The following is a 71,906-nucleotide window of genomic DNA, read 5'->3' as shown; positions in this document are numbered from 1 at the left end:
GATTATAGATGGCAGACAGTTGGTGTCGTAAACCACCACCTCTGTTCAAAGATGGTTGCTCACAGTGGACATAGATGGCTTCTTTCACTCCTCTTTCAAACCATCTGTCCTCTCTGTCCAAAATGTGAACATTGGCATCCTCAAAAGAGTGTCCTTTATCCTTAAGATGCAGATGGACTACTGAGTCTTGTCCTGTGGAGGTGGCTCTTGTCCACAGGACAAGATTCAGCAGTCCATCTGCAGTTTTTACAAATAGCAAGCAAGAGCCCAGTGGAAAGACTTCATATCATATCATACTGAGTGTTTCTTCAGTCACCTTTCTCATTCACTATGTGTTAATATACCTCTCTGCACTGAATCATACTTATTATTAATCTTTGTCTCTCTTCCAGAGCATGTCTTATGCTGTCTTCCTTCTCTCACCCCAATTGGTCCCAGCAGATGTCTCCCCCTCCCTGAGCCTGGTTCTGCTGAAGGTTTCTTCCTGTTAAAAGGGAGTTTTTCCTTCCCACTGTCACCAAAGTGCTTTCTCATAGGGGTCAAATGATTGTTGGGTTTTTCTCTGTATGTATTATTGTACAGTCTACCTTACAATATAAAGCACCTTGACATGACTGTTGTTGTGATTTGGTGCTGTATAAATAGAATAGAATTGAATTGAATATCATGTCTAAATTAAGCAGCGAGGTCTCTAGAAGCCAAGAGCAGTCCTTATGTTAATTGTTAAGATCGCAAAGTGGATGTTCCTCTTATTTCTACATGCTATCAAAAACACAGTCCAGTTTTCCCACTTTTCCTCTTGTGAGCAGCTCACCGTTTGGGAGCCTCATGCATTACTTCCAAAACCCTGCCTAACTGGAAATTCCACATATCCTGCAGAAACCTCTGCTTGTGTTATTTTTGCTGGTTTGGGAGCCCATGACATGCTTGCCAACTAATTGTTACAAGGTTGCCTGATACACTGTGTTATGTAACTCTAGTACATGCCATTACGCTCTTGTTAACATTCCTTTGTAGATCAGAGTTTTGTCAGTGGTCATTTTCTTGTTCCCAAACGAAACAAAACAAAAATTCTAATTTATAAAGCATTAGTGGGGTTGTGTGAGATAACGATGTTCTTCCAGGCACTTGGTTGGATAACAAGCTTGTAGTGACTGAAATAATCTGCATTCATTGCCCTCATTGCCCACAGTCTGTCCTCACCAGTGTTGGAACTAACGCGTTATTAAGTAACGCGTTACAGTAACTACGTTATTATTGTGGTAACGAGCACGGTAACTAGTTATTATGCCAAAATCAGGAACGCGTTAGTCGTTACTGGGATTTAGATAGGGTCGTTACTCATTACTTCGTGTGGCGGCTATCGCGGAGCTTCTACAGATTCAGTAACATTAGCAAGTGGTGGAGGCCAGCAGGTGGATGAGGGAAAGGGGACGCAGAAGGAAAAGAGACCCGAGGCGGCCGCCGGTCCAAGTGTGAACTGAACTTCAGGTAAGAAGTTATGACCTGCAGTCTATCTGGGTCAGATATAAACCACGTTTAGGTGGAGTTTATTTTCCTGACTTTTTCCATACTGCGTACTAGCTAGCATGACAGAGTTTCTATACAGCTGGGTGGGTGCTATGAAGTTAATGATGTTGAACTTTATTTTGTTCATAAGTTATTAGAGTTGTCTGGTATTCACAGAAAATATTACGCGTTTCTTATTGAGGTGAAAAGGAACAGTTTGTCCCGTAATTCAGCTACAATGAAAAAGACACAAAGCTGGAGTTATTCTGTCTTTGCTGCACAGCTGCCTCTTCTTCTTTCATTCTCCCCCTCCCTCTCCCGTTTCTACTTCAATCATGAAAACTCATCAATGATCAGCTGATCGGCTCTCTTGTTTGTTTATCGCCCACTTTGCGCCAGAAAGAGGAAACCATGTCGCGTTAAACAACAGCAGCACGTTTAAGCTTGATCAGCTGTTGTTAGCATTTATTTAATATTAATTTCTAGTATCAGTTGATGTTTGCTGGAGCCACAGCTGTATAGCTGCTGGTCATGGTGTCGGTTTGGTTATCTGGTGAGAGGGAAACATGAAGATGAAACCAGGAGATGTCCTTACTGAATCAGAGCTGAACAGGTGATGGAGAAACAGGTTTACCTTTTAGGTGACATGAATGAGTTGAAGGGAAGTTATGAACTGTTTCTGAGAGACAGATAACCCCAGGATCCTTTTTAGGTAGCTGACAGCTGGTAACTGTGCAGGTGTGGATCTAGCAAAGTTTTGCCAGGGGGGCCAGGTAGGGCATTAACAGGGAGAGGGGGGCACAAAGAAGTACTTTTCTTTCATATTCTCCTTTAAAATGTCTAGCTTTTAAAAAATAATTATCTGAATCTTACAACAAAGGATTGATAGATTGATGCATATATACCATCAAACAGTGTACATCACTGTCACAACAGCGTTTGCTTTCATTCAAAGGCTTTATGATTTTTCCTATAATGGTGGGCCAGTCTCTAGTCAAAATGCCCGGGCCAATTTTTTGTCCCAGTCCAGCCCTGTATGCAGCTCATCTGCAGTGTGGTGTTACCTACATCTTCCTATTCAGAAGGCAGAATTTCCGAGTTCTGAGTACAATCAAAGCACCACGACTGCAGTTTTCGTGTTGGATGTAAAAGGCGCACATGACGCTGTGACCTAGGCTAGAATCATGGCAGCAGTCAATGACGGTCCAGGCGTGGGATTTCTCTTGTGGAAATATGCACATTATCTTTTCCTTTCTATTGGTAGGTGGCACAGTGCACTTGTGGCAAGTAAGCAAGCTAGAAGACTGGCAAAGTTACGGAAGCAACACATTAACAAGAGAATTCTGAGTAAAACCAAAGTTACTTTCCCTAGTAACTAGTTACTTTGAAAGTAACGAGTAACTTGAAGTAACTGAGTTACTTTTGATAGAAGTAACTAGTAATGTAACTAAGTTACTATTTTAAAGTAACTTACCCAACACTGGTCCTCACTGATCATGTTTATGAGCAACAGGCCAAACAAGGTCCTCGCGTATCAGATAAAGGAGGACTGTCTCAAAGCCTAAAGTAACCACCTGTTGCTTCATAAGGGAAAGATAAGAGACGAGGTGAAAGGCTAGCCAAGTGAAAGTATAACGCCTAGGTGTCGCTCTGTTATGATAAAATGTGTCACAATGATGATGATCTGTAAGACATTAATTTCTAATAACGTGTATCACTGCTTTTCAGACTGCAAAGTGTATTATCATTATCAGCGGTACGATAACAAGACCGATGAGGTTGCTTAACTTAAAAAAAACACAGTTTATTGCATATCTTTTCCCAGAACTGAATTTAAATAAACACACGGGTTTGTGTCTGTCAATGGAAAATTGTACTAGTAGTCAGTATAATCTTTTAATGATATAAGTTTGAATATGGTAGAATACTACATGTAACCATTTGTGTTTATTGAAAGGATGTCTCATCCTAGGAAGTCTGTAACATTCCAGGGTGTTCTGGCTTTCACCCCCACATCCTAGGAGCATGGGAAAAGGTCGTACCTTGTTTTATTGTTTTACGGTAGGATTAACGTAGTTATATCTGTCTCCAGTCTAAGTGGTTTTGGTTAGATGAACTGCTGGACTTCCAGTCCAGCAGGTTTAGGGAAATCACTTATGGGGTCACACTCTGACCACACACACACACCACACAAGCACCCACTGAAGTGTATAAATAAAGGACCAGGGCAAGTCCTCAGGGCCACTCTCTGAGACTCACTCTTGGGGTGTGAGTTCTGAGAGATGCCCTTGCTAGCAAGAAATTCTGTGTGTTTCTCCTCTCTGATTCTCTACTGAAGAAGTGTTTTAGAATATATCTCTTAACATTATTTAGTCCTTCGTAGCCGGATCAGAAAATATCAGAACTGTTATCTGTGACTCTGTTCCAAGATCCAGCACTGATTCCTGACGCCGTGGGAAGCCAGCACCGAAGCCTGTCGACAGCCCTCTTAGACGAGGAGAGAGCCCCAGGACGTGAATTCGGGTCTGGGCCGGTGTTTTTAGTCTGGTCCACGGCGGTGGGATTCAATCTGATGATCCGAACCACCAGTGAGACGTCGGAGGGTGAGAAACACTATTTTGGTATATAAAACGGCCGCAAAGGTTTAAAGTAACGTGATAAATTAGGTTGGGTTCGCCAAAAGGAGCTGAATTAGACTTAAGTTTTAGAGGTAGCTGAAATTACTTCGTGACAAATTAAAATACGTTTAAGCAAATGAAAACACGTTGAGACAAAGAAATTAAAATAGGTTGGGTTCGCCGAAAGGAGCTGAATTAGACTTAGGTTATAGAGGTAGCCGAAATTACTTCGTGACAAATTAAAATAGGTTGGGTTCGCCGAAAGGAGCTGAATTAGACTTAGGTTTTAGAGGTAGCCGAAATTACTTCGTGACAAATTAGCGCGCAAATGTCTATATGTGTGTGTGTCTGGAAGTAAGTTGATCTTACAGCACAATATGCTGCTGAACTACTTCCATTTTTGTTTTCTTTGCTGAGGCTCAAGTACTGGTGACAAAGGAGAACGGTTGAGTTTCATCTCATAAAACTGATACCGCTTCACCGTTAGGGTGAAGTCGAAGGCCGTATCAGTAAACCACTCTAAAGTCAAGCGTGCCAGCGACGGCCCAGCAAAATCTTTGAAAATGGAGAATAAACAAGCGAAATTAACACCTGATGAGAAATGTTTAGAAAAACAACAAGCCGGAGCAGGACTAATCCAAAAGAAAGGGAGAGGAATGCATAGAGGAATGCATAGTGGAAGAGCAAGAGGTAGAGGCAGAGCTACACACACACCAAACAGTGGCTTTAGCACTACATGCTGGAGGTGTGGAAAAGAGGGACATTTTGTACGTGACTGTAAGAAACAAAGAAGACAGTAACTCAGAATCGGATAGCAGCTCAGGTGAAGAGAGCAGTTCAGACTAGGAAGAACGTAATAATCACCAAGTGAAAATTAGAGATCAAAGTAGCTTAAAGTAGTTTAAAAAGGGTTGGAAACAGACCTGACTGAATAGATATAAATACAAGAGGAATAAAGTAAAATAAACATAAACAAAAGGCTAAATTACAACTTATCTTTAATGTATTCATACTAATAATAGCAAGGATAACAACCTGTAAACTGGTGTTAATGATGAAATAATATTAATATGAAGAGGCACCTCAGTCAGTTATGATGTGAGGTGGATAATTGTTGAAAGTAATCTGCATTAAGCTTAGGGTTGCTCAAATTCAGTACAATGACATATGAAGTAAAATAGGTAAATATTTTAACTAATTCCGTGTATAGAGGCACTTGACCTGTTTGAAAAACTGTTATCCTAATATGAGCCATTGTTGAGATATAGAGCACACCTATGAAAAGAACTAATATGCTGAACCCTGTATGAAGCAGCTGAAAACTACATGATGGAGAAGCTGAATTGAATATGGAAGTGCAAGTCTTTGCCACTGTGGGGCAAAGCACGCAACCACTGTGTGAGGTTGCGTTGTGGTCTCTTCTGAGCTGATGAGCAAGCTACACATTATCAGATCAGAAGCTGGCTGAGAACTCTTCAAAGAGAGGGAAACAGAACTATGATAACTATGATAACTGGAGTGTGCAGCGTTTCCGTGAGCAGTTTTCCTACATCTTGACTCATGTGTGTAGAGTGTTCATAGCATCAGCATTATGTTTTTGTTTATTTGTTTTGTTGGGTTGAAAATAATTAAATAAACTTGTGATCATATTTATGGATCACAATGGCACATGCCATTGGCCAAATTATTTATGTACGCAGATGAAAAAGTGAGTGTGAATGTGTCTGACGTCACAGTGTTTTTGTGCCCTGTGTAAAAGTAATTGCCTCTGATTTTGAGAGTGGTGATTCTGCAGGTCACCAGCTATTGTAAGGAAAAAAAAAAAAAAAAAAAGAGTGAAAAACAGACAAAATTTACATTGTAGATGAAAAATAACCATAGGAAAAAGGTTTTGTGTTGATCAGCCAAGAACAACTACAATATCATTTTCTGCTTTTAAGAAAGGACTGTTCACAAAAACAGAGAGAGAGAGAGTTGTGTGTGTTGATTAAGCAGTGATAATAATAATGAAAATGTCTTAGTTTGTCACTTTCAGGTGACAAGCAGACCTGAATCAATTTTCCACATGCAGCGGTCGGAAGAAAGTTATAGTTTAACATCATTGGAAACATTCAGGCCAAGTCTCTGGCTAACTTATTTACAGCACCATGTGTCTCTCAATCTCACAAGCGAGCTCTCACTCCTCCCTGAAGACAAGGAATGCAGCTCCAAAGAGCAATGACATGGCAGATAAAGAGACAGCAGCAAAGTCCTGGGCAAAGAGTCCCAGCAAGCAGCAGCAGTGTGGACAAACAGCATCAGAGAAGAAGAGCAAACCCATCATCCTGCCTGATTGAATGAATGGCACTGTGTTTCCAACAAGCTGCAAATTCACTGTGCATGTGAAAAGAACGTTTGAGGAGAACTGAGGAGACTGTTGGAGTTTGACATTTGCCACTTTTGGAGAAAATGGCAAGAAGAAACAGTGAAACACAGGACAAAGCTGAAGGAGAACTGCCTGCTATTGGACTGTTGAAGTGGGAGAGGACAACAGAGTGAGAGGAGTGGTGAGAACACATAGGAATTTTGTTGTTTAATATGGGAAATCAAAATTTGGGTTAGCAAACCTGGGGAAAACAAAACTGACTGCTTAAGTGGGAAATTGTGAAGGAGTCTAAAACACTACAAAAAGAAACATACACAAACTCACACACACAAGCAGAACATGCATTAACCTTACTAACACAAACACAAGAGAGCTCATGAAGATTAGACAACATCTTAAGCATGTGAGTCTGGTTATCATCTTGTCCAAGTCACTTAGTGTGATGTAAAGACCAGTGGACTCATAGCACATCAGTTACAAAATGATTAAATAATAGCAGAGAAGTGTGTAGGAAAGGCAGCTTTAAGAACATGCTCTGCTGGATATGCAGCTCCACAGACATGCATTAAACCTGCCTAATAACACAAACACACATGCAATGAAGATCAGCTTGTTATCTCTCATCAGTGTTAAAATAGTGTCAATATAACAGACACTTGTTATCAAATGCTGAATTTATCCAATGTTGACAACTAACTCTCTAGGTTGCAGGACAACAGTTTAACTTTTGTGGAAAAAAAAAAGATTCTGGTTTGACCAACCACTGATCAGACAATAAATTTAGTTGTTAATATAGTAAATTGGGAGATGCTTTCTGCTTGATTGATGCAGCACAAATAATTTACTGTATGAAGGAAATTCTATTTTCGTGATAACATTTTGAATATGCATTTCTGTTGTCCTGTCATCTTAGTGGGTTAATAGCTGATATGCAAATTAGTTGATCGTTCTTAGATTAATGAAAGGTAACTGAATTCTAGCACGAGTGAATGAGATGTGTTGGAGTTTGTTAGAGTGGAGACTCTAAAACACTGAGTTTCCTGTTTTGATGTGTGAGTGAATCCTGTACCTAGATACACAACTCTGAATACATAAGAACAAACGTCTTTTGTGAAATAGCTGATGACATGTCTCACGTTTTATGATGACGGGAAAAAAAGAAATACTGGATAATATGGATCTGTGGCCCAAATGAGTGAAAGGCACAGACTTGGGGATTAAACTCATAACATATTAGGGTTATGTTGTGTGTTGTGCAGCTGATGGTTGGTTTGGAGTGAATCTAGCTGATGATTTTTCTTTTGTTGTGAAGTTGAGCCTGCCAATTAGTATGATGGTATGATAAACCATGCTAATGGTATGATTTACCCTCCTGAGATGAGGAGCTTGTGTCATGACTTAACAAGGCCTTTTTATTTTGATACTTTCACAGTGCACTGAAAGTTTTGTTCGATAATCTCTGTTTGAGCAGATCTGCACAATTAAAAGCGCTACACGTCGTCGAGAAAATTGTTGAAAGTGAGTTTCTCCACATTAAAATGGGCTCTGGAGAAAGCCACTTATTTGGGACAATTAGAAAATGAGAGTCCCTGCCTAAAAAGGATTCAGCGAGGTAATCCGACCTAAAGTTCTTCTTTTTCTTTTTGAAATGACGTCATTTTGCTGATAGTGGAAATCAAATGCGGCGATGGTTTCCACTATCAGCAAAGAAAGAAAGAATGGATGAATGAATGAATGGAAATAAAAACAAACTGACTGACTGGTAAAAGTGACAAGACTTGACCACGACTCAAAGTTAACCTCCACCTGGACAGGCCAAAAGGGTGGATGAATTTATGTGTTTCTTTTTACAAGAGCAGAAAGATGACAGCAACATCCGAGGTTGCATACCGATTTAACTTTTAAATGCCACTTTCTGTGTTTGTGAATCTACCAGGGGTGTGTTATTCATGGGTTTGTTGCTCACAGAGATTACTGTGAGAAAGAGTGTATACACCCGCGCAGCGTTAACATTTACATTTCTTTTCTACAGCATTACAGTTCTTCATGTGACTTGATCATGTGATTTATACTAGGACAACTAGTTAATGTTTTTCTACTACAGGATTTCTGGGTTTATGTGTGAAGAAACTGTGTTTATAGGTTATGAGTTGGTGATGCTGTTACACTGTGTTTCCTGTGTTGAAAACTAGTGTCACTTCTTTCCACAGCTATGGATGGCTAACTTTATGGTCTTTTTATGGCACCTCTGGAACCTGTCGACCTGCGTCTGACCACAGGGATGGTCAATGTGTATTGCTAATGTTTGTTTTTCTAAGAGTACATGTAGAGGATTCGGCAGAAGCGGACAAGTGACATGAGAAAAACAAATACGTTTTTTGAGTTCCTAGTGATACATGAGTGGAGTGACTTTGCTTAAAGGAAGTCACCGATTACATTAATGTTAACTGAGTACATGGGATGATCCATGTCTGAGGCAAATTATGGAAATAATTGTAGTTTACTGATTTGAAAAAACCTGCACATGATACTTGTCTTGCTGATGTTGAATGCTTTATTACTCTTATGATATAGTTGTTTATAAGTGTGAAGTTTGATTTCACTTCCAGATCTTGTTTTCCAGGCCATTATGGTGTGTATGCAGGCTCCTGGCGGAGCCAGTTTTTAAGCAAACGTAATATGCAAAACACACTAACATCTTTTATTGCAGGATTATAGGTCCGGGGTGGTGCTGCTCCAGAGGAGGAGATGCCCTGATGTTGCCTGGGACATGATCTAGCTAACCCTTTTCTTTAAGACAGGAATCTGGTTTTGATGAGTTGACTCATGGGAGTGTCCATGCGTCAAGAGGAGGGGTCCAGGATTAACATGAAACAATGAATTAACATTAAACTATGTTTTATATGATTTTTGCAGTGATTTGTGTGATTAACAGTTCATTCAACGGGTATCAAACCTATGCAAGTGGTGCAACCATGTTCAGATGAGGTTTTGATGGCCTATGAGTGAAGTTCACTGAACTAAAGAATGTGGTTTGATGATTGTTGACATGCTCTCCAAATAGAAGTTTTTCCTCCTAGCAAGGAAATATAGGTGCAGCAGTCATCTCCTGAGAAATCTTTAGAGGTCCAGTGAGAAGCGAGAACCATTCCAGGCATAGCTGACAGCCCAGGCAGTGGTTGAGGTCAAAGGTCAAGCTGGTTGGGGCCCATCATGAGATCAGACTTTGGAGCCACAGCAAGGACCACGAAACTGCTTTGGAATGAGAGCTGTGCCAAAGGGGCTTTCCAGAGGCCAACGGAGGAGATTGTGGACAACAGGCGGGCACCTGAAGGATGAGGGGAGCGTGCCAAGCTCCATCGACAACGCAGGGGGAGTCCAAGGATGACATCATGATTCTGTGAAAAGCACAGGAACCAGAAGCTATGGTGGTGATGACAGCAGTTTCCTATGAACATCACCTAATGCTGTGTCACTGTACTGTGCATATGATGACACTCTGAAGACTGCTGGGATCATAACAGCAGTAAGATAACTGGACCCAGCACCCTTTCCACAGAGGGGTTTTTCTGCAGAGGATGGACAGTAGAAGAGTCATAAGTATTCCTATCGCAGGACGAAGGCCTAAAGCGAGGTGATGGGGGTTGATAGAGGCCATTTCAAGTGCTTCTGACCACTCCAACTGCCTGCAAAATAGCCGAGAGACTCTCCTGGATACATCAGAGCAACTGCAAAAAGGTTGAGGTTTTCCTTTACAGAAATCAACTAGTAGAGGAAAGTTTCACCCTCACTTGGTTGCTTCAGTGGCGAGGGGGAAGTGCTGATTGGGCGCCCGTAGGGAATTGCTCGCACTTCAACCTCCAGCCATTGGCCAACTCTAGAGTAACCAAGTAGTAGGGTGTGACGGACCTGTACGTAGCCATGGGAAGGTGGACCCTCCTGGTTACCTTGACTACGACGCTCACCTTTACAGGACAAAGACAGAATCGGCAAATACAGACTATTATGTCTGTTCCCATATGCCCAGCACGTCAACACACCCCACACTATATGTGTTCCTGGACCAACTCCCAGGGAAGAACTACTCCATGATATTAGCAGAGAAAGGGGGACTTTGTGTCCTCTTCAACAACACATGCTGCACTTACATACCGGACGATGTACACTTATTAAATATGACTGACGCCCTGAATGCTTTGAGACAAATCCAGCAGGCCCAAAATCGGGACTATGTAAGTGATACAAGTGACTGGTTTTCTTGGCTTTACACTGGCTCCTGGTTACAGGTGCTAAAAGGACTACTCATCGGAGTTGGGATATTTCTACTTTTATTTTGTGTTTTTGTAACGTGTATACTGCCATGTTTAAAACTCTTGATTAACCGCATAATATTTTCCACTGTTGCTGCATACATAGCCATGACAAGTGATGATAATGACTCCGACCTGTTGGAACATGAAGACTTTGTGTGACCAATGACGATGTGACAGAAAATGTACAACAAGATGTTACATACTGATATCTCATTTTAATTTATACTGACAACAGGAGGGAATGTCAATGGAAAATTGTACTAGTAGTCAGTATAATCTTTTAATGATATAAGTTTGAATATGGTAGAATACTACATGTAACCATTTGTGTTTATTGAAAGGATGTCTCATCCTAGGAAGTCTGTAACATTCCAGGGTGTTCTGGCTTTCACCCCCACATCCTAGGAGCATGGGAAAAGGTCGTACCTTGTTTTATTGTTTTACGGTAGGATTAACGTAGTTATATCTGTCTCCAGTCTAAGTGGTTTTGGTTAGATGAAGTCCAGCAGGTTTAGGGAAATCACTTATGGGGTCACACTCTGACCACACACACACACCACACACACACCACACAAGCACCCACTGAAGTGTATAAATAAAGGACCAGGGCAAGTCCTCAGGGCCACTCTCTGAGACTCACTCTTGGGGTGTGAGTTCTGAGAGATGCCCTTGCTAGCAAGAAATTCTGTGTGTTTCTCCTCTCTGATTCTCTACTGAAGAAGTGTTTTAGAATATATCTCTTAACAGTGTCTTTAACTTGTGTGTTATTTAAAGTTGTTTCAAAGAAAATTAAACCATCTGGATTCGGAGGTGTCAGAAGAAGATACCTAAAAAATGTGAGATTTTAACAGCAAACCATTTAGGAATGCACTTCCTCCCGCAGTAAGGGGTTTTGAATTTTACAAATAAAATAAAGACCAATAATCTCTAAGGATTTATGTCTTTGTGCGTTTGATCGTTTAAGAAAAAACCCAATGCATTAACAGTTTTGTAGCTAAATATTTTCTGTTTGTATACCTGAGGTTCATGTCGCCCTGTAGAGCCAGAGCCAGGATGTTGGAGAGAGCTCCTCCGGGACAGCAGCCACAGATCAGAATCACCACGGCTGCTATTTCAGCCAACTTAAACAGCTGTAACACAATAATCATAGTAACCTCATATGCAAAAGCAACAAAAGCGAGATCTGATAATGACACAAATGTGCACTAAGAATACCTTTAGCATTTTCTTTAATTGCTTTTTTTAATTACTGATGATTCCTCTGCAGTTAATGTCATAGTTCATGAATAAATTCTAAATCAGTGAACAGATTAAATGACCATTTTATATATTCAGAATAATATAAAACAGAAAATACTTTTTTTTTTTACTGTTTTAGCGCTACTAACATTAGAAATGACAATTAAAAATGAAGTAAAGAAAAAGCAGGAACACAAATATTTTCCAGTACAAACATATTATGCCTACTGCCTTTCTTACTGTAGTGTTTATAATCTTATTTCACTTTGTATCAGTACCAACCTTAGCTAAGCAAAAAGCTGTGAAAGGCATTATGCCATACTGGGCCACGACTGCAATAGCCACCCCCTTAGGTTTCCTCATATGATGCTGGAAACAGAAGAAGAAAAGTTCACATTAGCATAAGATTGTCCCCTTACATTTAGCTCACATATGAAACTGAACTTGCTGTAGTCACCTTGATCTTGGACACCTCCATGGTGCATCCCAGTGAAACCATGGTCACAAATAAGACAATTATCATAATTATGTTGATGGTTTTGTCCATTACTGGTGACATGGTAGGCGTGTAACTGGAGGTGCTATTTGCAGTTGTCTTGTTGAGCCATGGATCTGGATCAGAGATAATATCCACTGTGTGGTCCATGGTGCCAGTTCAGAGCTGTGAGTGGAAAATCAAATGATAGGGCAGGCTGACTTTTGCAGGCTCATTCAAAGAATTTTGTATCCTGAGGACAGAAGAGGTGCATTAAATTTCAGTCAGTGTGACTGTTCTTATATTTATGGTGCATTTGGTTGGAATTGTAGCTGTTTTAACCTAGAGTCTTGCTCTATGTGAATATGGTATTGTGTGCAATGCTGACTTTGGCTTTTTGCAGTTGGTACTATGTTTGCTGCTCATTAGGCTCATTAGTGATGCACTGTGAAGCAAAATAAAGTCAGGTCAATCAATGAGCAATTTTAACCTCCAAATGTATGGAGGTTAAGGTTTAACAGGTTGAATGTGTCAGATTGCTAATGATATGTATATTAGCATATTTATTACCAAGATTAACAACTGCCTTATTTGCAGGACCTGCATTTTTATTTTCAATGTTTTTCCATGAAAGGTTTGTTCTGTTTAGCACTCATTCTGTTCATTTTCAGTGACAGAAGAGTGAAATGAAGCATTAAACAAATCTGTGTGGTCTTAGTCATCCAGGTCATTATAATCTTGAGAGCTTAAAATAAGCGGTAACTGGCCTTCTTTAAGTTTGTGAGGATGTTTCACCTCTCATCCAAGAGGCTTCTTCAGTTCTAAAACCCAAAGGAGGATAGGCCCAGGTATTAATCCGCTAATGTAGGTTTTCCTATTTAGAGGCGGTCTTGACCTACTAGTGATCATGTGGATCATCACATGACCCAAGGTGTGAAACAAGGCATGGCTCATTAAAATGCTAGAGGGTTAAGGGTGAAACCACTATGAGACTTTGCCCCACCCTATCATGTGACTTCTTGAGATCACTAGAGGCTAGGTGTGAGTGGAAAAGGTTCTCAAGATTGTATCGTAGATGGCTGATAGCTGTTGTCATAAGCAGTGTTGGGGAGTAACGGAATACATGTACCGCCGTTACGTATTTAAAATACAAAATACGAGTAACTGTATTCCATTACAGTTACTGTTTAAAAAGGTGGTATTTAGAATACAGTTACTTTGTGAAATAAATGGATTACACAGCGGTACTTCCCTGTTTCATATTGTGGCGGGTCAGGACTGTTTGGGTTTTGTTTGACAGCTACGTTCTGTAGTTCCAGGCGGCAGCGTTGCGGTTACCATGGTTACAGGGTGACGCTCTCTCTGCGTGTTTCCTGGGCGAGAGAGGCCTTTTTGTTGTTGTTGTGCTAAGCTAATAGGCAGAATGCTACAGGTATAGCTCTAAAGAATGTAGCATCATAGGCAGTATAGTCCGTGCTGCAGGGAGAATGGACTGTCATACCCGTTATGTGTCTGTGAGCGAGGGAGGGAGAAAAAGGAAAAGTATGAGCTGTCATGAGCAGAAACGGGAGCTGGAAGCATGTAAATATAATAATAACACTGCAGCCAAGAAGAGTGCCTGACGAACCCAGTTGTAAGTAAGCTATTAAGACTCGACAGTACACCGTGTTCGTGTTTTCCTCCAAAAACAATAAGTTCCGTTGGAGCAGCCTTTAGGGAAGTGAGAGGTAAGTGACGGAAGTGACGGGTAAGGTAAGCGACCCATGTTGTAGGTGACGTCAGACGCCGGAGATTTGGCGGAAAAAAAAAAAGCGAATGGTAGCGTAGAGTTTAACAAAGTTTCCTTAAGCTTCAGTACTGCCAAATAAACTAACCAACTGTCATATAACTAACAACATCTGTCTTATCATCTCTAACACCCTGGAGGACAACGGGGAGAGTTTAGACGCTCTCCAAGAATACATCGACCGCTGCTTCCAAGATTTAGTAATGAAGAAGGCCCAGAGTGCATCTTCCCCGGCCAAAACCGAGACGCCGTCATCGAAGAGATGTCGCCCGGCAGACTCCCCCGGCACAACATCGCCTGCCGGCAAAGACATCGCAGATATCCTGGAGTCAATCGACAAGCGATTGTCCAGTTTCGATGCGAGGCTGTCTCTGGTGGAGATTTTACACCGGGAATTTAAATCTCTGAGAGAATCCCTGGAATTCAGCCAGCAGCAGGTGGAAACGCTTGCCGCTGAAAATGCCACGCTACGGGAGTCGGTCAAATCTCTCGCTGATAACGTGACCCAGCTAAACACTGAAAATAAAAAAATAAAAGAATCCGTTATCGATCTACAAGCCCGTAGCATGAGAGATAATCTTGTTTTTTCTGGTATTCCAGAATCTACCGGAGAGGACGCGGAGGCAACGGTGAAAAGCTTCATTAAAATCCACCTGAAGCTGCCGGAGGACACCGTAAAGAACATCGCCTTCGATAGAGTGCATCGCTTGGGGGGCGTGAGGCCGCGGACCGGGAGACCACGTCCTATTGTGGCCAAATTTGGTCATTTCAAACAGAAGGAACAGGTGAAGAGTCGCGGCAGGGAACTGAAAGGAACGGACTTCAGCGTGAACGACCAGTTCCCCAAAGAGATCCTGGAACGACGCAAGGTCCTGTTCCCAGTCCGACGTAGCTTCATCCTGAAAGGCTCCCGTGCTGTCATCGCCGTGGACCGGCTCTACGTGGACGGACAGCTCTACCGCGACCCCGGCACCACACCGTGGTTATATTGACTGCACTCCAGATAAGAACCCGCTACATTCTTTTCTTATTCATTCACACTTTCTCCTTTAACATGGGTTTAACCTAGTAATATCAGTATGATGTCATAGCAGATATAACACCGTCACCCTCCGTCTTTACTTTAATTGGAATGTTTCCGTTTCTTTTCTTTTTTTTGTTGTCGCTTACAGTTTATGTGGTTTCTTTCTTTCTCTTGTCTTTCACTGCTGTGATCACCTACTTCCCCACTCACCTACAAACAACACCCTCTATTTCTCCATATTTTCACACCACGATCACGCAAACACATGCGCTCAACGGCAGCACATTTACAACAGCCTCACAGCAAGCACAGACTTACAGGACACATACACAAGCCACGCTTGTTCATATTAGTGAATAGTCACACACATAGTCAGACTTATGGAGCCTATCACCACACTTTTTTCTCTTTCTATTTACAAACAAGTGATGTTTCCACATTCTCTCCACCCGTCTGAACGAGACACCCAGCTTACATCATTAGACATACACACACAATTATGGGCATGCTGAGGTTTGTCACATGGAATGTAAATGGGGCTGGCACCAGAGGAAAGAGGTTAAAGATATTTAACCAGCTTAAAAAACTACAGGCAGATGTTGTTTTATTACAAGAAACTCACAGACCTGTTACAGGTTTAAACGAACTTAAAACACCTGAGTTTCCTAATGTGTTTGCAGCTTGTTATAATTCTAGACAAAGAGGAGTAGCAATTTTAATACATAAAAATGTTAATTTTACAGTACTCGATACAGTTATAGATCCAGAGGGTAGATTTCTAATTATTAAACTATCAATATTGAACAAAAAACTATGTATTGTAAGTATATATGGTCCAAATGTTGATGAACCCTCATTCTTCCACGGATTTTTTAGTGCACTCTCTGAACACCTTGATTGCACACTCATTCTTGGAGGCGACCTCAACCTTGGACTAAATGAAGAAATGGATAGGCTCAACACAACAGGAACTCAGCGCAATTGGCAATCCACAAATATAATCAAACAGTATATGAGCGACTATGGCCTTTGCGATGCATGGCGCTCCCTTCACCCCAACAGTAAGGAATATACTTTCTTCTCACATGTTCATCACTCCTACTCTCGTCTGGATTATTTTTTGGTCAGCAGCTCACTGCTGAGTGACATTTCAGACACTGAGATTCACCCTATAGCTGTCAGCGATCATGCTCCTGTATCTTTAACACTAATGCACAAGAATAATACTACGCCAAGTAAAAACTGGAGATTTAACACATCACTACTTAAAGATGAAGACTTTATTAAATATTTTAAAAAGGAATGGATTTCATATTTAGACTTTAATGACACTCCCGGAACATCTGCTTCTGTTCTATGGGAAGCAGGAAAAGCTGCGATGAGAGGTAAAATAATTTCTTTCTCATCACACAAAAAGAAAGAAGAAAACAAAAATATTCAGGAATTAGAAAAAACCATCAAATCCTTAGAAGAAGCCTACGCGTTCCACCAAGATCAAGAAATAATGAACAAAATATGCAAAACAAAACTAGAATTAAATGAAATTATTAATAGAAAAACACAATTCCTTGTACAAAGACTTCGCTTGCAGAATTTTGAACACAGTAACAAATCAGGTCGATTTCTAGCAAACCAGTTAAAAATAAAGAAAGAAAAAACAACTATATGTGCTACTAAAGATTTATCGGGGAACACAATATATGACCCTGGAAGAATAAACAACATTTTTAGGGATTTCTATGAAACTTTATATTCACCACAAATAAACCCGTCTAAAAATGAAATTGATTTGTTTCTTGACAACGTAACTCTTCCAAAATTACTAGACAGTCAAGCAATGGCACTGGATTCGCCACTGACGCCAGGTGAACTCCAGGAAGCCCTGATAAGTATGCCCAATAACAAGGCTCCAGGTCCAGACGGCTTTCCTGCAGAATTCTACAAAGAATTCTGGACAATTTTGGCACCAGTATTCCATAGATTGTTGCAGGAAATCAAGAAAAATGGCAGACTACCACCAAATATGAATTCTGCCAACATTAATCTCCTGCTAAAACCAGGAAAAGACCCTTTATTTCCCTCAAGTTATCGTCCAATATCCCTTATAAATGTAGACCTTAAAATAATCTGCAAAGCTCTCTCAAAGAGATTAGAGAAAATAACCCCCCTCTTAATTCATCCTGACCAAACTGGTTTCATAAAAGGTCGGCACTCCTCAACAAACACTCGTAGATTACTTAATTTAATAGACTACTCATACAATAAAAACATTGAAACCATAATATTATCTCTAGATGCAGAAAAAGCATTTGACAGAGTTAACTGGAAATTTTTATTTGCAACTTTACACAAATTTGGTTTTGGAAACTCTTTCATAAATTGGATAAGAATATTGTACAATTCCCCAACAGCTCGTATCAGAACAAATGACCAGACATCCTCCAGCTTTTGTCTCATGAGGGGCACCAGACAGGGATGCCCACTCTCCCCTTCACTTTTTGCAATTTTTATCGAACCTCTAGCAGCAGCATTTAGACAGGCTACAACAATTAAGGGCATAAAATGTAAGAACGTAGAACATAAAATCAGTCTCTATGCGGATGATGTGTTGCTTTTTCTGCAAAACTCACAAATCAACCTCTCTGAAGTAATTACTCTAATAAACTGGTTTTCAAGAGTTTCAGATTATTCAATTAATTGGCCAAAATCTACAGTTCTTCCCATTAACTGCTCCTTCCATAATTCATCTTCTGCCCCACTACAATCTGGAAATATTAAATATTTAGGTATTAATGTTTCTCCTAAGCTTTCAGACTTAATTAAATTAAACCACATCCCACTTCTAAAGAAAGTAGAAGGCGATCTGACTAGATGGAAATCTCTACCCATATCACTCATGGGAAGGGTCGCCACTATAAAAATGATGATCTTGCCAAAAATAAATTACTTATTTTTAATGATCCCCAACAAACCATCACAAGATTGGTTCAGATCTCTGGATTCACATATTTCTAAATTCCTTTGGAAAGATAAACCCCCGCGTATCAGCTTAAAAACACTACAAAGAACCAAGGATAGAGGAGGATTAGATCTGCCTAATTTTCACCAATACTTCTTAGCCAACAGGCTTCAGTTCATCTCAGAATGGTTAAAATGTACCCTCTTAGATGAGCCCTGGCTAGATGTTGAACAGGCACTATGCAATGATCTAGAGATTTCAGACCTACCATTTATTAGCTCAAACATCAAAAGACATGAATGCTTTAAAAGCATCAATATCAGCTTTTCTCTGACAGCATGGTGGGAGTTTCTAAAAATAACGGAGTCTTCATTAATCCCATGCAAACGTACACCTATCTGGAATAACCCTGACATATTACAAAACAATAATAAGATTAATTTCCCAGAATGGAGTTGTAAAGGAATTAAATACTTAGAACATATATTAGAGGGAACAGAATTTATTCCATTTGACAGACTAGTTACACAATATGGGATCAACAACAAAAGATTTTTAGAATATCAACAAATTAAATCCATAGTAAAAAAGAAATTTAACCTCAGTCAAGTTGAATTACAAACACCACCAAGTGTGGTTCAATTTCTTACTCTTAAATCCCCCAAACTATTATCTAAAATATACAGAACACTTTCTAAAATACATGAATCAATATCCCTTCCTATTGCAAAGTGGGAAGCAGATTTATCAGTCAGCTTAGACCAAAACGTCTGGTCTCAGATGTGCTTAAAAACCTTTAAATTGATTAAAAATCCCAATCTGCAATTAATACAATACAAAATACTGCATAGAGTGCACTATACAGGTCATCGAATGTTCAAGATGGGCTTTACATCCGCCAACAACTGCTCACACTGTCAAGGCAATACACCAGACAATTACATCCACGCTCTTTGGTTTTGTCCACCAGTGCAGAAGTTTTGGCACGAGATATGTGAAGATTTATCAAAGTGTCTGAAATGTAAAATTCCAACCTCCCCTTTAGTATGCTTGTTGGGAAATTTGGATGATGTCACTACAGAAACTAATACAGTCCACATGGTTTTTACTGCCCTATGCATCGCCAAGAAAACGGTCCTCATGAACTGGAAAAATAAAAATAATCTTAATTCTAGCCAATATAGAAACTATCTAATAGATCACATTAGTCTCGATATAGCCTCTGCCACCACATTAGATCAATCCCTCTGGGCTCCTTTGATCGGCTCCATCACCTAGCGGGGTTGGGGGGTCGTGGTTTGGTCCCGCCTTGGCTATTGTGGTTGATGTGGAGGTTGGGATGGGCTTAGGGCACCTGGAGGACCCCTAGAGACGTTATCCCTGGAGGGCTTAACCCGGGGGTTGTGTTCATAACCTGGTTAGTGGCTCTGGTCGCTCTCAGAGGTTGTTCTCCTCGTGGCCGCGTGCAGCGGGGCTGGAGGATGGTCTGTGCTGGCGGACGTAGGTTACTGGCCTGGTGGCCTGGCTGTCCCTGAGTGGATCCGGGGCGGGCGTGGGGGTTTGGGGTTCGGGGGTGATTCGCCTCCGTGCTGGGGCTCTGGCTGGGCCTTGGGGGCTTCGGTCCTCATCGGTGTGTCGCCGAGGTTGTGGGCGGGTGGGTGCACGGGGGCTCAGCCCTGGCGCAGGGGGCCTCTTGTGCATCGGCCTAACCGGGGGGCTCTTCAACTGGCAGGGAGGTTGTTCCATCTTTGCAGGAGTCCACTCTGCAGGTGGGGGAGAGACATAGGAGAGGTGGAGAATAAACTTAACCTGGGTGTCTGTGTCTTGTGTAGTCTGGGAGATGATTGAATGTTGGGGTGGGTACAGTTTCCTCTGCGGTGGGGTAGGGTGGGCTGCCCCGGGTCCTGTGGGGCTTGGCGGTGCTGCTGCCGTAGGCCCCGGTCTGGATGGGCCTGGGCTCCCTTGCCTTGGTGGATACCAGAGGACGGGGGTGCCTATTGGGGTCAGCGGGGGAGCTGGCCCTAGGGAGGGACACCCTCCCCTCCCTTCTTTTCCTCCCCATCCCCGGCTGCCTCCCTCTTCCCGCTCCACCACACCCACCCACACAGGTAGGGCTTTGGGGTGCGGGTGTGTCACCAGGGTGCAGGGGAGACATTCCCCCCCCTCTGTCCTCTTCTGGCCACCTGTGCCTCAATTTTATCTCACAACTTAGACATCCACATTACTTACACTCTCATAACACACACACACATATATATATATATAGGGCCTTGAGGGTGGGCACGTTAACGGCGTCCAGTAGACGGTCTGTGTATTCAAACCTACCTCTGGCGCCGGTGCCCACCTCTCAATTTTAAATCCATGTAGACATTGAGGGTTCTCGGGAGGGGCCGTGCTAACACCTGCTGCTCTCTGGCAGCAGCACCATGCTCTCCCTTGTTTTAAACACACTTTAGAGCAACACGCAGCAACACTACACTTGAGCGGGAGGAGGGGGGTATGGGGTCTTAACACACCCCCGTTCTCTGCTAGCCATCGGGGCGGGGGGGCTGGGAAGAGATGCTGGCTGTCCGATTGGCCTCCCTGCTGCTGCGGAGCCTGGGGCGGTCTGCTAGCCTCCACCACGGAGGGAAGGGTAACATCTCTTGGGTCTGGGTGCCGTTTCCCCCTCTGGGGGCGAGGATACCTGGACCCGGGGTATAGACTATGTTTGGGGAGTGTGATTGTGTGTACATGTCCATTTACGTTTATTCCTACGTTGGGTGAGTGCTGAGTGTTTGTATATGTGTGCATGAGGGTGGGAATGCATGTCTGTGTCTGTGTGTGCCTGTTTGTCTGTGTCTATATGTCAGGTCGGGTCTTAGACTCCACCTCTCTGGGAACTCCCAGGCCCTCCAAGTGTGGAGGCCTATCTCCCCTCACCACACTCCCTGCCGGTGACTGATGCCCTCAGGGGTCGGTGCATTGTTGGTTCTTGGTGTCCGGGGCTGGGCGCTCAGGTCATGCGCCAGCTCACTCCCGGTGGCTACTTGGCGGGGCCTGGCGCCTGCTGCTCAGTCGGGCCTCTTCCGGGGCGCGGAGGGCCCTCGGGCCTCCGGCCTCTGTGCCTGCGGCTCGGTTCACTCTGGCACAGCTGGCTGCCGGCGGAGCCGGCGGGCACGCCGGTGCAGCCCCCTCTAGTTTCTGCCCGGTGGCTACTGGGTGACCCCTCGCCTGGGTATCCTCAGCCCTTCCCATGAAGGTGGCACGGATGCCCCTCCGGTGGTCCTCCTTGGGCTCTTGCACTCTGGGACCTCTGGATGTCTGGGGCCTGGATCTCCTCCATGCCTGCTTCATGCCCTGGGGGACAGGGCTATGGCTCTCTACATCCTCTTGCAGACCATTACATGGGGAAACCATTTGAATACAAGCGCGCCGATCCACACAGGTGTGCACACAGGTGTTCACTGTTTGTAGACTTAAATCACACCTTTCTTGGCTGCTACTTCAAAGCACATTGTGCGCTGTCTGTCCTGCGTGCTGCACAACAACATTCAATATTTAGTATTTACTGCTGTTTACACTTAGCTAGATTAATGCGATGGTGTTGTGTATAGTATGTTGCTTTGGTTTGTTTTGTTTTTTTGCTTGTTTTCTATTCTTTTTCTCTCAACAGGTGATCCCGGAGATATTTTTTTCCCCCCTTTCTCACTGTCCCTCTCCCCTTCTGTTTTTCTTTTCCTTCCTCTTTCTTTCTCCCTTTCCTATCCCTCACTCATGTCTGTCCCGTCTGTAACAACTGAAAATAAAATAAAATAAATAATAAAAACAAAGGTCGATCAAATGGACCAATACGGCAATGCCATGATGATCCATTTGGCAAAATAAATCCATTGGGTATCCTTGTTGGTCTTCAGACAACAATTCTGACGGCTAAAGAACCAAATGGGACAGGCAAAAAAAAAATAAAAAAAATAAAAAAATAAAAATAACGCGTTAGTCCCAACACTGTTTATTACTGTTACTGAAGGTCCGCGGCTAATACGGTGGGTTCTGTGTCGGGCTCGTAGCCGAAAACTAGCTTTACTTTGTTGTCTGGGTCAAGTTTGCTAGCCAGAGACAGAGAGAGGCGTTGAAAGGCTGCTCCAACGGAACTTATTGTTTTTGGAGGAAAACACGAACACGGTGTACTGTCGAGTCTTAATAGCTTACTTACAAATGGGTTCGTCAGGCACTCTTCTTGGCTGCAGTGTTATTATTATATTTACATGCTTCCAGCTCCCGTTTCTGCTTGATGACAGCTCGTACTTTTCCTTTTTCTTCCTCCCTCGCTCACAGACACATAACGGGTATGACAGTCCATTCTCCCTGCAGCACGGACTATACTGCCTATGATGCTACATTCTTTAGAGCTATACCTGTAGCATTCTGCCTATTAGCTTAGCACAACAACAAAAAAAAGGCCTCTCTCACCCAGGAAACACGCAGAGAGAGAGCGTCACCCTGTAACCATGGCAACCGCAACGCTGCCGCCTGGAACTACAGAACGTAGCTGTCAAACAGAACCCAAACAGTCCTGCCCCGCCACAATATGAAACAGGGAAGTACCTCCGTGTAATCCATTTATTTCAACAAAGTAACTGTATTCTAAATACCACCTTTTTAAACGGTAACTGTAACGGAATACAGTTACTCGTATTTTGTATTTTAAATACGTAACGGCGGTACATGTATTCCGTTACTCCCCAACACTGTTCATGTAGTTGTAAACAGCATGATAATATATTAAGTAATCCAAAGTATTCAGAATACGTTACTCTCATTGAGTAACATAACAGAATACGTTACAGAATACATTTTGCGGCATGTATTCTGTATTCTGTAATGGAATACATTTTAAAAGTAACCTTTCCAACACTGGTCATAAGACAATGTTTCTGTTCAGCAATGGTCAGTCACAGTGGATGTAAACAGCCTCCATTACTCCTCTTAGAAACCATTGATGCTTTCAGCCCTGAATATGAACATTGCAATATGAACATTTAAAGGAGTATCCTTTGTCCATCAAACACTCTGTTGTATGTGAGCGTACACAGAGATTGAAGCAAAAACAAACCTTAATAATTACGATGGAATCCAAGTTCTCTAATTGGATAATTTTAGGTTTTATTGAGCTAGTTAATGCAGAGAAATCCTCGATAGGTTGAAGCTGCTTTATGGTGCACTCCTCTTGAAAAAGGTGTTTAATATCAGTTAGTTTTGTTCACTTAAATAAAATATATGAAAAAAATTATAAAACTAGATCAGAGAGTCAAATAAAGGGTTCTCTTCCTCACTGAATTGCTCTTAACGGTTTCTACTTTGTTTACTTTCCCAGAAAGCTCGATGTTGTGCGGACCTGCGATAAGATCCCTGTTTCGAGATAGTAGTTGTACAGGTCATAGTACACATTATATGGGCCTGAGACCATTTAATGTAATCATTACATGTGCTGTAGATGTTCAGACTTTGAAACTCGAATTCCCTTACAGTGTTTGAGGTAATGCTGCTGCAGCCTACACACCTTATACCATGCTGTTTTTATAGCACACATAGTGCTGCATACACAGTGAAATAAAATGACTTATTTTGTGTTTACAGGAAGATGAAGGAGTTTAAAGTCATTTAAAAATACAGTGTTTGACATTTAACCGAAAACACTTGAATAAAACGTGTTTAACATGACATAGTTAGCTAAACAAAGCATATTCCTCGCTGAAAGTCACTTAAATCTAGTTAATCTGTGTATTAATGCACAACAACATGCAGCATTTGCTTGTTTCAAACCTTAAACTCCAGCATGCCTCCATCTCCATGTGACAACCACATCCTCCCTGCTGGCATGCTCACATGCTGTGTGCACACAAATTGCTTTCACAAGATTGCACATGTCTGTTTTCTGCTCATATAAACAAGAACATGTATGAAAAAAAAAACCTACAGCACAGCAAAGCTCCATAAAGGTGTCAATCAGTACTTTTTGACTGTGCTGAAGGTGAGAATTGCACACCTAAATCTAGAGGTCAGTCTGCAGAAAGTAGGAAAAGAGAAGAAATGAGGAAAATTCTCAAGATGATTTCCAAGAAATGAACAACTGCAGTTTTAAATTATATATATATATATATATATATATATATATATATATCGCTGTATTCAGTGCTTTCTTTACCTTCTGGGACAGATTCTTCCTTTCCTCGTCTCTCGTCTCTTTGTCATAAAATCAACTCTTTTGTGTTGATGCTCCTGTTATCTGTAACAAATGACACATGGAGGCTTCTGTTTGCGCTGAGGTGCCATCTAGTGCACAGCTGACTACAGCACTTTAAGAGAAGACAATCTCCTCCGGGAGCTTCTGTAATGAAAAACGATAAGAAACAAACAAACAAAAAAGACTGAACTATTAACAAATAACTTTCTCTAACGTTAGAAAATCTAAAGGTGTCCATGTATTGTTTTTGTGAGTCTGTGCAAGATAAGATTCTTTGATAAGATTCTTTGATAAGATTATTTGAATCTTATCAAAGAATCTAATCAGATAAGACTGTAATGTGTGTTTGACAGTGAACATCTGTGAAGAGTCCCCAAAGATGTTTTCTGTGTATCCTGTTGATTAGCTGTAATTGAAGAAACAAGGGGGCTGCATTGTGAACAAATATCCAGAAAAAGACATGCCTGTGTGAGGCTTTGCATGTAGATGAAAAATAATGCACCAAAAATGGTCATTTACTGCTTAAAATATCAGAATTACTGACAAATATTTGAGGCAGAAAGGGATGGGGCAGTGGTTTGTAGGGTTTGGCCTGTTGATCTGTTGTAGTTGTTGTAGTTGAAGGAAAGCCCAACACCAAGATATTCAGAGATGAGAGCCGAGACATATAATCTCTCTGTTTTGGGCCTGCTCCGGGACCTCCACCTGGGGGGACATGCCCGGAACGCCTCACCCAGTAGGCATCCCTGTCAGCTACCAGCTACTTTTAAGCTCTCTCATCACCAGGACAGACTGGTACAGGTCGTGTCCAAATTCATCGGCTGCATCCTCCTGAGGCCGCATTTGTAGGCCGATTACGTCACAGCAACGCGACGAAGGCTGTCCAAATTTGTATGCAAATGCATCCTCCTTTTCCCCAGATTTGAAGGATGGGTTGGGTGTATCCTTCGTGGCACAGCATATCCCAGAATTCATAGCGCGGCCCAGCCAATTCCAGTTTTCAACAATGGCTGCAGCTACTAAGCTACTAATGGCTACAGCTACTGCTAAGTTTTTAATATTATTCTTATTACTCTTTCTGGGTCACAAAATAAACTTTTAACATATTTTTAGGCTAGAATGTAGCTGTGTAAACTTCAAATATCTGCTCGGTTTATGAAGATATCGCATATTTGCAAAAGTGCTCCGATGTTTTCGGAAACGTCTGTTATCCGCCAGCTCGATAGCTAGTCGGGAGCTCGAGGGTCACTAGAGCCGCCGAGAACGGCAAACTCCTGGCACATCATTTTCAGATCACCAAGGACTTTCCCTACTCAGGTTAAACGTAATATATAAGTCACTTAGACCTAAAAATGTTATTGTTTTTTCAGTGTTTTATTAGTTCGTGAGTGAATCAGTTTGGCTGAGATTAAAGTTGTTTGATTAGATTAGATAAAATAAAACTTAATTACCTTGGGTGGTTTTCACACAGCTGAATAAACATCAAACAGAAAACTGATTAAACAGAAGTGTGAAACGGTCGAGAATTTACACCAGTGTCCTGTTTTAATTTAGATAGCAAGGAGCAAACGGCCGAGTTTATTAAACTCCACCGAGACAGCGGTGACACAAATCTGGAGGTTAGACTGTCCAATTTCACAGCCGTTTACTTCCGGCCTACCCGACCTTCTGAGGACCCGGCCCACGTAGACTGCGAAGGCCAGGTCCTCAGGAGGATGCAGCCCATGAATTTGGACACAACTATAGTGTTCACATCACTGCAGTCACAGCACCAATCTGTCTGTTGATCTCCCGCTCCCCTCTCACCTCACTCGTGAGCAAGACCCCGAGATACTTAAACTCCTCCACTTGGAGCAGTAACTCATCCCTGACCTGAAGTGGGCACTCCACCCTTTTCCAGATGAGGACCATGGCTTCAGACTTGGAGGTGCTGATTCTCATTCTCAGCGCTTTGAACCTCTCAAGTGCGAGCTGGAAGCCACCACCTGATGAAGCCAACAGAACCACATCATCTGTGAAAAGCAGAGATGAGATTCTGAGACATTCTGGAAGCCACTTGACTAGCCCTGGTGGAGTCCAACACCCACCGGGAACAAGTCAGACTTATTGCTGGCTAAGCAGACTGAGCTTTGGAGGCGTCTGGTTGTCCAGAGGTGCCATCTAGTGCACAACTGACTTCAGCACCTCAAGAGGTGAAGCTCATCCAGGAGCTTCTGCAATGAAAATGTAAAAAAGAAAAAATAAATCTGAATGAACTGGTAACTAATAACTTCCTCTAACTTCATGAAGTCAAAAAGTGTCTTTGTTTTCTTTTTGCGTGTCCTTGCTGGCTTAGCCCTTTAAAGCAAGAGGCTTTGTGTCTTTGAAGATGAACATCTGTGAAAGAGTTGACATTGTGGAAATCCCTGAGGAAGATTCCCAAAGATGTTTTGTGTTTGCCCCGTTGGTTATGGACCACAATGAGTCATTTGCAGCCCTTTGTCTGAACACAATGCTGTAATCAGAGAAACGACATCTTAACATATCCAGGGGGTTGCATATTTAAAAACAAATCTCCTCAACAGATGACGAGTGGCTGAACAAACATACAGAAAGAAGAGGTCTCTGTGAGGCTCTGCTTTTAGATGAGGAATGATGCAGCCGAAATGGGCTTTTAATGCTTAAAATGTCAGAATTTATCAAAAGTAGAACATTAAAAATGCAAACAGATGATTCAGTCATTAGGAGTCTGCAGGCTTGCTTTATTGCTAAAAATACTTGCAATGATATCTTTGTGCCTGCTGGCTTGCCAGCAGATTAGCATCTGCCAGGTAAAAACTCCACACATGATCACAAGCTATGTACAGCTGACAGATTGTTACCTGAATACTGATGCCAGGTTCCTCTCTGGCTTTCAAGAGCTCATAATTCCATGCCAAAAATGATGGAAGTAGCTCTGAAATGACAACAGCACGTCCTGCTTTATGCTTTAAGATGTTTTTCGGTTATAGTCGAGATAAAGATGAGTTTCCACTGTTGCCGATGGACTTGTGAGAAGCATGTGGAGTAGCTCTATTTATTTGAAAAGAAGAAGATACACACATAAACACAAAGGTAGCTTATAAAGTGGTGTGGGCTGAGATTTTGGTATAATACATTAACATTTAGCTTATTTAGTTCATTTAGTGTATTTTTATATAGCATTAGCCCTGTGTCTAGCGGGTTACATTCGGGTGTATCCGGCCTCCTGCTTTATGGAAGCTAGAATAGACTCCAACTCCCCATGACCTTGAACCGGATAAGCGGAAGAGAATGGGTGGATGGCATTTGCATTTATTATCAAAATAACTGCTAAACAGCAACAACTACAACAGATCAACAGGCCAAACGCTACAGGCCTATTGTGTCAGTTGTGTCAGGTTTTACGCTGTGAGAATCATGTCCTTCCCTTAACCCTGCAGGACCAGTTGCTTGTGAAGAAAACAGAAAAATCATAACAAAAGCATTTTAAAATGTAGATAGAAGAGAGATACATTCAATCTGAGTCAAGACACTAATTAAATTTTTCAAATATGTATATAGAACAAATTTCATATATATAACGATGTTTAAGTAAAACACGTGGACCCTGTGAGATACTGTAGATAAAGGTGCTTCTTTAGCCACAGTAATCCAAGGTACTGGAGAAGGAATAAAAAAGAAAGTCTGGAAAACAGTAATACTCCATTGAAGCAAACTGGCAAGATGTCCCAGTATGACGCAGAAAGAGCAGTGATTGGCATTTCCAAAAAAGTCAACACCGTTTACTGTAAATCACTTGAAGGGATGTACAGCTGACATACAGCACAGACTGCATTCTGTTGTGAGATGGGCACAGTGAGTCATAACGCACCTGCTTGAAAGATAAAAATGCTAATTAGTATCACTGAAGAAATGGCCTCTGTTTTGGTTACTGCCGCAAAAAACAGAATAATCATCTTTATTCTGTTTTTTGCAGCACACAAGTCCTATCTCGCTACTATAACATGATGCACAGCATTAAATTTAATTGTAATTAGAATATTTGAAAAGTATGTCGACATCCAGCCAAATAAAAATATATAATAAATTGTGGCACTAGAGCCTAACATGGTACAAACTTTTTTTAATATCATGTAATTTTAATAATTTGCCACATTTCCAAAGAATCTTGTTATCCAATAATGAGGACCGCAAAAACATCTAATTCTTATAAATAATTACAGGGCTAATTATTGATCAAAGGCTTTCTACATAATGAGGGAAACTGTGATAATGTGAAATAACTGTCCTTTTTCGAAATGGCAAACACAATGTTCACACTCCAGAGGAATCTCTGTGTGTATTAAGTACAAAACCCAATGTCACGAGGTTATGAGTGAGGACTCAAATACAGACTGAAAACAATGTGCAAAGCCCAGAGGTAAAGAAAACGCCAGAGTGTTAGCATACAGTAGGTCCAACCAGCAAGGCAAACAGAATCTAGCAAAGGACTGAACATTATGATGGACTGTTGACGAGATGACATGAGGGAGGCAGGACTACAAGAATCCAAAAACAACATTGCCAATGTTTACCCAAAAAAGAACAAGACTAACGGCTATGAATATGTGAATATGATGCAAAAATGTTTTCCACATAAAAAAATGTGGACACCATGTCCTTTCAACTAAAGAGAAGAAAGACTGTCTAATTTGTTATCAGTGCTCAGTTCAAGAGCCCGTATCTCTGATGGTATGGGGGTACATTAATGCCTATGAAATTGGAATTGGAAACAGAAAATCAGAATATGCAATCATAAATAACATTTAGGTAGAAAACATGGAGAAAACATTGAACATGAGATTAATGCTCTTGTGCAGTCCTGAGTATCTCAAGTATTTCAATAGCCCACAATATATTTAATCTTAACATCATATTATTGTAATAATAACTTATATTTGTATATCTATTGAAAAATAGTTCAAATAAACAAAAATACATAAATAAAATAAGGTTGGAGGGACAGAAAGCAGCCCCATAGCTGAGGACCATAGCATGTGAGACTGTGTATATGGGTGCAGCAGATCATAGAAGTACTGAGGGGCTCGTAACTGAATCATTGGATCATAATTATCATTTCACTGATGTGTATCACACTTTATTGCTGCAGCTGTTGATGATTTAATTACAATGTTCCTCCCATGTGCTCATCCAACAGTGCTGGCCATTGCAATTGACAGCACTCTCTTCCAGTTTGTATTTATCATAAAAATTGATAACCCTGCTGCGCAGTTGAGATAAACATGCTTATCTCTCTGTGGATGACATTACTTACTCTTATTTATTTACTTTTATGTTTTTTGGGGGTGGGGCGGGGGGGGGGGGGGGGTTTCAGGAAATGAGTTTGGATTATTTACAGTCACATTTCATATTACATTAGTATACTGTATTTCATTTGCTCCATTTAGATTAACACTGATAATGTATAGTTAACTGATTTATTGATTAAAATTTATAAGAATAATCTACAATAATATCATCTAAGACAGTTTAAGGATGTAGTGAAACTTTTCTAGCATTTATCTGGCACTGCAGTGCTCCCCCATTCCTCCTTTTCATAAGTGATGCACCAACAACAATGGCAAGAAGGACAAAAAAATCTCTAATGGTGTCTGCATACTGGGGCTCTTCCAGTATGCCAGTACGCTGCAAGGGGACAAAAGGAGGGCATTTTAAAGGTTTAGCAGGCCAATCTTGTAAGGACACGGGGGGAGGGGACGGTGGCTCAGTCTGGACAGATCAGCCTTTCTAGCTGTAATTACAGCCAAGTCTTCCTTATACCTGGATTTTACTAGTTTTTGCTTCTTCTATAGTTAATTAGTGTCTCTACCTTCCTGCAGCCTGAACACTGTGAACTGTAATGGTGCTCCACACTTCATAACTCAGCTCAGGCCTGTGAGAAACAGTATTAAGGGTGTGGCAAGACAGCAGAAAATTTTGACTTTTGCTATATCTACTTCATCATCTTATTATTCTATAACATAACCCATCCCTCGAGGTAATTTAAATTCAATTTTGGTGCACATACACAGCTTGATGGCTTCTTGCTGTCATGCATGAAGACGGAGAGGCTTAACTGCAGCAGATGCATTATTAAAGCCTGGCCTTATTGTGTTGTCTTCTATTAAAAACGGGTATGCTGTTACTGACCATATTTCTAGGTGACCCTGTTGGGCCATCCTGGTGCAGGACATACAATAAAATTCAAGAAAATTGTAGATGGGGCCCAAAACAGGCGGAGTATACAAGAAATAGAAGAGGCAGATGATCCAGACTGGCTTGACAGAAGGATGAAGGTCAGTGCAGGTGTAAAGCAGCAGGGAAAGCAAACAGGATGTTGCCTGCAGCTGATGTGGTCTCTTGACCTGCTGGTGGGGGAACGGAGGAGGCTTCTCCCAGCCATAAAAAATAAATAAAAAATTACTGATTCACTGTTGCAATGCAGAATAATCCACACTGTAAGCCTCTTATCTACAGCACAATTTAGTGAAAAAAGGAAGCACTAGAGCAGATTATTGCTCTTACTCTTGCTATTATTTGTGCAGAGACCAGCTCCTATTTGCATTTATTCCACTAGCATTACAGAAAGGTCTGTTTGTTTGTTTTTTCTTAAATTTTAGTTTATCAATTGAATCATTAACATTATTTTGTGTATCCCAAGTAATAACCCAATGATATTTTATTGTTTTTATCCTTTTAAAAATACTAAGAAAACAACACAAGTTATAGTTTTTGGACTGGACTCAGTCAATCTTTATTTCAGACTCATGATCCCTAAAAAGAAAACGAATCACATAAAACACAAACAAGATGAAAAGAAATAAAAAGAAAAACAGAAATGAAGGAGAGGCATACTAGGAACGAATCGCCTGATTGGTGTATATTTGTAGGCTGCTGTAGCTGGGCCTGAGCATGTGAGAGTTTATGTTTCTTCAGTATGTTCTTGAAATCCACGTGTCTCAACCATGGCCCGTTTAGCTCTTCTGACATACAAATACGACTCCAACCACAATTCCCAGAATGCAAATCAGAAAAATAAAGACGCTGTGACGTAGTATACAAGCGAAATCCCTCCTGGATATTGTAGTTTAGAAATAATAACTGCTTACATTTACAACGGTATTCAGACTTTCTGTATAATGCTTTCTTGACTCATCTAGGGGAAATTAAATTTTTTTATAAATACTACCTGTAGTAAAATGCTCCACAAATATTAATTTGCATCTGAGAAATTAAGAAAAACAATCCTATCGACTACACTTCCCAAAAGCCCTCTTGCTTCTGCGCATGTGTACAGCGGTGTGGCAGCTGCGTGTGTGGAGTGCAGTCACGTGGAGCCCGTAGAGTCCACCTCGGCTCCGTCCAAACAGAACGTGAGCTGTTAGCTGTCCGTGTATAGGAGCGCCGCTCGGTGCTAAGCTGATTCATGTTGTTTTTTTAGCCACCCGTCCGTTTAAACTAGCCTATTTAATCGAAGAATGAGTGATAACGATGACATCGAAGTCGATAGTGACGTGAGTATGGCTGCCTTTTGCTTTTTAAGGATGTTATTCCGCCAGCTGGAATTTTTTTTTTTAGCTCAACTAGCTCGTCGGCTAAGCGCTAGCTGGCAGTAAGCTGGCTAGCTCTGATCTTCTGAGTAATTTTATCGGGATTCCAGCTAAATGATAAGAAACAGTAGGCTTTCTTGCATCAGCTCATTGTTGATCTGATTAATTATCTTACTTTTCTTCAGCGAAAACAGTGAGATTGTGGAGCTTTACGAAGAATTGTGGCTACAATTGTACTTTTTGTTCTGTTTCTTTGCAGGAAGAATCACCGAGATATCACTCTGTGGTGCGTAATGCTGGATTTGTCCACTGTCGACACAAAAAATGTGTCTCTGATTATTGCTAAGTTAACTTATTCATCACCACTTTGCTTATTTGATTTTTATTTATTTATTTATTATGGTGTATTAGTCAGATTGCACTATTTGGGTGGTGGGGGCTAGTCATAAAAGAGAATGTGATAGTGCGGTTATCTCAACGATAACACATGTATGTTTTAAATTTATTTATATATGTGTGTGTGGACGGTATTTTTTGCTTTGCGTGTAGTTGTTCATGCATCTCTGCAAGTGAAGCGATAATCCTCGGCTTCAGTGTATTGCAGGGTATCCCCCATCCTGTGTATACCCGACCATAGGGAGACTGTAACACGAAATCTATATTTAGACCAAAGCTTTATCCCTACAGAGGCTTTTTTTTTTGTGTGCGCGCGTGTTTGTTGTTGTTTTCCGGTTAACACAAAGCCTTCTGTGCTTCGTAGCAGCAGGTTAGTGGCCTGAGTCGTCTCCCCCCCCTCTTCCACCCCAGGCTTTTTTGCTCCCCTCCGCGGGGATTCCGCTCACAATCAGGTTTGCATATCACACATGTAGGTCATCTTAGTAAAGAGAGCGCGTTTACATTTTGTTCTGCGTCCATGATGCAGATGCAGAGGGGGGGGGGGCGTAACGGGTAGAGAGGCTGCTGCATCTCCTCGGACAGGGCTCGGTGTCAGGAAAGGGTGCAGCGGGATGTTTTCCTGTATTGCAGACGGTGATTAGATCCATCTTCTCTCTACAGGCAACGAAAAGGCTGGCAGCCTAAATGAATGACGTATAGCTGCATGCATACAAGCTAGGGGGAAAAAAACACCCTGCACGATTTGGTTGGTGCACACGAAAACACCATGTTTCCCCGCCTGTCAAATAACTAGAATTAAAATGCGGAAGAGCTGTTTAGGAAATATTAGTGTTAACATGTTAACATGAAGTGATATAAAGATTAGAAAATAGCCTTTTTGCTGGTTCCCCCCAACAGACCTGAGGCAGTTCTCTCTTTATTTTTTGATCAATGTTCTTTAATGTTCTGCTTGTGTTGTCTAGTTTATACATGCATACCGAAAATATTTCGTTTTCTGCTGAACAGTAGGAGTATTTTTCTTCTTGCTTGAAATGGGCCTTTCGGGGTTGATTATGCAAGCAAGTCCCATTGGTCTCCTTATGGTTGCCTTGCTTACAAGAAGTTTATGCATTTTTCTGTTTCTGGGGGTTGAATTTAAACTAGATTTTTTTTTAAAAAAGAGTAAATATATTTAACACAGTCAATTTTATTTGCAGGAAAACCCCGACTTACTGCTTCAGACAGTTCGAGAAAAGCTAGCTTTAGAGCAAAACCTGGCAAGTTGCTTTTAGAAAAAAATCACCAGTGCTTTGCACAATTATTGAAGTGTTACCTTAGTCATAATTTTGGATGTTTGTCAGATGGCTTAAAAAAGTGGTCTCAAGTGTATAAAAAATGTTGCAACATTGGCAGATGTGCTCACAGATGTGTGGAAAAATATCATTATTTTATGAAGGATAAAGAGAAGTTTCCCTCTTCTTGTTTTGCCAAACAGCAGTAATAGAACAGAATGGTGTCTCTCTTCGTGGTTTAATTATCTACAGGCAAGTAAATTTACCACCAAGAATACTTGTTCAGATGCTCTCAGTTATTTATTTATTTATTTATCTATCTATTTTTTAATTAGATTGTGGCTCGTATTTTCTCAGGATTGCACTTCCCAGATTGCAATTTCTGTTTCCAAAAAGCTAAATTCACCTCTTTAGCTGTGCAAACAGAGATAGGAATAAAATGTAATGATGGTTTCGGTGTGGCAGACGTTGAATAGCTCTCAAAACGTGAATAGTGATGTGGAAAGTGGGCCTGTTGTCTGTAGATATGTCTTGGAAGGTGAGATAAGAGACTGAACGCTGTCTAGTCATGGAGCAAAGGGGCTGCTAAGCACTTAATGTATGTATGGTATGCAGTGTGTAATAGTTAGAAAATGTACGAGGGGCAAAATGTGATTTGTTTTGTAGCTCCAAGAACAGAAATGTATAAACTAATGAACAGTGAAACCTGTCATTGTAACATCTTAAATATGTCCTAATGAGGACATTTTTTTAAAATCATCAACTTTGCTTCACTTGCTGGCGAATCTGTTTTAGTGCCGTTTCCATGGTTACTAGTGCAAAAAGTTTTGACAGCAGCGTAGGCTTTCGTGCGGGGAAGGTGAGTTGGTCAAGGAATGGCCAGGAAGCAGCAGCTAGGCACCTGGTGGTGTTATGTAATGTCTCATGATCAGGTATGAATAGAACGGAGGAGAAGCTCAGCTGGCGTAGGCCACCAGCAGAACGTATCAGCTTTACAGTGAAGTGATAATGGTTGCAAGCAGGTAATAGGACACCTGCTTTTTGTGGAGCCTGATGTGCTCAACAAGGTAGCTTGACCATGCAGATACTGCTGTGTTTATAGCAGCTGTTTAGTGTTGGTGACCTAGTTTAATGTAATTATGTGCATGATGTAACCTTTAAAGTAGATTCACTTGGAATTAAAATTTCCTACACAAGTCAGAAATGAAGGAAACATTGCTGCAGTCCTGGCTCTCTGAAGGAACAGACTTGTTGAAAGGTATGTCAGGTTACGTGACAGTACATACGTGGAGATCTTGTGGATATTTTATGTAAAGGGTGTGGTGTCTGTCCTTTATTCTGCTCCCAGAAAGAGGCATGATTCCTTATTTTTCTGTCGGTACTGTGGGGTCACATCTTGATATTTGGGGGCAATTATATTGTTTAATTTTCCCAAAACAAGCATTTCTGTCAGCTTATTTTCACTCTTTTTTTGCCTTCAGAAGAAACAACAAGAACAAACAGAATTTGAGATGGTTTTTTTCTTTTCTTTTCCCAAAGACACATTTAACAGTAGTAAAAAGTACCCTCACTGGTACTCAGATTAATAAAATTTTGTAATGTAAAAGAGCAGTTTCATATTAACCGCTAATTGTCATTAGATTAGTGTTCAATATAAATTATAATTATGTAGGTTAGAGCATGTATAGTGCAGACAGCTGGGTCATTTCATATAAATCTAAATAATTGCGTTTCCTCTAGACCTTCTCAGATACGGTTGTTTTGTGTTTTTTGCTTTGGGGCTTGTAAAAATATTAAATTATATAAAATATTCATAGGCTGAAGGTAAAATCTTGCCTCAGTTAAACAGACTGAAGTTGGTGTACCACTAAAAATCATTTACCTCTGAGGTCATGAGGTGGGTGGTATTAATAAATCAATGAACAAATTTTTCATGAAATGACTAACCTTATCCTTACTAATGTGATATTTACTGTCTAAAACAGAACCACTTTTCCCTTAAAAAAAGTACTTACATTTTATACTTATTATAAGTCACAACTGCAGACCTTGAAACTGTTTTAAACTACAGTGGTTTTAAATGTCTTTGTACCCTGTCTCCTCTTTAACTGGTGCAATGAAACTTTTCATGAACATTTAACATTTATATGTTTTTAAAACATTTATTATAAATTCAAATTCTGATGGTTTTTGTAAATATTCAACATCCTCCTGAGAGTGCGACTTACATTGCCAAAGAGTAACTTAAAGGCACCAAAATATATATCTGTGGTGGAACTTTGTTCAAATCAGCACTAAACAGTGAACAAAGACTTTGAAGAAGCATGACAGGCCTGTCAAAATCCGCCTGTGAAGCTTATTTTTGCTCATTTTAAACGAATGGAAAGAAATGAGGAAACAAAAGCAGCTTTATGGAATTATTGGATTGGAGTTTATTGTGAGGTTTAACTAGGGCTGGGTGATATGGGGAAAGAAAGTCATAAAACAATAATTTCTTTCTTATCAGTCTGAAATATAAATCGTGCTATAAATGGACTCACAATTTCAGTCAAGCTTAGAGGTTCTTTTTCATACCAAGATATACAACCAAGAACACAAACACAAATGGAAAAGTGAAATCTTTGGTCCGTTCCAAATAAATATAACCTAGATATTAATCCGATATTAAAAAAACTAAGTGTATTTTTTTTGTATAGATTCAGACTGTCTGTACAAATTCAAGAACCTTTCAAATGCAGGCAAAGGAGAACATTCAGATAGTTTAGGGCCACTTGTGCTCCAAGGCACAAGTGAACAGTTATGTCTATAACGTCTGTTCCCTGAAGCAGAGGAACGGGTTGTATTCCCCTGAACAGCTACCCTGAGGTACCCCTGAGCAAGGTACCGTCCCTACACACTGCTCCCCGGGCGCCCAATGGCTGCCCACTGCTTCACTGAGTGAATGGGTTAAATGCAGAGAGGAATTTCCCCACAGGGATCAATAAAGTACACTTTCTTTTTCGAATAAGAAGCAAAGTCCCATCTCAACAAAGTGGGCAGTGACGCTCATATGAATCAGATGTGCAACTTGACCACAAAGCCAGTGTGGTGGCGAAGAATGACACAGCTGTCCAGCCGTCGCTCTACAGTCCATTTACAGCTTTGAAAGTACGAGAAATGTTAATGGTCAGTTCCTTTAATTCAACATTATCAACTGTGCTTACTGGCATCGTGTCTTGTTATCGGACGCTTCCATTCAGCAAAGTCCTCGTAGCTTAAGTCTTGTGCCGCGAGTCTTCGTTAAACTTTTTATTTTGTTTTATCTCAGTCACACTCACGTGTACTGCTGTAGCCCAAACACTAGAATATGTGGTGCTACTGGCTACACCTTCTATGTCAGCCTATGCTGACGTGGCTCTGTGTTCTCATTATCATTGGTCTTTTGTCTTATCTGTCAAAACATGCTGGAATAAGGTTTGTCAGTTTTATGTTGACCATATCTTGTATTTATATTGAGCAAAACTTTATTCATGGGCATTTCTTTTGTCGTTTTTATCGTCCAGCTCTGAGTTTAGCCAAATAAACTGTACATTTACAAAAGGGAAAGTAAACCTAATGGCCAACATTGATTGGTAACTGTATTTAAAGCAGTTCCAGTGTTTTAAATAGCTTGTCTGTAAGTCACCGCTTGCTTTTAACAAGCAGGAATTCTATAAGAAATGAATGCTAACATACTCTGGGCTTTACTCCTGTTAATATGCTGAACATAATAGTCTTCCCCTCATTGCCGTTGAACGAGAAAGTCAACCACGTGCACTTTCTGTATCTATTGTCTCGTCGCTGAAGCATCAATAGATACAGCCACCAGACTGGTAATTACACATGCCATCAATAGCAGTCATGTGTTTGTTCATGGAAGGATTAATGGAGGGAGTGCTTGGCACAATGAGGCACATGGTCCTGGTGGTTTTTTTCTCCTTTCTGGTTGGTCTCTGTTTTATGCAACACACTGTAGGAGCAGCTGCCACTGAGTCACATGATATGCATTGTGGGTAGCTTTAAGGGTATATATGTGGGCTTTTGTTTGGGGTTTTTTAAATTAAAGTTTCAGTTTCAGTGACACTCAGGGTGTCTAGGATGTGTTCATGCTCTGCAGCATTTATCTTCTTGCTAAGACCTTCAGCAGGATGTTTACTTGCTTAAAGTATTACTTGAGTCACGCTTTACACCCACCGAGATCACAGCGAAAGGCTTGTCTTAACCTGCTCTTCGTCTCACTCGTGGCCACTTTGGCTTTTGTTGTAATCCATGGACAAAATGAGTCGGATGACACAAGGTCACCTGACTTCTGTCTCCTCTTCTCTTTGCCTGAAACTGTGGCGTGACCACAAATATTGTTCTGTTTTCATTGCTAATATTTTAGTCACATCTCGTGCTTTGCTGAAGCTGTCTGATGGTGGATGAACAGATGATTTTGGAGGCTCTTATTGGGTGTTGGGCTCAGCCTGGTGACAGCATGGATTAGTCAGGAGTCAGATTTGATTGGAGGCTGTAATTGTTTGGCCTAAAAACAGGCCGAACTACATGCTGATTAGTCCTCTGGTCATGTGCTAATGGCAGCTGTCTTATGCCTCGAGTTTAATTGGAGTTCAGATGTGTGGTTTTGAATTAACAGCTAGTTATGTGCCTGTTTTTAGTTGGTGTTTGTTAATAGTGTTGGGTTGTTATAGTTAAGCTAGTTATTTGATTTGACAAAAGACATGAAAAATGTTGTATTTTAGTTCATACAGCAGCCTAAAATTAACCTCAAATTTACGGTGAAAAGCCAAACCCCATAAAGGGTTTAGCAAGCCAACGGCTGGAGAGCAAAACAACTTCTGTTCATGACGGCTGAACTGTTTACTTTCTCATCAGGGAGTTAGCCGACACTATTATTTGTCATCATGTTTGCAGTGACTAGTTTTAATGTTCAAATTAAGAGATTTCTCTGTATTTTGGTCTATTTTAGACAATAGAGTTTCGCAGCAGATGAAGAGGGAGCTGGAAGTAGCATTTCATTGTTAGCATGTTAAGCTGTAATAATGCATCTACAGTGCTTGGCAAATTTATTAGACCACTATCCAATGTAAGGTTTATGCCACACTAGATTAACACTATTGGTGATTACCAAAATAATTTTTCACGTTTCTGTGATTGTTAATCCACCAATATGCACAATTTAAAATTATTTATTTAGATTTCTGTGGTTGACTGATGTTCTTAATTTCGGACTTCTCAGATGAGTACAGTGTGCCGGCATAAATGCAGGTATTAAAAAACACAAATGCAGTTTGTGTAATAAATACCAATATAATTTTTTAGATTTAAACAAGTTTTGGATTATTTCTAAAATATTAGCTTGATTGTTTTTATGACTATTGGTCTAATAAATTTAAGCATTTTGTGTTTTAAATATGTTATATTTTCCTTGTGTTTAGTTAAAAAGTAAAGTTTTCTCACCTTTGGTCATATTTAAATTTGGGTAAAAGATCAGAGTAATGACGGTCTACACTAAGATCTGGCCTTCTATGTAGAATCTGTCATATCGGCTGCTGACATTGAAATCCGTTGAGGACTGTGAGGTTAAAACCTTTATCTTGTGGATTACAGAGCGATAATATTTGCATGAGTTTCAGTGAACTGCAGTCCCTGTTTTAATATGAATTTCTTTAAAATGACAAGATAAGTGTGTTGATATTAAAAAAGAAGAAATGAGGGTTATGTTTCACAAATTTTGAAGTTAGTGAAAAGGAGAAGATTTACATCTTTAATAGTAAAATGCATTTTTACAGGTTGAGGCTGTTGAGCAGTTTGAAGATGGCCTTAAAAATGTGTGACTAGCATTCTCAGTTTTTTTTATTATAGATTGAAGACAAACGAATTTTGATGCCTTACTGGGGATATTAACTACATCTTAAACGAGTCCTCCTCCTCTGTAATGGTTGGTTAATAATAATGATGGCTGCACTGAATTAAAAGCACAAAGCAGTGTTTTACTGCAGAGTGCGACTTGGCAGCAGAGCGGCTTGTGAACGTTTGACTCGGACGGCTGGACACCCGCTGTCCCTCTACCCACGCTGCTCTGCTGCCTGGCTCAAGGCCCTGTGACTCTTGTCATTGCAGGCAGACAAACGGGCACACCACAATGCGCTGGAGCGCAAGCGTAGGGACCACATCAAAGACAGCTTTCACAGCCTCCGGGACTCGGTACCCTCCCTGCAGGGAGAAAAGGTTGGTAACACTCAGCCTGTAAGTCTGCCTACCACACAAATGCCAACTACACACTCATGTATAAAAAATATTTGAATTTGAATGAATTGTTATTCTGTCATGTCTATGCTAAAATGTGAATTTTACTGTTTATGATGTTTAGAAAACAGCATGTAGATGTTCAGAGATGTAGATGTTTTGTTGCTTCATGTGGAGGGCATTGATTGGGCAGCTGATTAGTGGAGGGTAAATGGTAGAAGGGTGCAGACTGGCAACAGGAAGGCAGTGATGCAGTCTAAGTACTTGGAGCAGCATTGGGAAGTTATTATGAGGACATTTTGTTGCTCTCTTCCTGTTTTGACATCATTGACGTTGAGAATTTTTAGAGTGGGTTCAGCAACTGGCTGCACAAGGGTTTTATTTCAGTTCAGGAAACACACGGTGCAAAATGGCCTGATAAGATGCTCGGCTATATTTATCTCAGTCCGAATCACCACATGGCTGTTTAGCTATCGATTAAAACAACAAAACAAGTTATGGCTGGGTATCAAATCAGTGTACTTTTGTGGTTCTGAGTCTGTGTTTCAAAGATTACCAAGTGACAGTCTGTTGTGGTTTAGGCAGGTTCACAGTCTTTGGTCACAGTTCCCAATAATAAACATTTTGCCCATTTTTAGACCTAAAACTTCCATTAACGTAAAAAAAAAAAAATAGGAATATGGACTTCCCCTGTTCAGTTACGGATTGGGAGTTGTGAACCTTCTTTGAGATCAGTGTGGCTCGATCACTAGCATAAATGGTTATGAGCCTGTTTATGGCATATCACTTGCACCAATGTGCTGATCATAAACAGGCAGATTAACCAGAAGGCTTAACTCTTTAAATATGCAACGAATTATAAAATAAACAAACCCTTTTAATGATTAAGCATCGTTTTCACCTTCCTAGTGGTTCTGGCCTTCTAGTGTTAAACAGAAGATTGCAGTGTTTTGACTGTAATTCTGATCTTTTTTCTGTTTTTTGTTGGTATTTTGGCTTGAGTAGTGTTTGTTTTTTTTTTTCTTACCCAACAGCTCCCCCTCCCCTGCACTAATGGCCGTAATGTGTCGTAAACAAGCAGAGTAAAAAAATGTGATAGATTGCATCATGGAAAATTCTTTCAAGCAGTGTTTTGATCAAGATAATGAACACTAGTATGTTGGCTGCTTTAGAATATGTGGACGTGTTAAATAGTTGAGCGTTAGAAAGTGCAGTCAGTGCAAGCATGTTGAGCCTATAATCTAGAAGGAAGGAAGGCTGGTGGTGCCACACTCTTATTGTTTCCTGACTGTTAGACTTGATCCTCAGTCTAAATTCTAATTTTCCATTGATTAACTGCTTTTTGGGAAAGAAGAAACACGCCTGTTCCTTAAATGTCAGTCCGCTTCTGCCTTTGAGTTGAAGTAAGGTTTAAAGCCTGTGCTTCTGAGTTTCTTGGGATGAGCTGTAATTCAGCAGTAGAGCTGCTGAAGCGCTAACCAAGAGCAGCTTTACTGCCATCAGACTTGGAGATATTTGGGTTGTGTGTCTGCCCAAATGTGTTTTGTTGCAGGGTAAGGAGCTGAAATCAACTCGTATCCCCTTTAACTCAGTGTTTCACCTGCAAAGGCATTAAAGCGGTTATGAAATTAGTAGTTGGGGACATCCGTATCATCTGTAGGATATATCTGATGGACATTTTTTGCCTCCGCTGACAGCAACACATCTGTGGATGGGGTGATGGTCCAGTTAGCAGTGTTAACCTTCTGAGGCAGAGGAAAATGTCCACATATATTTATCCATACTACTTGGCTTACCTTTATCAATTAGAGTAATGTAGAGTTTAAATGTTTGCATTAAATTTATGCTGTCGGTACGTTGTAACTGCAAAATCCTATGAAACCTCATGACCAGACATGCATCGCCCTACAAAGGTAACTGCATTTCATTGCATTGCGCAATGACTGCGATTGGTGCCGTTTCCATCTGTGCATTTCTGACGAGCACTTCTTGTGCCTCTATCTGCCAAACTGATGGGAAGAGAGCAGCTCAACTTGAGGAGAGAAGTTCCACTCACAAGTGCTATTCGAGTGGCAAAATTGCAGTGCAGATACGTCAACTTGAATAAACTACATAGTGGCCTCAGTATAGACGGTTAAATAAAGCTTAAATCCCAAATATACTTAAATTTATTTCCAGTGGCGTGTTCTTTGTAACACATGACCTTAATTGAAGTTTTGTAAACGTGCCATTGCTAGCCACGTGAAATTAACTTATTGCCAGTTTTGGATGTCTGGCAATAAAAGATCAACTGAATAAGGCCTTGGGCTTAGAGTGGTCAGTGACCATCTGGTAACTGCCTGTTGTGAAGGATACATATTACCCAACTGGTTGCCGGAGGTTTGATTGCAGTTGCTAGGAAAATAATTGCTAAAGACACGCAGGCCTACAGACCAGCCAGTGACTCACCTGTTGCTAGGTTGTTCCCTGACCATTTGGCCTTGTGATTGCTTTGATCGCTAGCATATTGTTGCGGTTGTTGGAAGTGATGGAGTTGTCTACAAATATGGTCCAGCTACTCTCCGAGCTGTTGTGACACAAGCAGGAAACAGATAATTGGCATTCAATGAAAAACATGTTTGCTTCAGTTCTGCACCACAGCTTTTACTTTTAAGGGAAGCGTTCTCATTTCCAGTGAGTGTTGCACTTTCTCCAGTTGTCCTGAGCTACTGGTTAGCGAGTGTTTGCACAAGAAAAACCTGCAGGCAACTTTGGTTTGGTTCAGCACCTTCTTTGACACTCATACACATCTGGCACTTTTCACTTTTCCCTAGCAACGGGGGATTGTATCACATTCTCTATGGTGGACACCTCTCGCTGTCACAGTCACTTTAATTTAAATTAGACTTGTTTTGGAGCCTTTAAATTATTTATTTTTTTAAATCTGTGATACCCAGCCATAATTTGTACAGGTCAAGTAGCTGACAGACACCAGGCAGGCATGATGGCAAAGCTGTAATCTGAGCTGGTTGCTGCTGCAGTGTTTGTTGTCTGCTGCAATCGAGGAGAGGCCTCTGACCGTAACTTGTCAGGGGTATGACAAAGCTTATGCATGTCAGACTGAAGTGCTAGCAGATTTCAGGGGGTTAAAAGAAGGCAAGCTAGGTAGAGAAATGCACTGCTGTCTCAGATACCCTGTAGTGTCCTGCAGTGATTTGAGTCTGCAGTGTGCTGCTCTCTGGGACCAGTCTGCGTAGCATTATGGTAGGGGTTAGAGTTACTGTGTTAGAAATGTGATAAAGACTCTGTATACTTGCGTCATTGCTTCAATTTTTGCATGTGTCACTAACAGCAGTCTACCAAACAGGCGTCTCGAGCTCAAATCCTAGACAAAGCCACAGAGTACATTCAGTACATGAGGCGGAAAAACCACACACACCAGCAGGACATCGACGACCTGAAGAGGCAGAACGCACTGCTTGAGCAACAAGGTAACACTTCTTATCGGGGAGAGGCGGGCTGATTAATACTAGTTTCGGTCGGCTGTGAGGTTTTCCACCTGATATGTGCAAGCGTGGACGACCGAACAATAAATGTTTGTTTGAATGTTTTGGCGATAAAGGAGTGTGTGCGCGTGCGTGCGTGCGTGCGTGCGTGTGTGTGTGTGTGTGTAGTATAGTTTTAGAACACACTGCTCTTTACGCATTAACAGATTTTCTTTTTTAGGAAACGAACAAGTCTGCCCCCTTTTCTGTTCTAAATTTACTATAGGATCATCTGCAACTACATGGGGGAAATACAACATTTTATCATTATGATTATGTTTGAGCGTTTAATAACATGCCTCCTTGTACCTCCATGTAATCACCTAAAAGAGAATGGCCCCTCTAACGTCTCTCCCTCATGTTTCTAAAGTTTATGTATGAGATGTGCTTGTCTATTTTTACGTCCAGGGCCGAGGTTGCTCTAAGGCTAATATTTCCACGCTCCTCAGTAACCAGGTTACAATCTGCTTTCTCCAGTAAGCTCATTCTTAACAGTCATGTAAACGAAGATGGTGGCTACTAAAACCAGAGTGAAGGATTAGACAAACCTGGCAAAGCTCAGAATGATGGAAACAAGATTGATTTTTGACATAAAAAGCAAAAGGACCTACAAATGTGCATTTTGTACCAAGCGTTACTGGAGAATCCAAGAGACAAAAATGGTTTTAACTGTTGAGCACAGGGAGCTTTCTCAGAGACTTTGGAGAGACAAAGGTCTAAATATTGTCATTGTTTAGACCTTGAGCAAATTTGGACCATCGTGTTCTGGTCTCTGATGTCCCTAAAATCCTCCAAAACTCAATGAAAGGTGTAGCTTAGACATGGTGCATTAATACACTCTTGTGCAAAATGAGGGTGTTGTCCATATGTACATGGATCATGTTTGTTTCTTAAAGTCTTAAACCCTCCTGATAACTGAGCCAAAAATGGTTGCATTGGCTTAATTTTACACTATAATACAATAAGTCACCATCTTTTAACAAAGTATAATACGCTTCATTGAGCAGAGTTAAGTGTAAGATACAGAAAATCCTTAGTGCAGTGTTCCCACATAAGGATGCAAGGTCTCAGGAGGATAAAATTTTGTGAGACCTCTGCGTCATCACTCTGATTTTTTTCCCTTCCCCCCTTTTAAGCATTAGATTGCACAAAAATGCCAGCTGTAGCAAAACTGATAGAAATAAGATAATATATGTAAAATTAAGGGTTTTTTTGTTTGTTTGTTAGAAGGCTCAATAAACAGTCCAGTTTCAGGCTTTAAAGCAGTTTGATTAAGCTCATGTGACATTGTGGGCCACAAACAACCCAATTTAATGTTGAGTGGGCCGGCTCAAAGAAGCTGCCCTTTCTGTCACTCTAAAGAGGTTTAACTACAGAATTTTGTGCTGTAACTTTTTTGTCATCTAATAGTTGATTTACTACTTTGTTACTTTGGTGTAGTATGAATAGCCACAGTAGAGCTATTTGCCAATAAGAGAAGTTGTTAAACTCATGAAACTGCAGATAAAAGTCCAAAGTAAATGCCCTCCTTCACAATTTCTAATGCCATCCAGATTGGTATCTTTGCTGGGGCGATTCTGGCCCCAGGCTTCAGATCCGCTCTTAAGTTTGACTGTTTGAAATCTGTTTAATTACTTCAAGATCTCGCGCTGAAAGTAATCTGTTAGTGCTTTGAATGCATCCTAATCAGGTTTCTGTCCAGCTTATAAAAGCAGAGAATTATGATCAGCAGTGTTTCCTCAGACCAATCGTTTCTTCAGTAATTTTGAGTTCTCTGTTCCTTTGTGTCCACGCAGTCCGCGCCCTGGAGAAAGTGAAGGGCTCAGCTCAGCTCCAGGCCAACTATTCCTCGTCTGACAGCAGCCTGTACACCAACCCCAAAGGCAGCGCCGTGTCGGCTTTCGACGGCGGCTCCGACTCCAGCTCGGAGTCGGAGGCAGAAGAGCCACCCACCAGGAAGAAGGTGCGCGTGGAGGCCAGCTAGAGAGAACGAAAAAAGAAAAAAAGGAAAAAGAATAGGTCGAGGCAGCGGAGCACAGCGGAGGGCGAGAGGGGAGACGGCCTTCAAAGCTCTCGAGGCTCACCAACCTCTCCTACCTTCATGCCAACAACCACCTCGGCCTCCCTCGTCATCCTCTCTCCTCCGTCTCTGGGTGGGCTCGCACTGGAGACTCGTTGCCATCAAATCTCCTCACAACAGCCGCCACAATCGTCTCTCTCCAGCCAGTCTCCACCCACGGGAGAGAGGTTGTAAGCAGGGTGAAAGACAACTGCTTCAATCCACCTAGAGAGCTTCAGGTTCCCCTCCCCCTCCACCCCTCTTTCTCTGTTGATTTTTGTTCTCCATCATTGGTATCCTCCCCTTCTTTAGCAACATCAATCCAAATCCTAAAAAGAGGCAGCTTGGCTACGTAAGGACTTGATGCTCTTTTGTGTGTGTGTACCCTCAGTAAAGCTCCTCCTCCTCCCCCAAGTTATCTTTTTTCCTTTGGGAGGAAGGATGAGCCAGGTGTACTCTTTCAAGCACTGCTATGTTATGTATTTTTTTGTTTTTGTTGTTTAGAATTTACACACACACCTAGATAAAAATGTTCTGGAAAGATTTACCTTTTTAAAAATGAATAAAACATTTGTAGCTTTCTTTTTTTTTTTTTTTTTCCGGTAAAGAATGTGAAGATGCTCGGAGCAAATGTTAAAAGTGATAACCCACCTCAGCCCCACTGGATTGCAGACGTTTCCTGCAGCACACGCTTGTCAACGCAAGATGATTAAAAAAAGAAAAGAGAGAGAGAAACCTGTTCTGTTGAAATTGATGTTTTGAAGGAGAATATTCCTGAACTTATATCGTATTTTGTCCTTTAGCTTGAAGTAGTGGATGACTTTAGGTGGCTGAATACATTAGGCATCTCATTTTATATATTTCAAAAAAGCATTAATTGGATGTTTTCAAGTTCAAACAGTATGTTATGCATTTCTTTAGTGATCACACGAGTCATGAGATGATGCTGATTTTGTCACATGTAGTTTTCTTCAAGGTTATGAACTAGGTTTTGAATCTGAAAAAGTAGCCCCCGTCTCCTGCAGTACAGGGAAGCAAAAGAAGTCCATGTCGGTGTGTTGTGCTTTACACAGTAAAAATCAATGTTGCTGAATCCCCCCCTCCAAGGAAAAAAAAAAAGGAAGCATTTTCGTGTCTAGGAAATGTGTGTGTATGTATATTGTTTCCATTTAATTTCTATTTAGAAGGATATTATTAGTGTGGTAGGTCTTTGTCCAGTTCCATTCCATGGAAATTACAAGTATGTTGTACATACTGCCAACAATTGTCTTGCAAGTTGAGGCCTACCTTTACTATGAGACTATAAAATAAACTATTTTATCCTTTAGCTGTCTGTCTGTGGTCACTGATCAGCATTTCCTTTGGCGTGTGAAAGTGCTAAAATATTGGACTCTACTCAATTTCCTTTTTTTTTTTTATTTAAGAATGGCTTCTTGACAGCTGCCTTTCCAATGAGACCATTTATGACGAGACCATTTATGACAAGACCTTGTCAAACAGTAGATTGATCAATTGAAATGCTAAATTTCAACTGTTTAGCTGCTATTTGAGGCACTAAACATCAAAAAACCAAAGGCTTTTCTTTTCATAAAACTTTGCACAAAATGTTAAAGAAATATACGATAATTCATACACGGGGACCCAGAATTGATCTACTGACTCCCCTGATGAAGGCTTGTGTGTTGTGTTGGAAGGTTTTTGTTTTTTAAGTTAAACATGACAGTGCCATAAGAATAAAAACATATTTGAAATTTCATCTGAAAAGAAAGAGCCTTGGAACTTCTTTCCTCCTCCACCTGTTCAATTTCCTCAATTTTTTAAAGGACTCACTGCACACATACTGATATATGGCACATTTCCAGCTCTTTGGGAATCACTTGTTGGTCCAAAGCTCTGCATCTAAATCAAATTTAAGACCAAACTGGGAATGGAAATACCCATCATAGATGAAATCTTATTTGGTCATTAATGACCTGTGTCGTCATCTTTATGGTTTCCATGTTTTGTTTTTCAAATTTTCACATGCATTTCACCGTTAACAGTTTCTAGAAGTCTGAAAATGTGCAATCGAACTGAACAATGCAGCCACATGGCGTGATCGAAAAAATGTGTGGCGGCGGCTTAACGAAGCTGTACGTGGGAACATTAAAGACTCAAACTGAATTTAACTGATTTATTGTGCAGGTGTAGTGTACTGGTTTTGTTTGTCTACCTGATGTGTTATAATTTCCCATTTTTACACGAGAGTAGTTTTTTAACCAGGTGGCTGAGCAGCGGCCAACCCCAGCCTACTCTGACTGTTCACGGTCATTCCCTTCTTATTTAGAGGATACTTTTGTGCATTTCCTGCTCTCTGGTTTAACCACTCCCTGGATTTTAGAAAAGTCTACAAGCATCTGAAATATTTTAATTGCTTTAATATGTCATGTTCTTTGCCCTGAGTAGCACACATGTACCAATTTGATGACTTATTCAAGCGCCGAGTCTCCCTTCCCCAGTATCCACCTGTAACTGCCATTCCCCAGTTACTGTAAATAACATGTTTGCATGGAGTGAGCCTAGACACGCTGCCTTTATAAAGCTGATGCAATAAATCATTTGGCAAATGTCCAAAAGCTCCAGTTTCTAAAATGGGAGGGTGCAACTACTGAGATGAGAAAAACAATAACGCTTTACCCTTTTGAAAGCCTACTAGCAGTAACCCTTGATGCTCTTCCCTGAACTGAGCGTCTTTCATACTTCAGGCCTGCTTATAGGACAAAATGACTGGGTCTGCATCATCTAGCTGTCATCTGAAAACCTGGAAAATATCCTAATGGTCATCAAACCGCATTTTATTGTTAAACACTGAGGTGTCAAGTCATCATTAAGGGTACAAAGGAGGTCATAAAATGTGATCTTTATGGGGGAAAGAGTTAAGTAGCTGTCTTAGTACTTTGTCCCCATTTGTCCTGTAATCATAGGTAATCATGGATTCGACACAGTTTGCTACCTTTTAATTTGGCAACACAAACACCTGGTGAAAATCTACTGCATCCTGTTTTGCTGAGCTTCTAGTTAAAGGGAAATTACACCACGTGATTATACACTCGCCGGCCACTTTGTTAAGTACACTAGTACCAAGTTAGATCCTCCTCTAACAAGCTGCTGGAAACATCTGACATGTGACTCTTGCCCATGTTGACATGATAGCATCAAACAGGTGCTGCACATTGGTTGGCCGCACATCTACGATGCAAATTGCTTGTTCAAACACATCCCAAAGGTGCTCTGCTGGATTGAGATCTGCGGACGCCATTTGAGTACAGTGAACTCGTTACATTCACGAAACCAGTTCGGGATGATTTCGGCTGTGTGACACAGTAGATACACCATACAAGTGTGGTCACAAAGGGATAGACAGAATAGTATGTGGCATAAAAAAAAGCACAGTTTGAATTTCAGGAGGTTGTTTTGACCATGCCTGTGTGTGTGAATACACCAAGTTGCTGCCCTATTGTTAGTTGCTTTACAAAAGCAGTGGAACTGGTGTACCTAATGAACTGGCCAGTGAATATAATATGTGTATAACATACAAACCCAGAAAAAACACCTGATCGACCCTCAGCACCCTAACACCATCATGAGAAAAGCTCTAACAAGTTTTATTAACCTACTGAAACCTTATAAAGTTTCACCTTTATTTCAGAGAATGAAAACAGACAATGCAAGCAAAAAAAAAAAAAAAACAAGAAAGAAAAAAAAAAACATATTCAACTGAATGTGAGGCTGCCCTTGCAAAACCGTTGACCTTTATTTGGGGCAAAATTCAGCACTGGTCTGCAGCGAGGGTCGACTATCCCACTTGTCCACAAAAAACCTGACAACAGCTTCCCGGCTCAGGGGCGATCCCCAGAGCTGGCTGATTTTTGTTATTTTGTTTTGTTTTTTAAAAACGCACAGTGACGTTACTGCTGAGGACCAACTAGGACTGAAGGTCAGCTGATGAGGAGGCAGCAGCAGCGTCTGACTGTCTGTCTTCACCAGAGCCTCCCGGCTGCCTACTGACCTCGGGAACGGGCATCCGGAGAAAGTGCTGCAGGGCCTGAGCCACCTTCTCCGGACAGATGTTGTAAACTGGATGAGTTGGTGCCTAAAAAGTCAGAAGAAGAAGAAAAAATAAGATTTGCGAGATATTTCGTTTGTCGCAGTATGTATTTTTTTTCTTATTATATCCCATTACATAGCATGTAGCTGCAGCACTGATGTGGGTGGAACTGCAGTTTCACTATTATGATGCTGTTTTAACATTTTCATCACAGGAAGCTGCCACCATCCACAGAGACTGTTTTATTGATTTATCTGAGAATTGCACACCACAAAGAAACCCACTACACTCTGAGCTGAAAACACCATAGCTCAGGCACTTTAGGGATACAGTTTGAACCTGGCTGCTGTTTTAACCTACGAGCCGATATGCATATGCATGTGCAGGGGGAAGACTTACTGTAAACAGCTGTCAGTGCCAGTAATGCAACAGCAAACAGGAAAACAAAACCAAAACCAACTGCCGCAGCCTTTACGTGCAACCACACGTGTCATTTCAGTAGCTTCTTCTTTTTTTTTTTTTTTAAATAAACCCCACCTATTGTAGAGCATCTTCCAGAGCTTCTCATTTTATAGCTCGCTCATATTAAACCTGACTGCACTGCACTCAATAGTCAGCACGGGAACAGCGTTGAGGCGTTTTTGACTCTTCTTGCAGGTGCGTGCAGATTAAACCATGGCTGATGAAAGAAAACCAGTACTTTAATTATTTACTGCATGGTGATGAAATGAAAGGGTGCAAAAAAAACAAGAAAAAAAGAAGCAGCAGTTACCCTTAAAGAGACAGTTAAACTGTTAAACTTAAATATTCTTGCTTTAGCCATTAATCAATCCAGGTTGTTTTAGTGCAAGTTTCCCAGTTTTAGAGATACTGGCTGCAGAAAAATGTGCAACTTCTCTTGAAAATAATAGGATTATAAACCAATAACTGCCCAAAAAGAAAAAACAAACAAAAATAAAATACATATAAAATGTAGTGCAGAAATCATGTCCTGGTTATATAAAAATAAAAATTGCCAACCTTCTTAAGCAGTTTCACATATGAGCGATTATCTCTGCAAGCAGCCGTGTCACTGTGCACAGTTAGTTCTCATCTACTCGCGAAGAGCAGCTTGTGTTTGCAACTGCGTGACATGATATAAAAACCTGTATACATATATAATATTTGAGCTCTATTGTTGGTATTTCCATTTTTGTTGCAAAAAGGTCCTAAAACATTGTTTTATTTTAAATGAAACCACCTGATTTAATGCAGAGTTTTCAGCCGAGACTGACACAGACCTTTAGGAATGAATAATGCCATCAAAAATCTACATATGTCGTTAGCTACCAGACTTGAAAAAATTAACAGTAATGTTAATCTCTTTAAACTGCTCAGGAGTTAATTAATGTAACTTGGTGAAGACTCCGCCCTAACATAACAGCCTTTGGAAAAGCACCTTATTTGTAAAAACCTGTGAATGCTTTAATATGTGTTTCTGTCAAACATGTTTCACAGTGTCCTGTCAGTGGGTCTGCTACAGCCTGAATGACAGAAAACTTGAGATCAAACGGTGACCAGGAGGGTTTGTGCAGACACCTGCGTGCCCAGCGGTTTATTATGATCGCACGGACTCATCTGCTGAGGCATTATTATGCACTAGCTCCACATGCGGTTTCTCATGGCTGCTCTGCTTTTACCACTTATGCTGGACATCCTGCGGTCCCACTTGAGTCCGTTTTCCAAACTGACAGTGAATTGATGACTTATCAGAAAGCCTGTTCTCAAACCTCTGAGTTCTTTGGGAGCCTTGTTGATGTCACTACAAATCCCCTGCATCCCAACTCTAAAGGGAGCAGCCTGTACATTCGTTGCTCTCTTTAGCTTCAGCTGCTATTTCATTCTATTTCAGCTTTTTCTGTTCGTGCGCTTCACCCACTGCATTCTTTAATGGTACCGTTTGTTCCACGAGATTTGGCCCGGCCTACGAGCAGGTGCTGTGATCTCTGGTGGAAAACTGAGCTTCTGATCCAAGTCAGCCTGCATCTTCCAGTTCTGGACGGTATCCAAGAGTGTAGCTCCCACTCTTGCAGACTGATTTGCTATACGTTTACCTGCTCTCATATATGCGGTCGGTGCTTACAAGTCAAGGAACAGGGGAAGGGATGGCATTCGTGTAATTCTTGTTCTATGATGACCGCCAAATAACGATGGATGCAAAGCTCTTAGCAAGAGCAACGTACATCCGTGTGTTTCTCAACCATGCCCTTCAGGGTCTTCACTAATGATGACTGAGACCTCACAGAGTTATTCAGAAAGCCAAGGCAGGTCAGACAGATATGAGTGTGCACTGATTATCTAATCCAACTCTGAGCGAAACAGGAAGGTAGAGTAGATACACAACTGTAGAACAACTCATTTAGGATGACATGTTTTAACTGAATGTAAAGACCAGCTTCTGACTCCACTCCCCAACAAGTAACATGTTCTCTATGTAAAATATTTATTACACCCAACATATGTCAAAGTTTCATATCTGACAGTAACTAATGTATATCTTTCATTCTCACCAATCTATTCTCCTCCTTGCCGAGGATCACCTCGTAATGGTTGTCCATGTTCCCAAAGTGCTGTGCTATGGAGAGGCCGCTGAGGCAGTAACACGTGTGGTAAAAATCTCTGGACCTGGACATACCAAGACAATAAAACAGGGCAGTGATGTAAAAACGCTACGCATGAGTAAAGCTGTACAAATATGTAGTGTGTGTGTGTGCTCAGATGGTGTGGTACTGACTTGCCAGGCTTATCCAAAAGGCCTCCTGTTGGGTTCTGACAGCACAGGAGGATGTACTCCTGCAAGGCCTGCTGCTCAAACATCCACCGCTGCTGACTCAGCTCTGACTCTCCTGAGCAAACACACAGGTTAGTCACAAGAGGGGGAAAAAAACCCAACAAAAAAAACAGGATGATCCCACAGAAAATTCAGACCTCATTTTCAACATGAAAATGTGAACACGCTGGCTATTTCCAGTTTTAACATTTTAAAAAACCCACAGAATAACAATACAAATTATAGTCAAAATCTAAAGAAAAATGATCTCCTAACCACATATTCCCTACTGTTCTGATTTACATTTTAGAACGAAGGACTGCTTCACGACAAACCTTAAGATTTTGACACTGATAAATCTATCACTCACTATTCAAAGAGTTTTGGGTGAAAAACTACTAAAACTGGAAAAATATTCTATCTTTGTTGCACTGACATTCTTTCAGATCAGCTGAAGTCAGTGGAGACTTGCTGATATTATCATTTCAAATATTTCTGACCAAAAATCATGCTTTGTTAAATTGGTTTTCCTCGTGCCGCTTGATGCTACGGTGATGAGACCTTTCCATTTCGAACTGTTTAGGGTCAAAATGTAAAGGCACCTTCTTTGTATAAGGCTCTGTGGAGTAAAGGCAGGAGTCCAGCTTGCCAGAAAGAGTAGCAGCCGTCCACTAGTTTATTGCAGCGGCCTTGGAAACCTCCTTCAAATCGCATCTGCCTGCTGACCACCCAACGCTGAGGAGGAAAGATGACAAACGCACATTTAAATACACTGAATTAACAAACAAAACATGTACTGCATGTTATAATGTGTTTGTGTCCCTTTAGCTCTGAGTGGAATCGCACAGCTGAAAACCTCACAGGGTAAGACGAGACAGGAGGCAGGAGCAGACCAAACGGGACTTGATATTTTTCAGAATAGGAACGATTTAGAAAACTGCTGATAGTGAGTATGTGTGTTTTGTGCACAAGCCCAATTTTTGGCCACATTAGACAACAAAGAGCGCATGTTTCAGTTGACAAAAAGGTATACACTGTAAGAGTCCCAATCATTATTTAAACATGGCGAAAACAGCCAATTTTAGCCTTTAAGTATTTTGGACTAATTTTTTTTTTTCAATGCAAATTTCCTTCAATTCAGATTTTCTGTTATTTATTTTTCACATAATTCCTCATTAAGTCACAGGGTATCATAGATGCTTCAAACATGCTGCTGCTTTAGCTTTAATTTCACTGCATCTGGGGGCTGAGATAAAAAAAAATGCTTTTGGTTGGCTACAAATATTGAACTTTGATTTGCTGCAGTGGTGGAGAGCGTTAAAACGGCTCTGAAAATTCTGCTGTTTAAATAGAGCATCAAATTATCACAATGTATTTGATTTATGATGTGCATTGCATAAGTTAAGGAATTTGCAGGAATATCATTTGTGTTCTTTAATAACCAGCAAGAGCAGACTGAGAAAAAGAACATCATGATGTGTCCCCTTTTCTGTGCACTTGTGCTACAAGCAGCTGGCGTTCATGTTGATGGAGCAGAAAATAATAGTTGAGCAGCCTGCACTTTTTTGAGGAGTGGAGATTACATAACTGTCATTTTTATTGCACAAAAGGACAAGAATGTAACAGTGAAGCACAAAGTAAACCCAGGCCAGGAAACGAACCACTCTAGCTAACGCAAAATTGAACTTTGTGTTAGCACGCTGGCTTTGCAGGTGCTTACAAAGCTCACAGAGTGAGTGTGTCCTGAACCCAGCCCAGCAGCCAGAGCCTTCAAGAGGTAACAGAAGCAGTAACATTTCCAGCCTCCATTTGTTTCTACACCAGATGAAACTGTAAACTGCAACACATTTTTATTTGAAGTGCTCTTTGGACCAGATTTGCTCTCAACTTGGTGCACACACATAAAAAAAACTGTCATTTTGTTCTGGTAGCAGGCCTGAAATATAATAGAAACTGCTCGGTTAAGAAAAGAGAAACAAGGGTTAGTCCTAGTGAGTGTCCGAGGGCGAAAGAGTTAATAATGTGACAATACCCAGGCCATGTAACACAAAAGCTGCTGATCAATGGCTAGGTTATTGGGGGAGCAGCCTAAACAAAGTCTTCCAGACAACCCACTCCACCAGTTCTTCTGCATGGACACCAAGGCATTCCAGCTGAGAGATGTAATCTCCCCAGCATGTCCTGGGTCTGCTCTGCCCCCTCCCCCCCCTTAGGACATGTTGGAACACCTCACCTCAGAGTCACCCAAGAGATACTGGAGGAGAGTCACCTGAATGAACAAGCTCCCACCTCTCTCTTTTAAAGGTTAGAGACTGGCCACATATGTAGTCATCCAAATTTGGATGAGGGAACTAATGGGTGTTTGCATGCCACAGAGGCAAATTTTAGTTAGTGCACCTTCAAAAGGTTTTAAATGTCTTAATCATGTGAGAAGTGGCCGCCTTTACCAAAGAAAGAAAAATGCAAGGCAAAGAAACAATGCGGCTTGCGGTAAAATGAGTATTTTTGCCTGGTTGTTCACGGATTTAATGAATTCCTAATGAGAATCTGGACCATGATCATCACAAGATCATTAATAGATCCCCATGAAAATAAACAATGACACCACATAAATATGAAAGTTGTTCACTGTGAATTATCTATGTATCTCAGTGTTAATGATTTATGCATTCTCCCACATACAATTTCCTAGGTTATGACTCAAGTTGTGCAGTGAGCGAGTCTTGCTGCTTTTGATATTCTCCACCTGGTTTCAACTTACAACATTTGCTAACCCGCCGCCTTCAGTCAGAGCCATATGCCGGGCGTCTCTGAGGGATGGACAGTGACACACAACACCTTAGAGAGCGCGCTCTATTGACCTGCCACTTGAGCTGGGTGTTGGGTGAAAATAACTGTAACGTTGTTTAAAGGTGGAGGGACTTTATAGCAGCGTGCAAGCAGGTGTGGAAACAGGTTTACTTAACAGTTACATGCAAATGTAATCACACAGTATTTGAATAAAAGCTAAGGGATGATGACATCAAGTGTTTTATGAGCTCAATAAAATATAAAAAACTGCAGACTGGCCTTCTGGTGACAGCCTTATCATTTTATCTTCTCAGGATGACCTCAAGCTTTGTGTCAGCGAGCATCTGCCCCACTGCAGCTTCCCTGAGCATGACTCAAAAGCTCGACCTGCATCAAACCTAAAGGGCAGCTGCTCCCAACCTTTTACTACTAAGGAAGAAGGGAAATGAGATTTCCCTGAGGGGAAAAACAAAGCATCCCAACAGTTGCAAAACAAAACCTAATGTAAACCTTGTCCTCCAGAGCGCTCTGAGAGTAACTACATGCACAGATGTTTATTCTACAGTACAGAAAGAGTGATTGAATACACGGAAGCACATTAAGGTGCAGGAAAACAACGTAAAGAAGTCATAAAAGGAACATCGGCAGTTTTAGTAGATTCAGGAAGAGTGTAACCCGTGTTTTTTATAGCTCCAGTTTACAGATGTCTCCTAAACAGCTCACATGCAGGTCATTATTAAGTTACTCCTGTGTAAAGAGGACAGCTACAAGGACTCGGCGAATGCGTTTGTGTAATTGTGCCAGTTTAAACGAGTCTGTGAAGAAAGAGCAGGTTGCAGTTTTCCTCGAAACTGCTTCAAATAAATTATGAGTCATTTATCACAGAAACCAAACATCAAACTATCAGAATAAGGAATTTTGTAAAAGCTGAACATTTCTAGGCTGCTTTTTTTTTTTATTATTATTATTAAACTGAAGCCCTGTACGCATGTAAACCAGTGGGAACTACAGTCACTACGCTAACCTAGGTGACGTCAATAAATTTAGTCCTCCTCTTTTATCAAACAGCAGTAACATTCACTCTTTAACTTGGGACCCGCTCACTTCATGTAATCTGTGGTTATTTTGTTGCTTGAAGTCACTGAATACTTATTTCCTTTTAGTACTTCATGGTGAGGTTTGCATTACTGCAATGTGTGATTGTGCACAATAAAAGTAACATGTAGTGTAAAGATGTGTGCAAGGACAGTTCCTGAGTGACTAATTTTGGGTTTTTCTCGCCTTTATTAGAAAGTTTTCAGTAAAGAGGAGACAGGAAAGATGCCCAACAAAAGGCCTTTGGTCAGAATCAAACCCAGGCTGCTGCATTTGGGCTTGCATTATCTGCTTGCCTGCTCAACTACTGAGCTAAACCAGAACCTGATGTTTGGCACTTTTTGTGAATGTTTAACTTGGGAATTAGAGGCCTGTGAATGCATTAAAGTCAGTAAATATCATCACAAAGATAGTAAGTATGAGGACAGTTTAACAATAAGTGGATCAGATTAATGTTTGTCGAATAGGGGAAGGAAAGACTGACATAGAGAGATGTCTCCACATTTTTCAGAAGATGAAATTTTGTTGTGAGTTGCAACATTGTATTTGATTTTTAATGACATTTTCTGCTTGTTTCGTCACAGAACTGAACACCCAACTTTGAAAGCGATAAAACTTTAGCACAAAGCCCCTGTTGTGACTGACAATGATAGCATCTTTTTCTGCTGTTGGGACACAGACTGAGCATTTGAGGTTACAATAGAGAGGAAAAGGCGGGGAGGGAGGATGTGCTCACCAGCAAGGCTTTCAGATCCAGCATGTGTTCTTTGCCCAGGATGACAAGGGCGGCTGTACCACAGAACGTGTAACCGCCATGTGCCTCCAAACCTGGTACTCCACTTAGACCACCCTCCCAGTTCTGACAGCTAGAAATCAGTAAACCATGTAGTTAAAAAAACAAAAACAAAAAAAAACATACACTGGATTATGTAAAAAAAGCAGGACAAAAATGCTCTTTAATAATTTACTCAGAGTGCTGTGGTCGGTTGTTGTACCTGAGAATCCAGTTGGTTGTGTTTTCAAACAGTTTAGGTGTGAGGATGTTTGTGAGCGATGCTACCGAAGCTGCACAGTATGCACTCCTAAAAAAGCAGAAAAAACAAATCAGGCTGATAAAGATCACGATAAAGTTGAGGGGGAGCAGGAAGCTCTCGCTAAACATCATCATACTGTAGTTTTAGGTTACCAGCAGACCAAACATAAACATCCAATTTGCCATTTATGTTCCCCTGCTGTTCAGTCACAGTCATTTTGACTCTTACATATTTTATTTCCCTGCAATGTTGAGACTGCAAGGAATCATAACTAAACTAGAATTCAAGAAAGGTGTTTTTTTTTTTATCTTTGATATTGTCGATAAATCACTTGAAAAGTTCAGGTATCGGACGTGCATAAAACTCCTTATTTGGTTGCAGAGATCATCCAAAAACTCAAAAAGTGTCTTTATGATGAACACCATGGTTATAGTTCATGTGGGTTAACTAAATAACTACTGAGAGGTTCAAGCTGAAAACAAACAATAATCACCAGCAATGAAAGAAAGACTGTTTTAATAATTGGGGTTAATTTGATTTAAATTTCTTTCAAATATGATAACACAGGCTTGCTGCTTTTAGTGTGCATGAACCGATGTGCTTATGTGTGCTGGGAAAAACCTTAAACGAGGTTTGTAGAAAGACAATTACTTTTTTTCCTGTTAAGATGTCGAAACAAAACACAAATCTGGAGCAACTATGTGATGTTATCATGTTAATATGGACCAAAATCTATGGAAAATGTTTCCAGCATCTTGTTGAATCTATGAAACAAAAAAAGGCAAAACAGGATCCAACCTGGAACTGGCAAGCTGTACCTAATAAAAAGTTCCCTTGAATGTATAAGCCACTTCTTGTTGGAGTACTTTCATCTGGAAAATACATTTAGTGCTGCTCGTGAACAGTGACAGCAGCCAGACTTGTTCGTGGTAATTAAATTTAATGTGTGTTTTTTTAAAAAAGCTAAGCTATATCAGACTTCTAGCAGAAAACAGTGATTACACGAATAAGGCAATTCAATCTTTTCATAACACTGTATAGCACCACACTTACACTAACATCAATCAGAAAATCCTGTAATTAAAACCCCTAAAAAACTTTCAAAATAAGGATAACTTTGTTGACAGTTTAGACAAATGTGACACAAAATGGTTTATCAAAAACTGAATAGCAAAACCTGCCTAAGAGAAAGACAGTTTCAGTAATACATAATGGCACCTCGATGCTAATTGGTTGGAAACAGATATCAGGCTCCTCTGAGAATGAAAAAGTACCTTCTGAAGTTCTTTGCTCAAAGGAAACTGAACCTCAAAGAACAAAACAAAAACATAACAAAAAGCCCCACATAACAGCCTCAAAGAGGAAAAAACACGCACACATCCGAAATGAGATAAATACACTATTATGTAAAAGAGATGTGGGCATTTCTCATTATTTCCCCTGTTATCAACACTAAAAGAAAACACAGGAGAATATAAATACAAAGCAGAGTGTGCTTAAGGGGAAATTAGCCTTCAAAAACGACCCCTTACTGTGATCAACACAGTATGGACACCAAAGATGTTTGGTGTCCAAGCAGTCATCAAAGATGTAGTTAACGATATAAATTTTCTTATGTGGTGAAAAGCAAATTCTAAAAAATAAATAGAGGAATCAGAATTTATCTTCTGGGGCCTCACCTGACATCCACCTCTCCACCGACGTGCATCACAAAGGAGCCATCTGGCTGCTTCACTGACCACAAGAAATCTAGCAGCTTCTCCCTGGAGGAAGTCAAAACAGAAGGGGGAGAAGGGTCGATTAGAAACAAGGATGAGTTCATGGTGTAAATAAGAATAAACAGAGGAGAGAGAGGGCAGGGGGTGGAAGAGTAACTGCTGCAAATTTAATAAAGCACTAATGCAAAGTCAACACTGCTGCAACAACGCTGCGAAGAAACGGGAATCGCTGCTCAACTGTACATATGCACGCAAAACTTCACCTTTTCTCCGTCACGCAGAGTCAATTAGGAGAAAAACAACTCATGTAAACAGTGTTTCAAAATGCTCTTATAATGAGCTGCTGGTTAAATAACATTAACATGATCCGTAGCTGCGACAACCCCCTCCAACTGTAAGAAAATGTGTTATAGTGGTTATAGCATAGGAGGGAAATTCAGTTACACAAACAAATTTAAAGGCATAAATTATGAATTTTAATTACACAGCCACAGTTTAGTTTCATCTTTATTTGTCAGAGAACAAACTGCACAAAAAGATTCATCTCATAGGATAACTGCAAGCTAATTCCAATCTAAAGCCCACAGGCATGTGGACACAATATTAAATAGCCAATAAAATACAAATAAATATCCAAGATACAATGAGAGCACTGTAATAAACTATGCAAGTCTAAAAGAAATCCAATAAATATCATCACATAAATTAGGGGTTGTCTGACATATTAATTTCAAACAAACTGAGCTGCTTTAACAGAAGCTGTTTTGTGTTTGTCATGTTGTAATTTTACCACCCTAGCAGCACACTGTGTGATCATACCTGTCTATAACATTATAGGCCTCATCTGTGCCGATGATGCAGAGGGCGTTGACGGCAGCGTAGGTGGGTGCAAGGTGGGCGTGTTGCCCCGGTCCCCCAGCGAAACCCCCTGTTGGGCTTTGACAGCGTGCCAGAAACTGACACACACTGGAGAGCAAAGATACAGAGGTTATGATTTCATTATTTATTTAACATACAAACTGACAACCATAAAGAGCAGCCAAATGGTACTACATGAATGTACTACAAACACCAGCATACTCTTTCTTACATGCAGGATTGCTGAAATTGCACAGCAGCAATAAAACACTCATTAATTGTATTGAGAGTGTGAACAAATGTACTAGCCCACCACCCAAAGGTTTACCCCACAACTGCCCTAAATTAACAGTAATTGCCAAAAATCATATTAATGTTTGTAAAGGCTAATCCAGCAGCAATAATGCTAAAATATAATTACTGTTTTTAATCAATTTTCAAATTCACTGTTTTACTATTTTTTCAGCTTTTTTGTAAAACACATAATTTGTTTATTTATTCGTTTGATTAAGACGGCAAGTTACAGTTACCATTTACCCCAGATCTGTGTCAACACCCAAAGGGTTCGCAATTTTTGGCACGTTTAGGCAATCTGCAGAAATGTATGTTTGCACAGATGAGTTTTGATGCTCACTTCCTTGAGTTACACAAGATATTGACACAATTTCTAAAAAAAAATAATAATAATGCTGATATCTAAATATTATTTTTAGAACCAAATATTCAAGGAGGTGTCAAGAAATGGGGATCACAGCGATGTCGTATGTTGCAGTTACACATCTTTAATCATAAAAACATTTACTACCAGTAATTTGTCAGTGTAGTCCTCCTACATTTTTTATAGCTTTTTTTAAAAACAGTAATTGGCCCATTACTGTGGCATGGATAGTGTATTTTTGAAACATTATAGTCTTCAATCTTATTGCAGTTTTCTGCTTCTAATCACTGCATTGCAATGTTTTGCCGTAAACCAAAGCTAACAGTAGAAGCTTCAGTAGAAAGGTCTGTTAGCAGCTGCAGATATCTAATACCCAATGTGACAATGAAAATGATATGAAGGTGACGATCAAGTTGCTTTTGCATAGAAATGATTAGAAACCATAATTACTTGCATTAGCACATTTTTTAGAATATCTTTCATAGATAAAGGATGTGGTATGAGGCTGATAAGCACGTCACAAATTACTCCACTTGGTCATGTGAGGGTTAAGTAATCCTGTACAAGTATGTACATACAACAGCTTTTCTTTCTGTTTAAAAGTTTGACACTAATTATTTCCCCTGACTTGAACAAACCACTTTTTCTACACGCTACACAGTTTCCGTTTACTAAATAATCACAACTCCTATTTTCTATCTCAGCCGGCAGAAAGCCTTCCAACTTTCTGCCGGCTCCACACGCAAACACGCTCCACTGGGCTATTTCACTTTAGCTGACGTGTCATACCGCATAGACCAACTCTACCACAGGTCCCTTTCTTTCCAGCCTCCATGCACCACGCTGCTTCTCTCACAAATGTCCTCTTCATCCTCCGCCATGGAGAAAAATAATAAAACTGTAAGAGTGCTTTGAGCCAAGTGAGTTGGAAGGGAAACCCACTTTAATTTTGGCCAACCGGTCTGGTGCCAACACTGACCTGAGAACAGTGTACACTTCATAAACCAGAGAAAGCAATCTCTTGTAGGTTGCATTGTTATAGATTGTTGAACAGGGCCAGTGTTTTTGTGTGTGTGAGCACAAGGCCATCACGTTGGTGCCCGGGCAGTGCCAGCCGGTGTGCTGGCACGCCTCACGGTTATAATGAGAGCGTGGGCTGGCAGCCTGGAACGGCGACTCGCTACGTGGTTTGCAGAGTGCTACTTTTGACTGGCAGTAATTTAATCAAATGACATTTTGGTGGCAGTGAGAGCAACAGTGTTTGAAGCTGTGTCAGCATAAACATGTTTAAAAGTACACCTGCCAGTCGTGCACAATGTTGTCATCACTTTTAATCACACATATCAGGCATAATAACTCTTGGAAAAACCTTCATTTCACTGCTTCAAACATCAACACCCCAACTTTTTATTACTGCGAGTTTTCTATTACAGAGAATAAATTAAACTTCTTGAAGTTGGCTATGGAAACAAAGACAAGGAATGATTTAACAGCAAAGCCCTGGCCAATGCTGCAGCTGGACAGGAAAAAAAATAAGCATTTTATTGGTCATAATATGGTAATTTAATCAACATCTTTCATCTCCTACCACTTCTGGTTCTGTTTTATAAAAGGGTGACTTGTGTTTTAGGAAGGGAGCCAGAGGATAGGAGGAGTTTACAGTAACATTGGTACATGTAATGTAGTATAATGTCTGTGTCCAACACCCTGAACCTGTGGTGGGCCACTTGTGATCACGAGGCTCTTGAATAGGTCGCCCGGTGGGAGAAACCTGTCTACAAACAATTGCAGTCTGACTCGCACTGCTGGCACATGATCCCCTTCAATTCATAACAGTCAGATTCCTGACACGTTGTAGTCAGTCAGAGTCAGTCTGCACCAATGAGTGTATCCCATGTGTGACATGGCTCTTTGCAATCGGGGATTTGACTGAACTGGCTGCCAACTGGTTGCACTCTGGTTATATAAAAAAAAGGTTGCTAAGCACTTAAACTGCCATCTTGCAGGAACTACATCACTATTTTGGGGGAAATTTTGGGTCCAGATCTATGAGGTTCCAGCTAGACCAGCGGTCCCCAACCTTTTTGCACCACGGACGGTTTATGCCCGACAATATTTTCACGGACCGGCCTTTAAGGTGTCGCGGATAAATACAACAAAATAAAACTAGTACTGGTACCGAAAAAAAAGAAGATTTATTCATAACACACGTGAAAAAACCCAGGAAAACCGAGTTAACAATAAAAACGATAACAAAATAACGCTAAAAAACGATAAAAACCCTGAAAACCATACATTTCACACCCGAGCCTCAACTCTCGCGGCCCGGTACCAAATGACTCACGGACCAGACCAGTCCGAGGCCCGGGGGTTGGGGACCGCTGAGCTAGAAGTAGTTAATATGAATCTTTCTGTAGGTAGATGGCAACAGAATTGCAGTGTTTACAATATGTCACAGTTACAAATGAATTTTAAGTATCTGCCAACTTCAATCACAAACTGACTGCAGACCAACTCAATCTTATTGCTGTTTCATCACCATCTTGATACACCAATGATGCTTTGAAGAAGAAACTAACCGCAAGTGGTCACAGACCTGGTCCCCATTTTCAAAGTAACCGTTTCAAAGGAAATCACAAGTTCACACTCATTTTGTTTGTGCCTCAGTATCCAACTGCTGTTTGCCACAGTGTGGCTGTAGCGTAAGGAATAAAGTATAAAGGACATTTTAATTGAGCTAATAATCTTTTTATTGTGTATAACCTGAGACATAGGAAGAGCTCGTATAACTGTATTCTGTACAGATATAGTCTGATCTTCTAACTTGTTTTAAGCAATATAACACGTTTCACCACATCTGGATCATTTTAGAAAAATATGTTGAAATTTTGGGTTTATTCATATGCACAATTATACAAATGTGCATAGCCCCTGGGTCTGAGAACTGAAGCAGATGCCCTAAACCTGCATTCTTTTTCAATGGCCTCTATAGGAAGTCTGAGGGAAAACAGCCTCAGGTTCCTAACTCTGTGACATTTACCACTGAACTTATAGGGTGGTCGGTAATTTCAGATCATATGGAATAAGATAAACTACATTATGTTCATTATTGGAGCCAGAAAGGAGGATTATCCTGCTCAAAACTGTAAATTGTCTCCTTTTTAGGGCCTATTTTAACGTAAGAGTTTGCTACTACTACCAGAAGGGGGCGGTAATGTGTCTACAAGCCGTCTGCAAACTACCAATGATCAACCATAACAGAAAAACACCACTTGCCTAGCTACCAGGAGGTGGACCTGAAAGTTGTGTGTGGTTATATTAGATTTTGCTATACAAAAGAGAAAACTACAAAGCAAAAAAAATGCAGTCATCAAGGATGTTGTGTGGAAATCTTTAAAAAAAAATAAACCAAAATGAAATCCACTAAAAAACTCTGTTAAGTAAAGCTAGCATTTCACAACTATACCATATTTCTACATTTACTATTTATGGATATTTATAAAGAAAGGGCAGTGGGGTATTGGTGGGTGGCATCCTCAACAAACCTGCTTTACTGCAATAATTATGAGAACTATGCAAAAAGCAATAAATAACAAAATTCGTTGGCAGTGCACGGGTATTATTTGGCTCCACTCTGTTGTCGTGTGTGACTCACTCTGAGGCGACGGCAGCAGGAATGGGCTCCTGTAGTAACTCCAGACTGTGAAGAATCCAGAAGCAAAGCCACGGTCGGCTAGCATCCAGACACTACTCGCACAGACACACAAAATCAAATGGCCATCACATGACCGATTACAGCTATAAATGAGATTGTGAGATCAGCCAGTCAGAGGCACAGATGAGAGAAAAACAACTCTGCCAGACACAGAAGGGGCAGGAGGAGGAAAATGATGGGAGTGAGCTACACAGAAACATCATACAAACTCATTTTCTGCAGTTGGTAAATGGACTTTATGATTATGTCTGCCATTTATGATGCAAATATTAGTTGTGTGATGCTTTTTGTGCTGATTTTATTACATATAATTCAAACTCAGTTTGTTCTCTTTAGCACTGCATACACTTAACTACATAAATTGGCTGTCTGCCTGCTTTTGTGTGATCAAAGGAAACTCCACTGGAATAATGAAGTTACTGAGCTGAAGAAAAGGAGAAACACAAATGCTTTTCTCTCTTCTGGCTAGAGTAACAAAAAGCACACGCATGAAAAAAGTAAAAGATAAAAAAAAGCAGTGACTTTGCCAGAAGCAGACAACTATATTTTTTTTGGCCAATTGAAAATTGCAGCATTTCTATTTAAAGCAGAGGATAACAATTTGGCATTTTTCCAGAGGCAGTGAGAGTTGGTGTCCTACTGTTCAGCACACGATATTAAGCATACACTCACCAGCCACTTTGTTAGTTACACACTTATCGGTTCGCTAATGCAAATAGCTAATCATTCAAACAATGAATGTGGAATGGTTGTGCCAGACCAGCTGATCTGAGTATTTGACAAACTGCTGATCGACTGGAATTTTCACACACAATCTTCTCTACACTTTACCGGGAATGGTCGCAAAAAGAAAAAATATCCAGTTGGTACTAGTTCTCTGTGTGGAAATGCCTTGTTGATGTCAGAGGAGAATGGCCAGACTACTTCGAGCTGATAGCAGGTAAGCAGAAGTGCATCTCTGAATACACAACAAGCTGGTTCTTTAAGTAAATGGGCTACAGCAGGAGAAGACCACAGCGGTTGCCAAAAATGAGGCTCCAATTCACTCGCCAAAAGGCTCACCAGAACTGGACAACAGAAGATTACTAAAACATTGCCTGATGAGTCTCAACTTCTGCTGAGGCATTTCCATCCTGCATTGTATCAACACTTTGGGCTGGTAGTGGTGGTGTAGGCACACTGGGATCCAATTAATACCACCTGAGCACCTGTTCACATTTTGGACAGAGAGGACAGATGGTTAGAAAGAGGAGTGAAACAGGCCATCTATGTCCACTGTGAATGACCATCTTTGAGCAGAAGTTGTGGCTTACGACACCAACTGTCTGCCATCTAAAATCCAGTGTCAAGATCCCTTCCCAGGCGCCTTAACGCCCACTCACACTTTGGGCCATTTGACCACAGTAAGTCACATAATAGGGTGGGGCAAGGTCTCACAATGAGTTCACCCGAAAACTTGGCTGATTGTGACCCAGACCAGTTTTCACACCATGGCTCGTGTGATTAGGCAGAGGATCAGTGGGGGTCCCGCGACCCTCTTAGGGACACTCCCAACAGGGCTTAAAAATCTGGGTCTCTCCACCAGTTGCTCCGAGTACTGAAGAAGCTTCTCAAATGAGAGGTGAAACGTCTTCAAGAAACTTAAAGAAGTCCAGAGGCTTTTCCTTCCAAGACCACCTGAGCATAAACACTTACTGAACATTTTGCTGGCTGCTTACAGCATGATAATTTTCCAGATCACAAACTTCAAATAATCTCAAACTGCTTTCTTAAACATGAAAACGAGCTGATTGTACTGAAATGGCCTCCACAGTCATCAGATCTCAATCCAATAGAGCACTTTTGCGCTATAGGGGAACAGGAGATTCTCATCATGGATGTGCGATGGACAAAACTGCAGCAATTGTGTGATGCTATCATCTCAATATGGACTAAAACGTCTGAGCAATGTTTCCAGCACTGAACAGCTCAGCTCTGAAGGCAAAAGGAGTACAACTAATAAAGTGGCTGATGAGTGTAAATACAACGCCTACTTTGATTGAAATACAGGTTTATAAGAAAAAATAAAACTACATCTACATATCTACAACACACAATTTGTGTGCGTTTTCTTTTATTTATTAGTTATTTACTTTACCTCATAAGCATCTGATAAATGACGTAAGCCCTTCTTGAGATACTGGTAGTGTTGTTCCCGCAACAACGTTGGCCTGAAAAACAAACGCGGGACAAAAAGTTAAATGTCAGACAACTTGGAAATTCTTTTTAAAAATAAATAAAAACAAAATCAGAAAAGTGTCAGTACTCATAATTTAAAAACTTAGACACACAATTCACTTGTTTTTCTAACATTTGTAAGTTTAAATTTAAAAAAAAGAAGAACTGATTTATGTGTCAAACATTAATTATTCACCAGGTAGCACAAAATCTGAGAAACACAAATAAAATGATCGTCCACGCAAGGGTTTGTGATCAAACTCTGCATTATTTATTCACTCGTTTCAGATATTCAGATCCTCAGCAGTCTAATTAGCGACTTCTGTTTATTTCCTTCCTTATTTTTTATTCACTTTCTATTAGGAGAGCTTTGAGGCCTGTCATCATTAAGAACAAAAAGAAAAAAGAAACCAAAGCCAGGCAAACCAAAACATCAGCTTAGCCTTTCAACTTTTAAAGTATTTCTCAATGAAACTAAAAAAGAAAAAAAATAGTCATCGTGTTTATCATATTTTTCTGCACTGTGTTTTTTTAATTTGTTGTCGATATTTTTAAGAGTTTTATGCATAAAAATCTATCTAGGGAGCAGCACCACAAACCACCCATTAATGCTGTGGTAAGTGATACTGGTCGATATCGTATTCTTGTCCCGAATAAACATCAAATTAAATTGAGGTAGACAATAACACATATTATAATATATAGAAAATTAAGGCAAAACCTAATAAAAATAAACATATGAATGAAAGAATGCCTTAAAACACTATCACAGAATGACAGAAACTAAGGAGCCGCATAGTTAATCTTTAAATGTTTGAATGAAAATTCAGTCTGTAGCTCTTCATAAACATAAGTCTGACTCTATATCTGCATCAATGACAACTGATACCCACCCACTCTGATCCTCTGCTTGACCTTTCCACACAGTGTTCGCTACACCTGTTATAAAATGTGCTTTCTACCAACACAGAATGATTCACAGATCACTACATGACAGAAGCAGAGCTCCATATCTAAAAGCTGGTCTGCCCACCACACCAAATATATGTTCAACCCACCCTTTTAAATGCTGAGAGCTCGACAGGCTACACGCAAGTGTACACAACAAAACCAAAAATTAGTGAAAGAAAGAAAACAAAAAATACAAAATGATCAAACAAATAAATAAATAGAGCAAAAGAAAAAGAAAACGAATGACCAAATGACCGGAAGGAAAAAGAAATTAATGAAAGAATAAAAGCTATGGAAAAGAATAGTGAATAAAAGAAGGAGAGAAAGAATAGAAGAACTAAAAGAGAAAGAAAGCACATAAAGAAAGAAAAAAATATTACAGGCAAATTATCTAAAGAAATAAACTAATGAAGGAAAGAAAAACAAACAGTGGAACAAAAAATGAAGGCATAACAAAAAGATATTTTTACAGATTGCTGACATTAATTATAGGTTTCGTCGACCCAGCTAACTCAAAGAACTTGCCAAACTTGCTTTGTCGTACCCCCATCAGGACATTTCTGTTAGAGCTTGTAGCTGTGGATCCCTTAACCAGAGGCGCTGAGGGTTAAGACCCGACTTTCAAATCCCTCCTCAAAACTTATTCTTACAGAAAGTAATTTTTAATAATAAAAATGTTCTCATTCCTCCTTTAGTTATTCTTAAATACTTTATTTTACCCATCCTGTAAATCACTCACTGTTTTTATATTTCATATGATCCATTTATTATGTCCTATAAAGCACTTTGCAACTATGTTTTAAAAAGCATATCTAAAAACTTTAAATCTTGCCTCCCACCTGTTCGAGGTCAAGTCTCGGCCAAGGCTGAAAAAACAATTATCACCACTAAAAGCAGAACCTCAGCTGATGAATATCACAGATTCTTTAGTAGTATTAAAATGCATTTCTCCATTGGTTGCAGTACCGCTGACATTCACATCTAGCAGTTGTCATAGAAATGAGATGAGTCACCTCATTGAGAAGCGACGGCAGCTGATAGCAGAAGCAAACTACGTGGGCAGATCTACTCGCCGCTAAGATAACAGCCATCGTGCATCACAGTGCAGCCTTCTCTAATAGCAAACAAACAGCAGGCGTTTGTGGGTAAAAAAAACATAATAACAGCTACGGCCAATAATGGTGTTCCTGTAAATGCCTCATAATGGCTGTTCATGTAGTCACCTTTATGAGTGACTGATGAATAGGTAATTATTATTGCTATGGCTACACAACATCTGGCCTACTTGTCAGCAAGAGTCTGAAAATGCACACTTTTCTGTCATAACCAGGCCAATTTAGTGTCCTGGTTTCAGGTAATGACTTGACTGAGTCTTTAAAAAAAACAAAAAAAAAACAACAAAGTAAGATTTTGAGATTTTTATAAAGAGACAAGGCAAGTCTACTTTTCTGTTTCAGAAGAGTCACCTGACAAGGAACTGCAGAACCCATCCCGTCTCCTTCTTTTTCAAACATCAACATTATCCATAAATGACTCAATCCCACATATAGTGAAAATACTTTGGGATGCACTGAAAATTGGTATTGGTCGACATTTTCCTTACTGTCTGCTATCGGTCCATTGGCAAATAAATTGCCAATCAATGATGGCAGTGTTTATCACCTACATCCTTACATCTGTGATCTACTTTCCTCATTTTGTATGATGGAATGTGTGATTCTAAAAATGTACTGCAGTGTGAAGGAGGACTTCAAATTGTTAATTGTTCCCCTTGGACAAAAGGAGAAACAACCCCCCTCCTCCTTTGGCGGATATCCAAAATCTCTATAATCTATAATGAGAGCTCGTCACTCCCCGCAAACAGGATAAACATAGAAATTAGTGGGAGATGATTAAAATTCTGGAGCCTACAGGTAGATGTTGGTGCAGTTTAGGGATTGAAAATGTTGGCAGCAACACATGGCAGCATCAGCATTAACATGTCAGAGGGAGAGATGGGGATTTGCAGTTTAATTAAACATTCATATCTGAAGGTGGTGTTTGATATATGAAGTGAGGAGAACGAGGCACATCACAGGCTGTAGTGGGCTGAGCTGTCTGCCTGAAAAAGCTCACAGACTCTGCTCCATTGTATTCTACAACACACTGCGGATACTTACTGTGGTAAGCTGTGTATTTGCTTGTAAACACTCATGACTTCTTGAATGGATTTCTCCACCTTTTTCTAATAAAAGAGAAAAAAGCAGCATGTGATTGGTTGTTATGAAGCTTATTTTGAGGGGAAAAAAAACATATTTTAGGCATTTCAGAAAACAGAATTATTTCCCATTTAAAAATCTGGACTAGGATCAGCCACAAAATCCAGAAAAGGTGCGATTGATGTGTAAACCCCTGAACATTAACAGCTCATGTGTGTTTCGTGGTCAAAACTGTCAACTCAATCAATTCAAAACATAACCTCATATTTGTGCCTTACACATGACCTATATTATGGAAAGTGACTGAAAGAGTGTGAGCTACTTTATCTGCGTTAGCAGCCAGGAATATTTCAAACTTCTATCATAATCAAATGGGGATATGCTACAATATGCATACATTTCTGATTGTACTGTTTTTTTTAAGTGTATGGTGTCATCAAAAGGGGTAAAAATTAGCAAAATTAGCAAAAGCAACAAGGCACCTAGATGGACACTGTCATTCCACCTGATCTAGTTTTATGTATGTTTGCAGAGACCAGAAACATAAATAGTACATCTTATAAGTTACATCATAACTCTAACATAACTATCATAATAGTTATTTTAAACTATATATGACCATTTAACAGTGTACCTGTAACCTGTATATTTTCATTATCTTTTTCTCATTGCATCTTTCTCCTCCTCTTCTTCATCCGCCTGATCCGCCTCACTTCCCTCATTTCTACCTCATTTCCTAAGACAGCCAGGTCTTCATTTGTTCACTTGGCACTTTTAAATGTTTTCCTAAAGTATGAACAAATTCAGGTACTAAAATATTGATAAATCACTAAATTGTGTATACCCACTGTAAGAGACAAACAGTGATTTTGACACCCTGGATTAAGATGTGTGTGCATGCTGCAGCATGTCGCACCTTCCCACACAGACTCGAGAGAAAGCTCTCTTCTGGATTGCAAATAGCAAAAACGTACATAACAATAATGTTTGCTCCCCCCCCCCCCCCCCCCCCCGAAAAAAAGGAAAGATGAACTTTTTAGAAATGAGCAAAAATGGCAATCTGAATCCTAGTTTCCTTTTTTATTAATGCAGTTCTAACTTGTGCCTTGACTGAAGTGATAACTGTTACTGGATCTGATCTAAAATGATTGCAGTGGAGTAACTTTCAAGAACAGTGCCCAGGATGCAGATGTTCAGACGCTGTCAGAAATTGACATGTTATAAGTTTTTTTTCAAAATAAAAGCCCTCTCCTGCTATCATGTTTTAATTGGGAAGAAACTAAAGACAAAGTTAGACTTTATGTCATGCCCAGGCTTAACTATTTTAATTAGTTGGCTAGCAGCTAGCTACATTCAAACTTAATCTCATTAAGGAACAAAGCTAGCCATCCATGGGTTAAATTGATAAAGCACGGCGAACTAATGCCCGCAAACAAGTTTCTGATTACTTTTTCAATCAAAGTGCCGACATTTTAGCAATATAACGCATTGTGTGTATGGCAGCTGAGTTTCTGTGCACTTTTCTACACCCAGACTGGAGAGCCGCACGTTAGCATTAGCCACACTGTCTTATAAAAAAAAGAAAAGCTAACGCTCGTGTGCTTACCTGCTCCACAGAAGTCACCGTCTCTACCCCGTCATCCAAGAACATTTCTGCCGATTGCTGCTCACGGAAACACCACAGAGGGTTAGGCATGTTGTCCATGGTGGTGAAGGGACCTCTTTAGATGTGCGGACGCTCTGAGTGAAGATATAATTTTGTCGCTATTGGTTTGTTTTGACAGTTCACTCACACTTTCGCTGGACTCCGCTCACTTCCTGTTGGGCGGAAACTGCGTGGATATCTGTTACGGTGTCTCCAAAGGAACAAACTTCTTTAGTGGCGTTTTATTCACTGAACGCGAGAATGTAAAGAAACGAGCAGTGCCGCTTGGAAAAGTGGTAAACATACATTTTAAGTGTTTATGGGCGTGTGTATTGTGACCATTTTAATTTCATTTCATTAACTGGCATTCTGAGAGACAATGTTAAGCAGGTTCTGCTGTTGACCAATGGTATGTGTGGGGGGGGGGGGGGGGGGAGGGAGGAAAAAAATACCGGAAATAGTTCCGTTTTGCCTTCCAAATTAAAACAGAAAGTTATTTAAGGTAAAAATC

At 40.5% G+C, this 71,906-nt stretch overlaps 3 protein-coding genes and 1 long non-coding RNA gene across 11 annotated transcripts in view; 2 read left to right on the top strand and 2 right to left on the bottom strand.

The window, feature by feature from the left end:
• The window catches only part of LOC146501853 (hepatic sodium/bile acid cotransporter-like), a 27,653-nt gene extending 2,975 nt beyond the window's left edge, over positions 1-24,678 (bottom strand). The window contains exons 1-4 of one of the 2 annotated variants that reach the window (XM_085133299.1): positions 24,476-24,678; positions 12,502-12,705; positions 12,327-12,413; positions 11,823-11,935 (exon numbers count right to left, since the gene is read on the bottom strand). In XM_085133299.1, the coding sequence (XP_084989425.1) occupies positions 11,823-11,935; positions 12,327-12,413; positions 12,502-12,690 (389 nt within the window). In that variant the 5' untranslated portion in view covers positions 12,691-12,705; positions 24,476-24,678. Of the gene's footprint in view, positions 1-11,822; positions 11,936-12,326; positions 12,414-12,501; positions 14,229-24,475 lie in introns of those variants that run through there. The other variant, XM_085133300.1, reaches the window with a different exon arrangement.
• LOC146501854 (uncharacterized) lies at positions 3,374-11,488 on the top strand. The gene is made up of 2 exons (XR_014869421.1): positions 3,374-7,210; positions 7,347-11,488. It is a non-coding gene; the product is annotated as an uncharacterized LOC146501854 (long non-coding RNA).
• Positions 24,679-31,875: 7,197 nt separating the features above from the next.
• max (myc associated factor X) lies at positions 31,876-46,947 on the top strand. 7 transcript variants are annotated; one of them, XM_085132884.1, is made up of 5 exons: positions 31,876-32,067; positions 32,363-32,389; positions 39,912-40,037; positions 43,384-43,507; positions 45,358-46,947. In XM_085132884.1, the coding sequence occupies exons 1-5, from the start codon at positions 32,032-32,034 to the stop codon at positions 45,543-45,545; spliced, it is 501 nt and encodes a 166-aa protein (XP_084989010.1). In that variant the 5' UTR covers positions 31,876-32,031; the 3' UTR covers positions 45,546-46,947. The 7 variants fall into 7 exon arrangements, with proteins under 7 accessions (XP_084989010.1, XP_084989009.1, XP_084989012.1 ...); XM_085132883.1 differs by having other exon boundaries at positions 31,877-32,067; positions 43,369-43,507; XM_085132887.1 differs by having other exon boundaries at positions 31,878-32,067; positions 39,912-40,019.
• On the bottom strand, positions 46,170-71,612 carry fntb (farnesyltransferase, CAAX box, subunit beta). Its single transcript, XM_085132881.1, has 12 exons — positions 71,357-71,612; positions 69,712-69,776; positions 66,522-66,594; positions 64,325-64,416; positions 59,973-60,119; positions 59,115-59,198; positions 57,397-57,483; positions 57,138-57,267; positions 53,119-53,251; positions 52,481-52,592; positions 52,257-52,371; positions 46,170-49,752 (listed from the first exon to the last, which is right to left on the bottom strand). Exons 1-12 carry the CDS (start codon positions 71,453-71,455, stop codon positions 49,585-49,587), a joined length of 1,305 nt encoding a protein of 434 aa, XP_084989007.1. The 5' UTR covers positions 71,456-71,612; the 3' UTR covers positions 46,170-49,584.
• Positions 71,613-71,906: the final 294 nt, after the last annotated feature.

Source organism: Neolamprologus multifasciatus, chromosome 15, assembly GCF_963576455.1.
Source record: "Neolamprologus multifasciatus chromosome 15, fNeoMul1.2, whole genome shotgun sequence".
NCBI lineage: Eukaryota > Metazoa > Chordata > Actinopteri > Cichliformes > Cichlidae > Neolamprologus > Neolamprologus multifasciatus.
The sequence above is the reverse complement of the archived record's forward strand: the minus strand, read 5'-3'. Positions and strand labels throughout refer to the sequence as shown.

Excerpts from the sequence above, each read along its gene's own strand:
- max (XM_085132883.1), top strand. The coding sequence starts at position 32,032 with ATGAGTGATAACGATGACATCGAAGTCGATAGTGAC. Across the intron at positions 32,068-32,362 it reads ACATCGAAGTCGATAGTGAC|GAAGAATCACCGAGATATCA; the intron begins GTGAGTATGGCT and ends GTTTCTTTGCAG. Across the intron at positions 43,508-45,357 it reads CGCACTGCTTGAGCAACAAG|TCCGCGCCCTGGAGAAAGTG; the intron begins GTAACACTTCTT and ends GTGTCCACGCAG.
- fntb (XM_085132881.1), bottom strand. The coding sequence starts at position 71,455 with ATGGACAACATGCCTAACCCTCTGTGGTGTTTCCGTGAGCAGCAATCG. Across the intron at positions 57,484-59,114 it reads GGTGGAGAGGTGGATGTCAG|GAGTGCATACTGTGCAGCTT; the intron begins GTGAGGCCCCAG and ends CTGCTTTTTTAG. Across the intron at positions 52,593-53,118 it reads CAGAGCCTTATACAAAGAAG|GAGAGTCAGAGCTGAGTCAG; the intron begins GTGCCTTTACAT and ends GTGTTTGCTCAG.